This window comes from Boleophthalmus pectinirostris, unplaced genomic scaffold (genome assembly GCF_026225935.1).
Source record: "Boleophthalmus pectinirostris isolate CB_2022bp ecotype Guang Dong unplaced genomic scaffold, ASM2622593v1 HiC_scaffold_16, whole genome shotgun sequence".
Classification (NCBI taxonomy): domain Eukaryota; kingdom Metazoa; phylum Chordata; class Actinopteri; order Gobiiformes; family Gobiidae; genus Boleophthalmus; species Boleophthalmus pectinirostris.
This window is the reverse complement of record NW_026571095.1, coordinates 28,274,546-28,345,590: the sequence shown is the minus strand read 5'-3', so window position 1 is coordinate 28,345,590 and position 71,045 is coordinate 28,274,546. Positions and strand designations below refer to the sequence as shown.

Genomic DNA, 71,045 nt, shown 5'->3' with positions numbered 1-71,045 from the left:
TCTTTTGGGCGGCTGAGTGTGCAGCTCCTCTACAGCAGAGGGCGCCAAGTTAATACAGCCTCCCTTACACAATAGTACATGGACCTATGTGGTCGTTCTATAGACCGTACATGTGGGTGGAAATAGCCAATTCGATAGCTCGCCGCTGTGTGCCAAATAGGAAGTGCTTCAGGAGGCTTTTCCAGCTCCTTCTGACTCTGGCTCCAATTGACTTACATCTTACATCTTGTCCTGCCCTTCTCTCTGCAGTGAGCCTCGTCATTTTGGTCTTAAAATATTCGTATTAACCCGCCTTGCATGATTCTACATTTTTTCTTCGCCATTTTGTCTGTCAAACAAAATCCTATTCATAACAGAACCTGGCTCCTGATTCGCTCCTGTAACTGAACATCGCGAGCCTCATTTGAGTGGCGCTGAACGCTATGGGTCCACTTAGTCCACTTCTTTTTATACAGTCTGTAGGTGGTCCGATATTATTCCTCCCTTACTTTGGTTGTACCGTATTTTACGGACGATTAGGCGCTCTGGATTATAAGACGCACTGTCATTAAATGGTTTATTTTCAAACTTTTTTCACAAATAAACCACACTGGACTTTAAGCGAAACACAACAGTTAGATGGGTCAGTGGGACTTTGTTTGGCCCGTTCACGGTGACTCTGGGCTTTATTCAATTGTGGCGTGTAGGGAGGGTGCTGTCTGGGACCGCTGGATTGGTCGCGATGAATCAATTGTTCAGTTGTGACTCAGATTGGCACATTGGACTCGCTTTTTCGGTTCGTTCCTCTGTTCCGTTCCTCGTCGGTGTGGAGTGATGAGTGTGTCTGTGGGTGCTTTTGCCGTCTGCTCCATGTGTGTTTGCGTGCGCTGCGGCTTTGTAGTTTACTGAAGTCGTGCTGGGACACCCGAGTGGGGCGCTCTGGATTGCGGGGGGCGCGGTCGTTTTGTGATGGGGTTAGAGGCTTAAGAGTGCGGTTAATCGCCCGGAAAATACGGTAATTGTTGATTAGCTGAACATAACGGAACACTACAATGACATTTAGATGAAGAAAACTAGACCATTTTCTCATTTTTCCTAGATTTTGTCAGACATTCTACCGCAAACAGATCCAGCCGGAAGTTGTCATCGCATGTTTCTAAATGTTTTCTCAAACGACGATGTAATAGAGCCAATAGTACACGGACCTATGTAGTGGTCCAATGTTATTCCTCACTTATTTTATCAATCAATCAACCAATCAAACTTTATTTATAAAGCGCTTTTCATACAAAAACGTAACACAAAGTGCTTTACAGTGATTAAAAACAATCCCGCATTTCCATCCACCCACCCACTTATCCAACCCCACACCTGCCCAACTCCACACAACCAAACAACCCAGACACGCACACCCACTCGCACTCGCACTCGCACACCCACACCCACACCCCCTAAGATAGTAAAATACATAAAATCCCCTATAGTAAAATGTGAGGCTGAATACAGGCGAACCAGTTGAGAAAGCACCATCAGAGGAGCCGTCTACATCAGGAGCAGAGAGTCGTCCATCACCACCAAGGAACCACCACAGGGTCCAGGGGAGAGATGAAGCCCAAGCACCAACTCTCCACCAGGAGCCCACAGGACAGAACCCGGCAGCCACAGCCGACCTCCGCTCCCGATGCAGAGGGCTCCTACAGAGGAAACACTGGAAATCCTAAAAAATATGCCTAAAATAAATAAATATACTAAAATGTGTACAATAGAAACAGGTAAAAGTATAAGAATTTAATCAAAAGCTAAGCTAAAAAGGTGGGTCTTGAGCCTGCTCTTAAAAACATGAACGTTCTCTGCAGCCCTGAGCTCCTCCGGCAGGCAGTTCCATAGACGGGGGCCATAATACTGAAAAGACGCCTCCTCTCTGTGAGTGTGTGTCCTGACTTTGGGAATGAGCAGGAGCCTGCTGCCGGAGGAGCGCAGGGTCCGCGAGGGTTCGTAGTATGCATTCTGAGCATCCCAATTATTCACCGCGACAGTAAAGCCAATAAAAACTAGGACACTAATGGGCCCTTAATGATAATGGGACAATATAAAGCTTTCTAATTAGATGCTATTGACTTATTTTGACCTCAAGGGCTCCATGTACAGTATCTGCACCGAGGCGAGAGAGATTTAGCTCAAGTACATGCAGTAAAAATCAGGCACAGGCAATTCAACGCCATTAGAGGTGATTTGAATACAAACCTTGCTTTTTATAGTACTCCTCCCAGGCCTTTGTGTAGTCCTGTGGCGGCTGATTCTGTTGACCTGAGACAAAAAAGGGCATTAGATTCAAACGACAAAACTCGATTCACCTAAACATTGAACATTAACAGGTACAACATGACAGACATAAATTTGGATTATGTACAATTGCACTCAACAGCAGTTCAGCAATGGAGCTCACTGTTTTGGGTGGAATCAATTCAGACATGTATTCTTTTCCTAAACTAACTTTGATCGTGTTAAACCCCGAGAATCTTGTTTGTTTAGTTATGAAAGAGGAGCATCTAAACAGCAGGTGGCGCCAGGGGCTGTTGAGACTGCGTGTTAATACAAAGACATTAAAACTACAGGATATACCCATTTTCTTGTAATATTCCTCCCAGGCCTTGGTGTAATCTGTCTGTCCGCCCTGAGCTGCGCCCTGAGGGTCACCTGTTAAAAAACACTTGTCATTAGTCACTGCTCCACTTTGTCCTCCTCCTCCTCTTCCTCCTCTTCTCCAAGTCTTCAGCTGCAGCCGTGATGGAAAAATACCCCAAAAAACTACCAAGAAACCCAGTCTAAACAGCATGAAGCCAACTCACATACAGGTCTGTGCTAGTCTAATGCCTCCCTGATATCACTGCTACATTAGGTTCTGTCTGTACGGGGCAGAGGGCAGGGTTACCTTGGCCATTGGTTTGGGAGGTGCCTGGAGCTCCGGAGGTGGGCGGGGCCTGAGGCTGCTGTCCGTACTGAGCGTAATACGCCGCCCAGGCCGCAGCGTTGGCGTCGGCCGCTGCTTTATCTGAGACGGGACACAAAGAGGGTTTAAGTGGAGATAAAAAGTGGTTAAAGAGACCATATGACATTTTCTGATCTATGTTATGTGGTTTCCTCCAGTATATTTAGGCTAAATTCTCTCCAACAGAAAACACTCTATTCCAACTTGTGATGTCGTGTGGTGACACAAGACGTGCTGTGTTTTTAAACTCCATACACAGGGTTCCCACTGACAAAATTTCAAAACTTTTCCGTGACCTAAAGTGAATTTTCCATGACGTGTAAAACTGATCAGACTTTTAGGTCTAAATATGAAATGTAAACCCTTTCCACTCACCTTATGGTTTGGTATTAATAGTTTTTTAACATTCAAAATACTGTCAGTGCATTTATAGTAGTCTCTTTTAAACAAAAGGTACATATGTTTGGAAATAATAACAGTCTAACGATAAAAGAACGCTGTAGCTGCATGAAAGAGATACTAAAATTCCATGACTTTTCCACGATTTCCATGACCATGACCACCTTCACTAGAGTCAACTGGAGGATTTCAGCGCTGGAAATGCTACTCTACGAAAAAATTTTGCGATTAAAAACTACTACTTCATGACATGACGGGGCAGAACAGAGCACTTTGAGCTTTGGAGATGTAGACCGACTGATTAAGAATTACAGAAAAATGTTTAAATGAAACAAAACTCCAGGCATAATATTGTTATCTCCTCAAAAACAACACTGCTTAAAGCTCACAAGAGTCAATATTGTGTAATTAAAGACCTTTAATATGGCAATTGTTTGGGAGATATCGCCTTATAATTAGATGAAGTACTTGATATTCTAACTTTGCATAAAAACGACCTTTAAAAAACATCTCTGGTAATCTAATATAAGATGGTTGTGTTTTAAAGTTATATTTGTGCCATACCAAAATTCCATGACTTTTCCAGGATTTCCATGACCGTGGGAACCCTGAATTTATACATTGTGTGGAGCTCAGTTACTATTTTTCCACTTAGATTTGATAAAATCTATATAGACAAATGTTTGAAAGCTTGTATGGGACTAATCATTTATGTGGTAACCCAAGATTTACAAAGATTTTCAGAAAGATTTAAATAAAAGTTAATAAAATGAACTGAAAACAACCCTGTTCTGGACATCAAGTTGCACAAATGTCTAACATGAACATAACCTATCGACATATTGAGGCAGGTCTCAGATTGAATGGGGGTTTGTGTGTTATCCATCAGTCTTCAGCGTGGTGCATGAATTTTCATCATTGACCTTTTTTTCCTCAATAATTTCCCTTTTGGCACATACGGCAGGGTGTCATGGTTTTAAGTAAAATTATAAACTTCACAAAACTAGACAAGATCTTTAATAAAATCTAAAAAGGGCCCATATTATATCTACAGCAATCTAATACAAGATGGTTTTGTTTTAAAGTTATATTTGTGCCATTTAGGGGTTAATTGTGTGGTCTAGTCACATTTTATACTAGACTTGAACCAAAATAACGACATTTGCAGGCACTTTTTAGCACATTTTTGATGCATTGTTACAGTTAAGTCTGAATATAGTTGGAGAGGATGCAAACAAAAAAAGTCAATATTGATACTTTGTAGTGAAATTACACAGGGGGGGTTTGAGGACTCAAGAAAAAAACTGATTTAAACAACACATGTTCATGGTTCTGTTTGCTCTGTCTGAGGCTTTGTTGAACTTAAATCTGAGCCACACCCCAGGGAATGCAAAATATCAATAGCACGCCCAAAATTGCTAGTAAAATGAGTTATAAATGCACTTATAAGGTGCTATGAAACCAGGATGATGAACTCACTTGGATCAGGCTGCCCTTGCTGCCAGTGTGGGTAACCATTGCCCCATCCCTGAGGCTGGTATGGAGCGCCAGGAGGACCACTGATGGGAGAAGAAGAGATTAGATTTGACATTTCATAATTGGATTCTGTTCAAAGTTCATATTTTACACGTGTCCCGAAGAATTGACAAAAAGACTGAAATATGAACTATTAAACAAATACAAGAATCACATTTGAGAACATGTTTGTACAAATCTAAACTACAGGATTAGCAGCTCCCAGCCCACTTCAACTTGAAACTAAAAATAACTGTCTAAAGCTAAAGAAGAGTCACAACTAGGGATGTAACGATATCCAAATCTCACAGTATGATATTATCACAATATGCATCTCATGGTACGATATTTATTACGATATTTTGAAGAGGCTGAGATAATTGTAGATAGGACACTTTTTTGCTTTTAAAATACCTTGACAAGATTTTGGTGTGAATTATTTCTGTCATAATCCCAAGAATTCAAATAAAAAACATCTCTTTATGTTGTCTGCACTGAAATGAATCATGGGATATGTAGTTCCTGATGTTTATAAGCTGTTACTACTATAAAACCATGCATTTAAGCAAAGGAACTTGTGATTCGATATATTGTGACAGTCCACGATATTATTGTGAGACTTTTGACGATACCACGATATTTTGGATTTTGTTACATCCCTAGTCACAAAACTACAGTCCCTCGTGCAGTGCAGTACTCACTGAGGCCCGGGCGGTCCCTGGTTGTATGGTCCAGGGTTGTAGGGTCCCATGGGCGCTCCGGGAGGGCCGGGGGGTCCTGGGGGGCCGTGTGGACCAGGTGGGCCTCCCATGGGATTCACTGGACCCTGGACACGAGAACAAGAAGAGGATAAGTGACTGATAATCTCGATTTATACACAGTAGTTGTAATAGGAGAGCAGTTTTTTGGTCTCAGTAGATTGTGGTTGAGGTTATCGATCAGTCTTCAGTGTGGTGCATGAGTTCTCATCATAGACCAAGTTAAGATGTGGATTTTATAATTTGTATTTGCGGCAATTTTATATTTAATGGCCAAATAACCGCAGCCTTTGTTGTCTTGACTGTACTTTTGTTCAAATACAATACAGACATTGAATGGCTGAATAAAAACAAAATACTCAAGTTGGCGTAATTTCTTGAAGTAACAGTGCTCTCGAGTAAATGTTTTTGTTATTGTGAATAATTTGTGTTTCTTGCACCTCTTTATGTAAGATTTAGTTTCTCATTTTGTGTCCATCCTTTGAAAATACCAGATTTTGTACTTTAATGTTTTGTGCTTCAAATTATAAACCAGATGTTATGTCCTGACAGTTGCGCTTCAAGTTACTCTCACATGAAGAAACATTTTTGGACTAATCTACATTATTAAAACACACTAAACGTAGTGAAATAAGTGTTAAGTTGTTACCCCGATCTTCTCCTCGACCAGCTGCCGGGCGTAGTCGATCTGTTGGGGCGATCCTCGGATGGTGAACAGTTTGACGTTGGGGTCGGAGTTTGGGGGCGGGTTTCTCTGCAGCTCCAGTCTGGCTCCTGACTGTTGGCTGATGCCTTTGATCGTCTCTCCACCTGCACAAAAAGAATTACCAATAAGGTTGATTCATGGTTTGGTCTCGGTCAAATGTGTAATTCTTGAGCTTCAATCTCGGTTTAAATTTTACATTGATGGGGGTTGTTAAGGGCTAAAGGCAAATTAACAACTTGTAGGCTCCAGCTTTGATATTTTGCAGATATAAAGGCAACTAAATAGTAAAAAATTTATAATTAATCATTTACAGGGTTCCGACTTTTTTTCACTGTTAAAATTTCAAAATGACTTGACTTTTTCATGACCTAAAGTGAATTTTCCATGACTTTACAGCACCTATATGTGTAGAATTGATCAGACTTTTAGGGCTAAATATGAAATGTTAACCCTTTCCATTCACCATTCATGGTTTGGGATTATAGTTTTTTTAACATTCAAAATACTGTCAGTGCATTTATTGTTGTCTCTTTTAAACAAAACGGGCATACGTTCAGAAATAATGCCACGACTTTCCCAGGATTTCCATAACCGTGGGAACCCTGAATTTATATATTGTATGGAGCTCACTGATGACTTTTCCACTTAGATTTGATAAAATCTTCATACAAAAAATGTTTGAAAGCTTGTATGGGACTAATCATTTATGTGGTAATCCAAGATTTTCAAAAAGATTTAAATAAAAGTTATTAAAATGGACTGCAAACAACTCTGTTCTGGGCACCAAATTGCAAAAATCTCCAACATGAACATAATCTATAGACATATTGAGGCAGGTCTCAGATTGAATTGTGGATAATGGGTTATACATCAGCCTTCAGCGTGGTGCATGATTTTTCATCATTGACCATTTGCCTCAATCATTTCCCTTATGGCGCACATGGCAGGGTGTCTGGGTTTAAGTAAAATGATAAACTTCCAAAAAAACTAGGCACTCTCCTTAATAAAATCTAAAAAGAGCTCATATTACATTGTTTTCTGACTATGTTATGTTGTTTCCTCATCACAAACGCACTGGAGTTGTGTTTTATAGACAGACTAACATGTCTTAAAGCTCATGAAAGTCAATTCTATATAATTCTGGACCTATATTTTTATGAGACGAGTAGTCCAACCTGCCGTATGCACTTTAAAACGATCTGGCCCACTGTATCCACGCACCTTTGCCGATAATCAGTCCGGTCTTCATGGTTGGTACCGTGAAGCTGAACTCTTGCAGTCCTCCGGGGGGGCCCATGTTCCAGTTGCCCTGCCCCCTCCCTCGGCCCCTGCCCCCGTGTCCCGGTGGTCCTCCCGCCTGGACGCTCCGGAGCAGGTCGGAAATGATCTCTGCCGCGTGTTGGGCCGCGTCGGGTGGGCCCATGATCTGTGCTATTCTGTCGGGGGTGCTGCCATCGTCTGGTCACAAGAGAAATAATAACAATACTTATTAAACAGTCGGCACAGTAGTAAAGAACAGGGTTTGTGTTATTGTAGAAATAGGTCTCAGATCAGATGGGTACGGGTTATCCATCAGTCTTCAGCGTGGTGCATGAGTTATCATCATAGACCCTGTATTCAAAGTCAGTTGCTAAAGGTACAAGTGTTGGCACAATACTAAAATTCAAACTATACTATGGAGTAAACTCAATACAGATTCTGTTGCCTTATATCTGTAATCCCTCAGCGGTCCAGGTAGGTTCCATAGTGGTCCATGGACTAGTCTGTGGTCCTGTACTTGTTCTGATACAGCTCAGTTTAGGTTTTTCAGTTTAAGGTTCATTTCTTTTTTTTTTTTTCTTTTTTTATTATTATTTTCTTTTTTTATTATTTTATTACTATTTACCATTACATTATTATTTACATTTTATTTATTATTTTTATTATTTTCTTTTACTTTATTATTTCTTTATATATATTTTTTGTTTTAAGGTTCATTTATTTTATTATTATATTCTTTTATTTTTTATTATTATTACTATTATTTTTATTTATTATTTTTTTATTATTAATTTTATTTATTTAATTTTTCCCAGTTTAAGGTTAATTTTTTTCAATTTAAGGTTCATTTCTGTCTTCTATTCTCTTGATACATGCTCAGATTTGGCAAAACTGTCTGCAGTACTAACATACCCTTGGACTAACAAGCTAATTTGCAACGCAGCCACTTTAACCATTAACACTTGGTCAATTAAATGGCAGCCAGTTCATTTAATGGTTGTGGAGGGTTTTGCAGGGGACAGTAGTAGTAGTGTTACATGTTGACTGGTTAATACTCTATTTTGGTTATTAAAATTAGTTTAAAAATATTAAGTATCTTAAATCTAAACCAAATTTTAATTTCATGGTGCAACTACATAGATGCCATTGCCTGTACATATACATTTAGTTTAGATCATTTACTATTGACAAATTATCTTAATATGACGCATGTATTTTTGTAGTTTGCCTGTACATTGTTGATACTGACCTGGTTTAAACTGGATCCTAACTCCTGTGTCGTTCTGGATTTTCTTGATCATTTCTCCATTTCTACCGATAACAATTCCAACTGCAAACCGCGGGACAGGGACCTACAGGATGATCAACATTTAGGAAAACTGCAATCTTTCATAATGTACGATATGAAAACACATTGTCCAAAACTCTTACATCTAAACTGTCTCCCCCTCCGCCGCCGCCTCCGCCCCGAGAGCCGTACTCTCCCCTCTGCTCCCTGAAGCCCTGGTCTCTGATCAGCTCCATCACCATTTCTTTGGCTTGCTGCAAATGACAAAAAAAAAAAAGTTAATTAAAAACTATTAAACTATAAACACGTTGACAATGGTAGGTTTCTATAGATGGCAATAAAATAAGTGAAAAATTAAGTCAATTTGGTAACATACATAAAACATGCATATTTAGGGTTGTAGAATTAATCGCAGTTCAATTGAAACAGAAATTTAAGTTTGCAATTAGCTAATAAAATTTTTGAAGCAACTATTTTCTTAATGGAGGAAAAAATGGGTAGCCTTGTTTAGACCTCAAAACTGTATAAAAAAATCAAAAGTGTACAGGATTTATACCGGATTAGTGTGCCTCAACGTCTAAAATGTGATCTGAAGCAAATCCTGGTTTAAAAACTGAACAGACATAGTATTGAGGCAGGTCTCAGATTAGATTGTGGTTCATGTTATCCATCAGTCTTCAGCGTGGTGCATGAATTATCATCATAGACCTCTCTTAATTCACAATTCCGTATTATTCTGCTTAGTGCGTGTCCAGCTGTACCACCATGTGACCACACAATTCACAATGTCCAATACATAAAGTGTATCAACTACAAGGTTTTCGAGCTTTTAAAATATAATTCCAATTCAAAATCAAGGCACAACAGTTTCATGAGGGCTTTGAAGCATTGTGCATTTACCTGGACTTTAAAAGGATCTCCAGAGATCCTAAGCGGTTTGTCTGCGCCTGTGTTCTGGGGACCATCTTGGATCATAACCATTTTGACTCCAGCTCGCTCCTAAGAAAAAAAAAAAAGTTATTAGTGCACGGTATAATTCCATATCTGGACAGGTACAGCTTTAATCCTTGATACTGTAGTGACTGTGTACAGCACTTAGGTCAACTTTGTCGTTTTTAAAAGTGCTTTGTAATTTGTCATATTTTTTGTCAACTACATATCTAAATGTTAACAAAAATTACTTTCAGACATTCAGGGTTCCCACTCTTTCACTGACAAAGTTTCAAAACTTTTCCATGACCTAAAATGATTTTTCCATGACTTTAGGGCACCTTACATGTGTAGAATTGATCAGACTTTTAGGGCTAAATATGAAATGTTAACCCTTTCCTCTCACCTTATGCTTATTACTTATGGTATTATAGTTTTTAACATTCAAAATCCTGTCAGTGCATTTACTGTTGTCTCTTTTAAACAAAAGGCGCATACATTCAGAAATAATCATAATAGCCGAATGATAACAGAACGCTATAGTTACATGAAAGATATATTAAAATTTCACATTTCAATTTCCATGTCTTTTCCAGGATTTCCAAGAACGCAGGACATTGCACGGGCTTTTTACTTTCCCATGTTATTGTTAAACGCCAAACTGTGAAACATTTGAGGCAGAAATGGCAGTTGGCAAACGTTCCTCCACCAGAAAAGTTACACAAGAGTTAAGCAGTGTCAAAGATGCACCAAGAAGTTGAATCAGTATGAGAATATACTTGGGGTGGGCGATACAGCAGTACAGTACAAAAAGATCAAACATGTAACTAATTATTATATTTCCAAGTAAAACACATTGTTATAAATTTTACAAACGTGAAAAGCTTATGTTTGATTGTCACTTTAGCTTAAGATAAATCTGTGGGCCTCGCTATAGGTTTAAAAACTCAGTATCGATATGGGCAAAAATCTTATTGAACACAGCAGCATGCCCAACACTGGATATCAGCTCAAACAAAACAAAAAAACACATTTCATATCAGCCCATCCCAACAATAAACACTAGCAGATCAATAAAAGACAGAATAAAGAACAAAATCCCTGCTCCCCACTGACCTGTAAGCTCTTGATGGTCTCCCCTCCTTTTCCGATCACGAGTCCAGCTTTAGACGCAGGGACCATAATCTCCTGCACGGACATGCCTGGACCGCCATCGTTATGGTGAAAGGACGGAGTGGGGCGACCCTTTTCTACGATCTCCTGTAGCAACCGCTTAGCTGCTCTGAAAGAGGAAAAAGGGAAGTGGGTTAATACGCAGCCATTTGGTGATTTCTGTAGAACTGAGATACAAAACAACACCGTTTTCTGTTCAATGTTATGTCTGTAATGTGTTGTGTCAATGTCCCTGGGCAGGTAACACAAAACAGATGGAAACTGGCATATTTACACAAACAAATCCTCATTAATTTGCACTGCCCCTATCAAACAAAAATAAACATGAGTGTAAATAGAGATAATAGTGGAAGGTTTGGGTTTAGGTGAAGCTTGGGTACAGTTTAGCAAGGCACTTCTCTCACCAGGCCAGTTTTTGGATCTGCATTTTGGAAATATATTCAGTTAGATTATGTGATTGTAGTAATGTACGAGTACCGTATTTTTCGGACTAAGTCGCACCTTTTTTCATGGTTTGGGTGGTCCTGCGACATGTATTAAAATGTTCACACTGACAGGGCGCTCTAGGTTTGTGTGTCAGTATCTGCTACTCCTGTTACTTCACCCTTTACTGCGCATGTCTCTTGCAGAAAGAGCCTCTGTCCTGTCTGTATCATGTCAGTCGATCGCACCATTACTTCTGTACCACTACATATTTCAAATTTAAAACAAACTTATAAAAACAACTGAGAAGACTGAACACAAATACCCCCAAAAAGTGGAACTGATGCAGAGTCTGACGACAACTACTTAGAAGAGGAAGCTGCACTCCGTTTACCTCTGGAGGTCGTGGAGTTGCTCAGAAGTGACAGGATGAAGAATTCAATGGATTTAGGTGATTTGGAGTGAGATGGAGAGCTTGTTAAACTTGTTCTGTTGTTTACGCTATAGTTATCTGAAGAACTGTTCATATGAGATGTTAACAGTCTGTTGGTGTTACTGTAGCTTGTTATTTCAAGATGAAATGTCAGTTCCTGGTCTCAGATTTTATAAAATAAATTTACCCCAAAAACTGTGACTTATACTCTGGAGCATATAGCCTGAAAAATGCATTAATCCTCTTTGCCGGTTTCCCTCCAGGGCAGCTATGACCACAGAGACATGGCAGCCATTTTGCACATTCAATCAGAAAGTGGGTCATCTCATTTCAAGCATGTTTCATAAAGTAGTCACAGAAGCGGGCAGGAGCCAGTTCTTCCTATCGATACACTGCACTTTCACTGGTAATTTTCACGTCACTTTCAAAGGTAAATTCACAAATATGGAACATGATTATTTCTTCCAGTAATTAAACCAATGTTACTTGTAGCTGTCCCTACCTGTAATAAAAAGTATTGGCATATGGAATGTTATATCATCTGAAAAAACAATAAATAATGTAACAAAATAAGGACAGAGTTTATTTCTTACTGGATAGAGTCTGGGGATCCTGTTAACGTCACTGACCTCTCTGGCATCCCCCCACTGTCTATAAAACACATAAAAACACAATTTAATGAACGCAAATACATAAAACTAAATATTATTACACAATAGCTATGCAACAAATGATGACCTACCAGGAGCTATCTGTATTTTACAACCGGACTCTTGCTGTATCCGTGAAATCTGTTCTCCTCCTCTTCCGATAACTGTAAATGTGAAAGTGTGTTAGTTCTGAATACAAGGATTTCAAAATAAAATGCTTTCTTTAGGTGCAAACTTACTGAAGCCAACCATCCCATCTGGAACTTTGATTTCTTCATTTGTCGCCCTGAAAGGAAAGGAACGAAAAATGGTTTAGTTAAAATTGGACACGGCCATTTCTTACACTATTGGTTGAAGAGATGTCAGATTTGTCTTTTTCTAACTTTTTATACAATCCACGTACCAAATAACTGAACTAGGGCTTCAGTCGACTATGATTTTTTTTTCCATTTTTGTTTTGTTCCAACATTCGAATAAAATTAAACATTTTAATCTTAGTCAACTAAAGACATGTCCTGCAGATAGATCATAACATGCCAAAAGCTCTCAAAACTATTCAATCTCTATATATTTGACCCAAATTGCACTCACAACAGTACATCTGCAGAAAAAATTACTAGGAAACAACCTCATAATATAATCATTAGGGGCGGGACGAGACGAGAAATGAGATTAGGTCTACAAGAACGAGATAAGATGTAATTTTAACACAACTGATATAAATAAAAATAAGTAAATGTTGTGATTCAGTTCATAATTTTGGCGTCAACATTTATGGTTTACTTTGTTTAATATTATACTATTTTTGATGTCAATATAGTACAGTTTTTTGGTACAACAGCATCAAGAAATTTAACTTGCCAGCACGTAACCCTTTTTTTGTTCAGTCCAAATGTAAAACCATGGGGGAACGATCACATGAGATAATTTTTCTCACGTGTGCATGATCTCGGAGTACGAGATCTTACCCCATTCCTAATAAAGACAGATTAATCTTGTAAATTGTGAGTTTAATCTGCCTTTTAACATACAAATACCCAAAACTACTAAATCTCCATATAACTCATTCTCTAATTTATAATCTCCTTACAATCTAAATAAAATCATCAGCCAATTTGTTCAAATTTTGGTCACCATCAAGCGATTAATGGACTAAATACCTCGAGCCTTGTAGTCAACAATGGTCGATAAAAGAAATACTGCAAACTAAACGTAATACCCACCTTCCAGGGCCACCCATTGCTGCCATGGCTGCAAAAGCTGAAAAAAATGATATCAAAAGTCACAATGCTTCACTTCCATAAGTAAAATCAATATAGCCAATTCAGAACAGTTTACTTACCGTCATTAGTTGCCACTTTCTTCGTCTCTGGTTGGTCTGAGAAGAAAAAAAAAAACCACACACCACAAATACAAGTAAGCACTTAATAAGTAACTCAGACGTCTAAGCTGCAATTCCAGAATGACAACCAAAGCCGTAAATAGCCGATAATAAATAAAAATGTAGTTTAGGTGTGGCTAGTCTGAATGTAATGTAATATTAAAAGTTGGCTATAGCACCGTTTTGTGAAAGAAACGGCACTGATAACTTAACTGATGCGTTCTTATTAGTTTACATGAAATCTTGACAGGCCAAAACTATTCTCTGAGCTTTTGCCGGCCTTTCGAAGTAATCAAATGAACCTACAACTTTTTAAAAATACTGCCATGATAGTAAACATGGCAATCCTGAAAGGCAATACACACCGTTAGTAAGCTTGCAGACCTATTTATGCAATTTATTAATGATTTCTAATGGTTTAAAATGATTGAAAAAACGCATGCATCAGTGTACATGCATTAAATAGAAAATCAAGTATGCAATATGATGATTTGCAATTAACAGTTGATGAAAAGATGGGTTAAGTCTATGCAGGCAGGTTAAACTAGCAGGATTGAAGCGATTTGAGCCACTGACCGGCACTGAGGATAGGCATTGGAAAATACCCACCAGCGTCCTCCAGGGGCCTTTTCTGCCCTCCGTAACCAAAGTCACTCGTGGGGCCTCCCGCTACACCATCTCCGCCAATCTTTGCTGCAATCTGGAACAAAAATACACAGGAACGTGAACCAATGTGGAATTTATTTATAGTTTGAACAAGACAGTGAGCCCAAAGTTATTTCGGTCCTGTGAACCCGCAGGTATAATTTAAAATGTCCCTCTAAAATTGCGTTTTGTCAGCATACAAAAGTTTCACACTTGATTTTTTTGGTACTATGGAATTGACTCAACACTCGATAAAAGATTATATCATCACAATTAAAATAAAAGAGGCAATTTTTTTTGTATAGAATGTAATTTTCAAACACAAAATAATAGTACTTTCTTTACGTTGCCATGAGATCTTACACTAGTTCTGATAAAGCTCAAAATTACTCTAAAACTGTTCAGGAAATGTGATTTTTTTCCCTTCTTCCGTATCAATACTTGCTCAGATGAATACATAGTTTCGATATTAATTTTAGCATGTGATTCATATTTGTTATATTATTAATAAAGATCAAAAGAAACAGAAAACGCACACCAAAATTCTGTAGAGGTGCAAATGCAAGGAGCAGCAGGACAAAAGTGAAAAAATGCATAGCACACTCAGATGGCCGATGTTCAAAAACTTTATTTTCAAAATGTTTTGGCAAAAAAAAAAAGCTTCAGACATTTTTCTTGCTTTGGACCACATTTTTCACTTGTATTATTAATAAAAATGTCAAAATGTTGGCGATTACTTTAGATTAAGAAAAAAAAAAAAAAAAACAGAGGCCTTTTAAGAAGAAAGATTTAGTAATTTCTGACGATGTTGACATGCCTGCTTGCTTGTGCATACTTGCCCAAAACCAGCAATTCATGCAATAAACAAATACCGACTCAAACCTTTAAGTTACACATGATTTTTTTCAGATTTGTCATTTCATTCACTAAAACAATCTCTATACACTGCTGGTTTTGCACGTTGCACTCTTCTGTCCACACCATTTTGCTTTTATGATTTTGCATTTACGGGGCAGCAGTAGCTCAGTCAGTAGACGATTTGTCCACTGATCCAAAAGTAAGTCGTTTGAATCCCGCTCTCGACATAAACATCATTGGGAAAGCGGTCAGATCCACCGACCCATAGGTTGGCTGGTGTGATTCCAGCTGCCACAGATGAATGCTGTCATTGTATCCTCGAGGAAGACAGTTGTCGTTATGTCCTCGAGGAAGACAGTTGTCGTTATGTCCTCGAGGAAGACAGTTGTCGTTGTGTCCTCGAGGAAGACAGTTGTCGTTGTGTCCTTGAGCAAGACACTTAACCCACCTCGCCCTCAGTGTCTGTATGAATGTGTGTGTGAACGTCTGAGCATTTCCTTGTTGAGCTGGAAAAGCACCGTATAAAAACGTGACCATTTACCAGGATTAGTCAAAATTATTTTATTTCTGAGTCTCACTACTAATTTAATGCACAACACGCCTTTAAATTCTGTCATAGTAAAAATTTTATCATTATTATTTTATGTTTTGTTGCCCCTTATTGCCAATTTAAAACATATTCCAAATTGGTGAAACGTGGTCATGAATGAATAAGGAAATTATAAAGTTGTCTTAAGTACACTGATGTAGAATCGTCTGATATGGGTTGCATTAGTTAATTTGACAAAGAAAACACGAATAGTTTAAGATAAATCACTTTTTATTCATACTTTTAGGGTTAAGCTTGTTGGGTTCGCGGCCTACTTTTCTGTCCGGAAGTCTGGAGCCAACAAAGAAACGCTTTAGTCCCACTGTGAAATAAATTATCCAGTCAATTTCTAAACGATCAATCAACTATTTCTTATTTTAAATCCTTTAATGAGCATTTCTTCATCGCGATCAGCCAGGTTTTGAGTTTTATAAAAGCATTAGTCATCATTTTTAGCCTTAGCTCGCCCAGATGTGATGCCGCAGCGTGGAAAACACCAAACCCGCGCGTAAAATGGCAACTCCGCGCGCAACTTTTCGCTTCATCGCAGGTTTAATTTCATCCGATCGCTTTTATTTATCGCGTTTACCTGTCGTGCTCGCTGAAGTGCGTCTTGGAAAGCGTCGTTCATTCCTCCAGCGGCGTTAGAGGACGGTGGAGCCACGCTGCTGTAGTCGGCCATAACTGCACTGCTCCAGCGCGGAGGAGGGACAAGATGGCGGATTTCACTCGGCATTCACGCCAACTCTCGCGAGACTTAGGGACACGACCAAAACAATGGACGCAAATGACCCCACTTTGGTAAATTAACATCATTAAAGTGACCAGATGTCCCTATTTACCCTATTTACAATCCCGATTTTGCACCAATTTGATACCTGCCAACAGTAAAGAGAGGAATAATGCAATAAAATACAGAAAAGCATGCTTAAAAATGACCAAAACGCAAAGAAAATGTGATGATACTGACTCACGGGTTAGTTGTGAATGTTCCTTTATTATTGCCCTTATTTCACAATTTTATTATTAATAACCACGCCAAACCAAGAGTGTCCCAGTTTTTGATTTTGAAATGGTCACCCTAAACATTAAATATAAATTTTTAAAAAAGTTTTAAAGAAATGCCATGTTCTGGGGAGAGAAGATATGAAGAAATATACCTGGAATTGTGTTTTGTTTCGTCCACACTGAAGCTAACATACACCTTTTGCCTTTAGTTCAGTGGAAAATGGCAATTCCAGGTGCATGGAGTTTAACAACACATTGGAGCACTTCCTGGATTAAAACAACATCACAAGGTGGAGTGTTTTCCGTTTGAGAGAAGAACTAGGCCTAAATATGCATGATTTGTGTTAAACATCCATCCACCCATCAGTTTTCTTCTGCTTATCCGGGGCCGGGTCATGGGGGCAGCAGTCTAAATCAGGGACTCCCAGACTTTCTTCACCCCAGACACTTCCTCCAGCTCCTCCAGGGAGACCCCGAGATGTTTCCAGGCAAGCCGAGAGACGTAATCCCTCCCTCCAGCATGTCCTGGGTCGATCCACACATGTTAAAAATGTGTGACTGAAACAAAACACAACTCCAGGTAAGCTACAGTCAAAGGTCTCAGGTCGGGTTGAGTCAGTTGGTTTAAATGCCATGATGTCATGATAAAACCTGAGCGTTTGTATTTGTCTTACTTAGATTATTCATGTCAGAGTAATCCTTTTATTGTATTGTCCTGCATATCTGAGGCTTAGGTGCTTTGAAAATTTCACCTATATACGCCCACTTGTGTTTATTTTAAAAGGCAGGGATAAGAATATTTCTGTATTTTTTAATAAATATATTTTAATATTTTAATCTCTATCCAGCCTTATGTAGCCAATAGAACCAGTAGACTACATGGATCATTTTGAGTGGTCCACTGTTAGAGTAACTCATTACATCACAAGATGAAGATGTTATGTTTTCATGACTGATTGAGTTTGTATGTATTTGAACAACAGACTTGCTGTATAGTCCTATGGACCACTATATGACCTACCAGGACAACTGGGATTACAGGTGTTTTTATTATTATTGTGGAATCAGAATCTGTATTGAGTATCAACTTTACTCCTTAGTATGAAAATTGAGTTTGAAATGACAACAACACTTTAGTATTTCTCTATATGTTTTTATAGTTAAGGATCAATGTTGTAAATCGTGTCCAGTATGGTTAGGAGGTAATAATAAAGTCTAGGCCTTGTAGCCATTATAAAAATAGAGAAATTATACAGTGTTTGTTTGTTCCTGTATTTAGCTGTATAATTACAGTATTACATAATAACTATTAATATTACTCTTTTCATTTCACAGTCTAATTATTGCACCAATAAACAAGGTTTATGTAATAATGTAAATGACTCAACCAAACTGCCATATCGTCACTGGCCACTGTGTAAGTGTAAACAATGAATGTGTAATAAACCTATTTTATACCAAGCCTAGTCCATCATTAATCCGTCTCTCCTCACAAAATAAGTTTATACATTACATATATTAACATTTTTATATCATTTATGATCCCTGGGAAAACATAGTCTCAAATTTTCTAATTAATAAATAGTTAATAGAAGCACAGGGTATAGCTCGTACAAAGCTGGCTCCCATCCCGTTATAAAAACCTCGAAGTCCATTTCTCTCATAAATTCCTTTAAGTCCATGTAGTACTCCAGTAGACCGATACGATGCTGGCCAGAAAGCTGCAAAACAAGAAATAACAGGTTTTAAGGAGGTTTATTGCCATGTTTTCAAATACTACATATACGTTTATATTTAGGGGAGATTCTTTGCACGGAGAATAAGTGAGGAGCGGGGGGCGCGGAGATTCCGCGCGATGACCGGAGTTTTGCAGGAGTCACGTGGAGGAACGTACTCAAGGCGACGCTTTAACTCTAAAGTGTACGGGAAACACTGGATAGATAAACAGATACCTTGATACCTTGGGACTGTTGTCAGGTGATTCCCGCCAGGTGGGCGTGGTCACGTGAGCACAGATGTATGATGCGTTCTTTAAAAGTGGCGCTCACCTGCACAGGTAAGGGAGCTGTCACCTGATGACGTGGCACCGGGGAGTCGAGCCAACAGCTTCACGTAAATCACTCTTGATGTTACATGTCAGAGGAAGCCCCTCTCACGGCCGCGCGCCGTTTTTAGCAACAAAGAAAGAAAAGGCGGAGCGGAAGCGCAGGACCCGCGCAATTCAGGAAAAACGCGCCAAAAGTGCAGCGCGACCCAAATCACCATCAGCACGACAAACAGCACGACAAACAGCACGGAGGAGTCCAGGTGAGTGTTACGAGTCCAGGAGAGTCTTGTTTGTGGTTACAGAATCATTATTGCATTAATAAATTGTTGTTCGGTTATAAATGTTTGATGAATGAAGCCGCTGCTTCTGGTGAATATTTTACTCCGCGCTCTGATTCACGTTTCTGTAATGTGCAAAGTGAACTGAAATAAATAAAACGATGATGTGATGAGTTTCACATGATCATGATGCTTTCATTGAAAGGAAATCTATTTCACTCTGGATGTGTTTTAAATGATGGCTCACTGAAAAAGGTGTATTATAAAAGGAAACGTGAAGGTGTCCTGAAACTGTCTGGTAAAAGGAAACTTACAGAAAGGACTTTTTTGAAAACAAATGCAAAAGGTTTTGACAGTAAAATGAAAGAAACTATGCCACAAATGAAAGTCATGAAACAAAAGCAAAACGTGTCTCAAATAAAATCTCTCGGTATTTTGATGTGTGAAAATGTCATTTATTACAAAGGGTGAAACCGTGGGGAAAATGTGTTTTTCAAACGTAACAAATTGCAATGAAAAGGTTTAAACATGTACACCAAGCTTGGGTCAATGAACTAGAACACAATGACTCAGAATTATATGAAATGAATGGTACGTTTGTGGGAATTAAATGATCACTTTCCAAACATGAATGATACAGGACCTGCCACAAAATACTCAAACATGTGAATTTAAACAAGTGCAATACAAAAAGTGAAAAGTGTTATCAAAGGTTTCAAATGGGATGAAAACCTACTTGGAAAATAAAATCTCTCCTCTATCCTGGAAAAATAAAACCGTACGCAAATGCATCCAACTGTACAATGGTCATGATGTAACCCTCAAATCTTAAAACATCTATTCTTTCTTTTTATTCTTTACCTTGTGTCCTCTCAAAACAAGATCTGAATGCTGAGGATTTTAATGGCTCAGATTTGGGCCTAAACTGGTTCAAATGTGTCAGATTCTACACACACTTTAATGGAGACTGAGTGGTCTCTTAGGGGTTGATCTGGTCTAAATGTGGACTAGATTTTAATGTTTAATTTCCACAGGTGGCACTTGGTTTTGGGTCCTTGTATTGCGTTTCGTGCGGGTTTGGGGGGATTGGTAATAGTAAAACTGAAACAAGTGCATAATTAAGGAAAATTGTGATGCACTCAGAGCACCTTGCTGGAAGAGTTTACCTGAACTCTGTGTTTTGGGATGAACGTCCATCAGCTTTTCCCCAAAGACCCAAAGGTGAATATAAAACTGTTTTGCTGAAATACACTAGTGTTTTGTAATTTTGTTTCTAATTTTTCCTTTGTGTTTGCAGGTTTGGGTGGTGTCCTCTAACCCTTCTATAGGTGTCAGTTTATTATCATTATTATCATCATTGTTAATAAGTTCATAGTTAATTTAAGATAAATCTACTTTGTGTCTTGCAAATGTGAGACATGAAAATCATCTGCGGCAACTGTAGTAGATGTTAGTTTATTTTATTTGAAAACAGCTAAAGCTAAAACATGTCTGCCATATGTTACTGACTAACCCTGGAGTTTTCAGGTTTTAGGTTGGTGTCTAACCCTTTTACAGCAGCTCTGTGATATCTACTATTGCTATAGAAGCTAAAGAGTGCTTCTGACCAGTGAAAAACGAAGTTAAAAAGGCCCCAAGAACTAAGAAGAAGAATGGAAAATCTTATATCAGAGGCTATGCTCTGATATAAAATATAGAATGAATGAAAGAATTAATCCAGAGCACCTTACTGGAAGAGTTTACCTAAACTCTGTTTTGGGTTGGGTTGGGGTTCAGTCAGCTTTCCACCAAAGACCTAAAGGTGAATTTAAAACTGTTTTGTTGAAATACACTAGTATTTTGTAATTTTGTTTCTAACTTTTCCTTTGTGTTTGCAGGTTTGGGTGGTGTCCTCTAACTCTTCTACAGGTATCAATTTATTATTATTATCATTGTTAAATAGTTCATAGTTGATCTAAGCTACTTGTAAATCTACGTCATGTCTTGCAAATGTGAGACATGAAAATCATCTGCGACAACTGTAGCAGATGTTAGTTTAATTTATTTGAAAACAGCTAAAGTTAAAACATGTCTGTCATATGTTACTGACTAACCCTGGAGTTTTCAGGTTGGAGAAACCCACATCGTTTTAAAACCTGATCATTTGGAATAATCTTAAGGTACAGTATATTTTAGTTGGGGATTTTTGAGGGAAATTCTCCCTCTGCATTTGACCCATTCATCATCAACAAAGTGCTGCTGGGGCAGCCTGTCAGGAGCAGTGAGCTGCTGCCATACACCTGTGCAGGTTCTGCACACAAAGGAACCTTCTTGCTGTGAGTGCTAAGCCACTCATCTTGACTTGAGTTTTGGTCCAAGAATTGAGGCCCTTGTGTTCTGTCATTTTTTGTGGTCTGAATGTAATAGTTCTGACCCTTTGATGTTGGATTTGTGTCCAACATAATCTTACAGGGATCTTTCCGTGCTGCAGCTTTCACTGGTTTTATTGGTCTGTTCATGCAGACTTTAAATCAGGTAAGTGACATTTCTGTGTGAATCCTCTCAAAACAAGACCTGAACATGCTGAGGATTTGATGTTACAGGCTTTAGTTGTTGGGCCTAAACTGGTCCAAAAGTGGGCCATATTTAAATGTTGGCTCACTTTTATGGAGACTGCTGGTCTCTCTTGGTCTTATCTGGTCTAAATGTGGAGTGGGCCAGATTAACTGTTTACACCATAATTTCCACAGGTTGCACTTGGGCTTGGGCCCTTGTGTGTTTCTGGTGTGTGCCTCGACTGGTCTAAATATGGGCCAGATTTAAACAGGCTGGTAAAACATGCTATGGTTGGGTGAAACTGATATTTCTTATGGTAAACTAACCCTTCAACAGTTTCATTTGGAGTTAAAAAGGTCTGAAAACTGACTTGAGCTTTGGGTTGTGTGTATGTTTTATATTTGGTTTGGTCTGAACTGGTCTAAACGTGGGCCAGATTTGGACTGCTTTCTACAGTGTGATTGTTCTGGTCCTAACCCTGACACTAAACTGAAAGTCTAGTAGTCGTGTCCTAATCCAACCCTTCCACAGGTTTGCTCAGGGTCTGTTCGTTTGAAATACGTCGACATTTCTGTTTTAACATTGTATTAACTTTACAGGGTTAAAGGTTAAATCTCATATTAATATTTCCATTGTGCGTGTTGTAAAATTGTTTTGGGCTTGTCTTGTGAAATGACAGTTCTAACCCTAACTCTTCTGCCTCTTCTCATTGCAGATCTAAACTGTTTTACTAAACTTTTAAACTAGTCTTTACAGGTCCAGAGGCTGCTGCTGTTTACTGTGAGTATGTCTGCACGCACTTACTAACACACTAACTCTGTACGAACACGGGCGGTGGGTCTAATCCAGCCACAGCGGGCACTGTGTGTGTCGCTCTGTGCCAGTCCCCAGCCTGGATAAATGGAGAGGGTTGCTTCGGCGTAAAACCTGCCTCTTTTGGCCTGATCTTAAAGTGTGTATGGCAGTTTTTTCAAATTATTTTTACTTGTTTTGGTGATATTTACTTGTGGTGAATATTTATCATAATTTTACATCAGTTTTATTTTAGTTTCTGGACAAAAGTTGAAAAGAAAAGCACAAAAATAAAGGACGGAGTGGTTCTAAAAAAGGAATACGTCTGTTATCGAAACTTTCAAATGCAGAAATAATACATGCATCACGAATTTCGGACTTCCAGTCATCGCGCAATGCATACTGGGAAGGATCCTCCGAAAAAGTGAGCATCAACCCGCTATGTTTGATTTCACAGTGGGATGCGTTTATTGTCAATGGCGATCTTTTCAAGTCTTTTGAACCATATCACTTTTGTTTCTCATTCTGATATTGTCAGATTTTAGTTATGGGGTTCGTACATCGTAATTGTGTGGTTGTTCGATGTCCTAACGGCGGAAAACGGGCTTCAGAAGTTTGCAAACTCCATAAATGCAAAAGGGACTCAGATCTGTGCGACTGCAAACCTCCGTTCAAACTGTTTCCCTTCTCAACTGAACTTGAAAAAATAGTGAAAGACAAAGGCAATTTATGGAGTTCGCGAACTTCCGAAGCCCGTTTTCCGCTTTTAAAATATCCAACATCCACACAATTACGATGTCCGAATCCCAAAACTAAAATATGACAATATCAAAATCAGAAACAAAAACGATATGGTTCAAAGACTTGAAAAGATCGACTTTGTCAATAGACACATCCCACTGGGAAATCAAACATGGCGGTTTGATGCTCACTTTTTCGGAGAATCCTTCCCAGTATGCATTGCGCGATGACCGTAAGTCCGAAATTCGTGATGCATGTATAATTTTAGACAAGCCCCTTTTTCACATTGCTGTTGCTCGGTAAAAGTTATGAAATGACGGCTGTCCTATACTTTTGAACGTTTGACCTTTGACTGAGTTTTACAGAGGAAAACCTAAGAACCAACAACCCTGCGTCGCCCAGAGCAGTGACGCCGTCTGCTGGAGAAGAAATATAAGACCCAGACCTCCGGATTTACAACATTCAAACACAGAACAAACAGAATTTTTTTTTTTGATGACTGTGACCGGATTTGTGATTTATTGAAATTTCAAATAAATCTAAATTGCCTTTGATTTCACTTTTGAGTCTCAGTCCCTGATTTTTATTCTTTACTAAGTCCCACTTGTTTTATGGGATAGGCTATTTAATTGTTTTGTTTTGTTTTTTTCTGAAAAGTCATAAACCTGTCCTGACAAAAATAAGAAAACGAAAAAACAACTGTTCCATTCTTCATTTAAACATAACGATTCGTTTTTTTTTTCAGTTTTCGATTTTATCAGTTTTTTCATTTTGGTTTTGGAGACAAATAATGAAGAAAACAGTTGTTTTTTTCGTTTTCTTATTTTTGGTTTTATATTGAAAAACGAATGAACGAATGATACACGGATTCTGGTTTAGTCCTAGTTTAGACTTTGTTTAGTCCTGGTTTAGACCTGCTTTAGACCTGGTTCAGTTCTGGTTGACTTGTATAGTCCCAAACGAATTTTGGCTTAGTCCTGGTTTAGTCTGGGTTCAGTCCAGTTTTAGTCCGTCTGTAGGCGAGTTTCATTGTTGACAAAAAGCACGCGTTGCATGCTGGGAATTATTTTGGCCGGCAGCAAGAAACACTAATTCAACATGACAGACGGAGCGAGAAAGCACGTAAAGGGTATTGATCCCGGTTATTTATCCACTCTAACGGCAGAGGACCCAAGACGATTTGACCAGAAATTGGTCATAAGCATCGATGGAGCCAAATCACCCTTTTCAACCCCGACAAAAGGTGGACCAAACCAAACTTCTGGTCAGAATCACCAACTACCTGGACAAATATTCACTTCGGCGATATCCACAATGACTTGGTGGAAACTCCTGGGCCATTCACAGCAGAAAAGATGAAAGTCTCCAAGAGTCTCGATGTGTTGTTGAACTTGTTGGAGTCCACGGTTTGTTAGGATCTTCTACGTTTGCTCTGCGGATGTTTGAAAGCCGTTTAATTCACCGTTGGCGGTTCTTTTCACTCTGAATACGAAAAGAGACATTTTCCTTCTTCCGTGCTTCTATTTGTGCATCCGATAATGCAGCAGGAATTTACCATTATCGGGGATAAATACGCGAGGTTACGCACTGTGTTTGACCGCTATCCTGTTTCTTGCCTCCGACCTAAATATTTCCCAGCATGCAACGCGGGCTTTTAATAACAATGATGTCAGCTGAACCTCGCCTATAGCCCTGGTTTATTGTAGCTGTTGTGGTTAGTTTCTGATCTGCAGAGCTCAGTATCTACATTCTTTAGCTCATTTAAGTACTTTCTTGTTTTCTAAGTCTGCAAATGATGCAGTTGGACCCCATATACAGTCAATAAACATAACACACATGACTGGAGCACAGAGAAATCCACGCCCTACCTTCTGCTTGTTGGTGAGTGCGTATCACAGCTAAAGGGTAACTGGTCATTTGTCCTGAAGCGAAGGCCACAAAACTGAAGAAAAACAGCTGAGACTCGCTGTTGTAGTCCGGGTTACTCTTGGCCCAGTTCATTATTGACTACAGACAGATGGGAAAAAAATATGTTACAAGTTAGAAATTATAGCTTTAAACAACTCAATGTATTAGTTACGCTTTATAACATGTACACACTTACACTTGTATGGAGTATTAATTGCTAACATAACATATTTAGAGCACCATGTTATCCCCACTTCCTTGCTCTCTGCGCTAAGTTACTTCCCCTGCAGAGGGCTATCACAACACAATCATCATGCATCCCCACTAATGAACTTAGGTTTGTGAAGTTGGTGTATTATTTCACTGCAAAAAAACAGTATCTAGATGAGTTAAAATTACTTAAATTAAGAAAATTTTTCTTTATTTGAGTATTCAGCTTGATAAGTAATATGAAATAAGTGTGTTTGTCTTAATTTTGTGTCTTATTTTAGCTGCAAAGTTGTTGTTTTTGTTAAGTGAAGCAAGATGTAAGTTAAAATTAAATTAAATGCATTAAAATTAAGAACCTTTTTCTTTATTTGGGTATTCAACTTCACAAGTAATATGAAATAAGTGTGTTTGTCTTAATTTTGTGTCTTATTTTAGCTCCAAAGTTGTTTTTCTTATCTTAAGTGACGCAAGATTTAAGTTAAAATTAAATTAAATACATTAAAATTAATAACCTTTTTCTTTATTTGAGTATTCAACTTGACAAGTAATATAAAATACGTGTGTTGGTCTTAATTTTGTGTCTTATTTTAGCTGCAAAGTTGTTGTTTTTCATGAAGCAAGTTGTATTTTCATATTTTAAGTACAAAAAGTCTTGTTCCATTGGTAGATAATTTTACTTTCGTAATTCAAGTAATCTTAATTAAATTTTAGTTTTTGCAGTATCATGCTTTTGTATATTTCTGAAAAATTGGGTTTGAGATCACAGGAGAGATCGCTATATTACTCAAACATGCACGGATGACATCTAAAAGCTTCTCAGACCTGTTTTTGATTAGGAAAACAACATCATAACATTTCAACTTTGCATAACACCTGCTCTTTTGTTAGATGTTAGATGCGTTTATATAGCGTAGACCTGGTGAACAGCGCACTCCACACCAGCGTAGGGGATCATACACAGGAGGCTGGGCTTAAATCCTCTGTAAAACGACGACAAAGACTCATGCGTGTAGATGGAGCGAGCGTAGGACACCACTCCTGAATATGTACCGGCCTGGAGCAGGTTCAGACGCACCTTCAGCACCTGAGAGCCACACACACAGAGAATACTATGGAAATATTTGCGTTTACATGTTAATAATGATAGGGTTTTCCAAGAATAAAACATAGAAAACACAATGTCATGTCAATCATTATTTCATTTTGAATAGCCGACCTGGTACCTCGAGAGGGTAGAAAGCAGCGTGAGCCACAGCTCCAGAGACACAGCCCAAAGCAAACCTGTGCTGCACCGTCACACTGCCCTGAGAGTGGTCCTGAGTGTACGCCTTCATCTAAACACAGCAATAAACAAACAAATAAATAAACAACAATGAGGAGGGGATAGGACAGGTGACACTGGCAACACCATTTAAAACCAAAGAAAGGAGAGAAGCAGATAGTGCAAATAACTGAATTGTAATCAAATTGTGATTGAATAATAATAAAAGTCAGTTATTAGACAGTCAATTATCTAACAACTCATAATAAAACAGTCAATCATAAGATTTGTGCTTTTCACATCCCGTCCTGTTTGTCTGCCAAATCTCTGTATTTTTTATGCAGAGGGAGATCAGTCTGGCCCCCATGCCCCCCGTCGCATCTTATGCCCAACCAAACGTGATCAGATGATATGATTTACAAACAAAATACATTTCTCTCACCTCAGATTAACAGAGTTTTGGGTTTTACTCATTGAAGCAGCAGAAATCTGCCATGTTTTTCAGATTTCCTTTTTTCCAGCCATATTTATTTTGATACGAGACAGACCATGCAGGTCCCTGACTGGCTAAGCCACCTGTCAATCACCAGACTCTGCCCTTCGTAAAGTAATGAAGAAGTGTGTATTCTGAATTGTAGGCAAATATCCCGTGACAGTACAACCATTAGGGCTTAAAGAGATGTCCTGCAGATTGATTAGTTGACTAAAAAGGGCAAATGGTAAAAGCTCTCAAAACTATAACATAGTGTATCTCTGGGCATCTGACCCAAACTGCAGTCACAAGACTTGACTGCAGGGGGAGCTCAAGCAAAAACTACTATTTATACAGAAAAACGTACTCTGAAACAGTGCATTTGTATTAAAACAGATTAAATTTGTGAATTATGAGTTTAATCTATTTTTTTTACATAGAAATAATCCGTTGTCTAACGTCACGACTAAAGGACATACTGTTTTCTTTGTATAAAATATCACTGTCAAGCATTCATGTATGGTTCTATTGTTTCAAATGGGGTTATCAAATAAAAAAATGTGATTAATCGATACAAGAAAACGAACAGCCCTACAGCCTGGTCCTATATCACACTAACCGTACTCTTCCATCAGTAACAGGAGTCGGAGCATGAATACTGCATGAGTGAGTGTTGTCGTGTCTCACCTGTGTATAGATAAGACACTGCAGAGTGGACTGAGGAGTTCCTTTTAAAACATTAACCGCGTTTCCCTGCCACATGGAGCGCACACCGCCAGATCTGAGCTCCTGGAAGCCCTGAGAGAACGCCTTAGACCCATGAACCTAAAGATAACAAGACAAGGTACAATGAATGAACAGAAATGGCATTAATAAAACTTACCATTCTTCCCATTTTAGATTACTGTGATATCATTTATCAAAATACTACAGCTTCTATCCTCCAACCACTCAACGTTATCTATAACAGTCTGTGCAAATTCATTCTCCGCTGTCCCTTCAGAACTCACCACTGTACAATCTATCACCAACTGTCCTGGTTCACTCCGACGTCAACTTCACTGGTTATTATTTATCTCTAAATGCCTAAATCTTAATTATCCTGAATACTTCAAACAGTATTTAATTCCATTCAGATCCTCTTCCAGTTTACGTCACGCAGATCAGATATTTTTTGTTGTTCCAAGAGTCAAAAAATTAAATAGGAAAACACAAATTTAAACATAAAGCTCCTTTTGATTGGCACAATTTTCCCTCATCGATCCGCGCATTAACTTCTGTCCCTTCATTTAAAAATGCTCTGGTTCAATATTTACAGAACCGTGTAATTGTTTTTGATAATTTTGTTGAATTTTGTTGTTCATCTTGTTGTATTTTGTGATTATCTTTGAACTCTGTCTTAGTTTTTTGCTCAATTTTGATTTATTATGTGTCAGACAGTCAAGTGTGAGTGAGTGTGTGCGTGTGGTTGTGTTGATTTTGTATGCTTATTTGAATTTATGTAGCTTACTGTCTGCCCTACTCTATCTGTCTTTTGTTGTTGTAATTGTAAGGACCCCCTCAAAAACGAGATGGCGAGACATTTCAAGGGGCTTATTCTCCAAACAAATAGATTCAAATTCAGATTCAGTAACATCAACACAGGGTTAGAGGAGCGGAGGATATATATCAAAGCTAAATTATATTAAAATGACATTAAAATCCAGTATCCAGTGAGTTGTTTTTGACCTGTAGTTGAGTCTTGAGTCGATCTATGGGAGCCGTCACCGTCCTGGACACCGCGTCTGCTAAACCGGCCGACAGAACAAACCTGCTCCACACTCCAGGCTCCTCCGAAAACTCCAGGGACATCGCTCGGCTCTCCCCCACGTCAAACACCTACGCCACAGAGGTATCACACTGTAAACATCACACCTTAAGTCCATTTGTTTGTGAGAGACTTGGAGATTTTCAGTTTATTTTTGGCAAGACAACATTAGTTCTGAGTGTCTGAATGTGGTTCTCTGTTGAAACATGATTGGTGTAATAACCAGGGGTGGACTAAAGTCATTTCAGACACTCATGTGGTTGTAACTGAATATATTTTTGAGGTAATTCAACATTCTAGGGTACTTGTACTTGTAACTGAGTGTAACTGAAGCCTGTGATTGCAATGATAAGTTACTGAATACTGTATAGCTCTCTATAGCTCCACACACATCATCTAAGCTTTGGCCAACTCTTTGATTAACCATGCATGTTCCTGATTGGCTAATCCACCTGTCAATCACAGCAAGGGGATCACCAGACTCTCATCATCTTCATAAAGTACTGAAGAAGTGTGTATTTTGAATTGCGGCTCAGAGAATATGGAGCTTGCTATTTAAAACTGCTATTAGTTTTACACTTTTTTCAATTGATCAAGTGTGTTCTAAAAGTGTGTTTTAAAATGTTCAGCGCAGTCTTCGCTATCTTGGCTTACATCATCAGAGGTATAATACTCCCTACAACAGCCAGACTGCACTGGACTAGACTAGAGCCCTGCACCCCTGGGATCCAACATGCCTTTTATGCATAATTTGTGCTGGATATCTTATTTGGCCTTAATAAAAAACATTTTAAATTCGCATATGTGGTCTAATTTTAATCATTTTAGACAATTTCTTGCAGCTTCTCTGTGTTAAAGCTTAAGAAAGTGAACGTCCACATCTTGCAGGACTTGCGATCGGGAGCGTGACAAAATATCCCAGATGCGTGCAGGAGCGGGACTGAAAATTACAATTCTTTGTGGGAGCGGGACTGCACGGGACTGAAAATTCAGTCCCACGCAGACCTCTAGACGAGACAACACTATCACAGCGTGTTGAAGGTTCATGTGTCCAGGTGCTGGATCAGTACTGATGTAAATAAACGTGTTAGAAGTTCAGTGTTAGAACTTCTTTTACTTCTTCTATTCAACTCTCAGGCTACTACAATTTATTCTATATCACATGTGTACTTTTACTTAAGTACAAACAGCAGTACTTGTACTTGTAAATGATTATTCGGCATATATTATAGCAATACTAAAAATTCAAATTTATGTAAACTCAATACTACAATGATAATACTATCAGTACAGTACTTGCAGTCCTATGTCTGTGTAATCCTTCAGTCGTTGGAGTACATTTCATACCATGAGTACATGGGTTAGTGACTTTTGTTCGTATTAATACCTGCTCATATCTAGTATCTAGTTTTGATAATAGTTTTAGTATTGATTAGTATCAGATTTTTTTTTACCACATTGTGTTTCCATGACGACACCAGCTCTCCAATGTTGTCCACAGGGTTAATGATCACATGATGTAAGAACTCACTCCAGTCCACGGTCAGAGAGTTGTCTTTGTCCATCCTGATGTGTGGAACAGACATGCGATATCAACAAAACGAAATGACCAATATTAAAGAGCCCAGATTAAGCTATTTTCTGATCTATGTTTTAATCCTGTTTCCTCATCACAAACATACCTGCATATTTGAGCAGAATTCTTCCCTCATAACACCCTGTTCCACCTTATGATGTCATATAACACAGGAAACACTTTTGACGCAACAAAACATAAGATATTTGGTTTAAATTGCTATTTGCTACGGTAACAGTCTTTTCATTATTCTGAAACTCATGGATAAAATCCTGATCTCACCTCTCTACCTGCCAGTACCTAAAAGCCCAAGTTTAACCATTGCCTCTTATTTGAAGAGGAGAATAGTACATTTACTCATTTACATGTAAATGAGTAACATTTTGAAGCAATTGTACCTATCAGAGTACTTTTTTTAGCAGCATAGTCTACTTTTATTCCTACTTAAGCAATTTGCAAGTGACAAAAGCTTTATGTTGACAATATGAAATGATATGAACATTTGTGTTTCTTGCAGCGCTCCAGATATGATTTAGTTTGTCTCATTTTTGGGTCAATCCTCAATCCAGATTTTGTGCGTTATTGATTTTGATGTCCTTCAAATTACAGTCACTTCAAATTATACATCAGATATTACGTCCTGACAGTTACCTGAGTAGTGCTTTCCAAAAATATAGTATTTTCATGATTCTAACTAAGCCATAATGCAGACCGCATATGGCTGAAACATGCTGGCTTTTGGTCATTTAAATAAAATCCTTTTAACTATACTTTTCTTTGTGCAACTTTTACTTTTATGGAGTGCCTGGATTTAGATTTTTCCATTTTTTTCTCTTACTTGAGCAATTCTGAACCACTATTTTGTACTTATTATGTAATATTATTCAGTAACCTTTATTTCAGTACAATTTTAATCTAGACTACCTACCTCTGCTTATTTCTGTGTGTTAAGTCCCTCCTCTTACAGGTAATTCAGGTAAGTGTTGTAATTGAGAACATTTAGCCTGTAAGCAATCTAAAAAGACTGTATATCTCCAGAACATCAGACAGAGTATCTCACATTTGTATGATCTGCTTTGCGTTTGCCCTTGTTATGACGACTCCCAGCTCCTTAAACAGGCTCATGATGTCCTCCTGGTCGATCGCCCCTAATCACAGAACACACAAGTATTAGAAATTAGTGATAGTAGAAATAGCAGGAGATGTAGTAGAAGTAGTAATAGTATTAATCGTAGTGTGCAATAATAGTAGGAACATTGGAGGCAGTAGTAGTAGAATAAAAACTAGATTTCATTTCTCATTTGAGCTGTATCAGGACAAATATAAGAGCACATAGACGAGTTTACGCCCATGGCCCACAATGGAACCTACTTGGATCACTGAGAGATTACACTGATATAAAACCACATGAGAATATAAAAAAAAGTACTACAATTTAATGTTGACAAATGACATTCTGCTTTGTTTTAAGTTGTTTTTTTTTTAGAATAGTAGAAAAAAAAAAAAATTCTAAATTAGTTTCCTCTGTGGGGTGACTGGAGGTACTATGTCTCTGGGCTGGCCTGGGAACACCTTTGGGGTCTGGTAGTCTCTCCTTAGACTGCTGCCCCCGTGACCCGGTCACGGTTAAATTAAGTAAGTACGTTTTTAATTTATATAACGCTTTTCACAGACATATGTCACAAAGACGCTTTACAGAGCATTATTCATTCACCCCATCCTATACTATTGTAGCCACAGCTGCCCCATCTTGCCCTCCGACCACCATCACTTATGCACGCGCCACTTTCATACTAGGCAACGTGGGTGAAGAGTCTTGCCTAAGGACACAATGACAGTTTCTGTGACTGGCGCCCCCCTAGCACTGGCACCTGATTTTCCCAGTGGTCTCCCATCCAAGTACTAACCATACCGGGCCTTGTTTAGCTTCTGAGATCTGGCAGGATCAGGCTTTTACAAGCTGGTATGGCCACAAAAAGTGGAAGAAGATGGATGGATGTTGGTATCAGAATCAGTACTGAGCATCAAGTCTATTTCTTGATATCAAAATTGAGTCTGAAATGTTATTATGATGACAAAACTATATACTAATGAGTATCTAGTGTGATAGTTTTAGTAGACCTATTGATCAGTATCTGAGTACTGACCTCTTTGCCAACTCTTCTTAGGTTACACACATGAACATCACATGGTTCTGTTCTACATGAGGGCAAAGGTAACTGATTACTGTAAACACCAGCTGTATTGGCAGAGTCACCTTCAAAAGTAGGTTTACAATCACCATTCATAAAAATATGGACTATGCACTAAAATAATACAATAATTAAAACATAATAGTTGATTGTATTGTTAGCATTACTCTTACTTGAGTCAATTTTTGGCTACTTTACCACCTCTGCTCAGATAATACAACAATCAAAATACATGATTGTGTTGCAGACTTACCGCACTTGTCCCTGTCCAGATCTTGAAAGTGAATTTTCCATTTCTTCTCTCTGTCCATCATGTAACTGAGGAATTCTTTGTAATCCAACAGTCCATCTTGGTTTTGGTCATAAGAGTCAATAATATTCTGCAAAAATACACACACACATATATATTGCATGGGCATGTTTGTGATGAAGAAACAGAATCCTACCTGCACTTTGCCATCTGCTGACAGTATCCCATGCTTTCTCATTTCATTGTGCAGCTCTCCTTTGGAAATATAGCCATCGTTGTTTTGGTCCAGTTTGTCAAACAGCCCACGAAACTGATCCATTATGAACTAAATACAAAAAAACTAAACAAATGTCTAAAATGAAGCTTATGTCACAAAAGCAGGTAAAGTTATAATCCTATTGGTAATCATTGGAGTAGCGGTGCAGCCCTTTCACTCAACGCTGACTCATTGGACTGTGCAGGTCGATAATGCAGTGAAGGAGAACTACAGTGTGCAGATACAGATCGCTAGAGGGCGCTGTTGCTGCACAATGCCAGAGGTGAAGGGCGGATAAGAGGCAAATGATCGGTCAGAGGGTTCATGCAAAATTGGGACAGTTGCCATGATAATAATGAAATACAGAGATATAAAGGCCTATATCTTTTGAATTCAAGAGGAAAGCTCCAAAATTTTGCATACAGCCTAATAGATCTTACACACGTATATATATATATTTTATTTTTCATTCATATAACCTACAGTGTTGGGAAGAACTTTGAAAATGTATTGAGTTACAGCTAAGCCCTTCTTGTCCCTAAAAACAGTTTGCATTTAGGTCAGTCTGTCTGGCCATTTGGCTTTCTTAGCTTTGAAATTTAACACTTTTACATTTGCATCTGAGAACAAATGAAGATGATCAAACACTTCACATGTGACAAAACCTTCAGACATGTAAATGATAAACCTAAAGGTACCTGTAGCCTTTCTGTGAGAGAAAGGATTAAACAAAGAATAGTGTGGATTTTAACACTTCTTACTTGGACAACAGAATACTAACATTTCCACCGCAATGACTAAATGAGAACGTAGCTGCACAGGATTACATGTACTCAAAATCACTATTCAGAATAAGTGTTACTTCCCAGCACTGTTCATGTAAGACATAAAATTATGATATTACATACATCCAGTGTAGACCTACGGGGAAAAAAAAAAAACATATTCAAAATTTTTAGTAACTGTATTCTGCAGTTACTTTTTCATTTGGTGGTTTTCAGAATACATAAAATTAAAGGAATACATGGTGGTATTTGATCCAGAAGGATAGAAAATACTGTGGTGAGGCATGTGTGACCTCCTTCTCCAGTCAGTGATAAGTAATGCAGAACAACTGACATCACCTTGACACATTTCTCTGTAGAAAATTTACATTTGGAAAACAGACACAACATAAACTGAATTTTGGTTTCTCTAAACAAAACTTGATGTCAGGAAAAAGCAGTTTTTCATTGAAAACTGATCAATCATCTCATCAGTGCGTCCTCAGAGCAGAGGTGTAACGGCATGAGCTCAGACACCTCCAGGTGTAAATGTCTAAGCAGTCCCTCACACGTGGGGATGTGAGTGTCCACAAACAGCTGACTGGCACTGTGCCACCTGGACACCTGCAGCAGAAGCCTAAAATCATCACTGTAGGCCACAGTGAGCCTGAGGAAGGTCCCACATCCATAAATCCGCCACAGAGGAGCTGTGTACAGTGGAGAACAACAGGCTCTGAACACAGAACGTTTACCATCATGAGAACACATACTACATTTCCTCAGTAACATATTTGCCCGGGCACAAAGTGACCAAGGCATTTGGTCTCTTTAGTGGCTCAAGAGGCTGATCACATCATTTGAAGACAGGAAAGTTCATATTTTTATCCTCTATATGTCACTGAACCCAGTAGATATAAGTTTAATGCAGTACTGTGGAACATTCCAGGTAAAGCAAGACAATTTTCAAAGATACAAGGTCCATGTAGTTCTGCCTTCATATTATCTTTTTGACTTGGTACAGTTGGGTTATCAATGTTAAAATGTTTGTTTAACCCCAAAAATGAATGTTCTTGTAGCTATAAGCCCACAGTCAGTTATGATCTGCAGTGGTTGGTCCATTGAAGGAAACTGTGATTTGTTGCATAATGTTGAACAGGCTCCTCTCACCTGATGTGTGACGTCACGACACGATTTGATTTAACCTAATTTTTCTATGACTAAATATCCTTGGCAGTTTCCTGTTCATTATGGAGGCTTGTGTATAATCTTTGCCTCCTCTTTGACGTTACGTGCCCTTTTACGCACAGACAGCCGTGAAAGCGTGACCTCTCACCTGCGCGCGTGAACAGAGCCGCCTTTAGTGAATGACGCGCATCAGCATCTGCTTTTCTAGAAAGAGCCACGGGAGTCCAGCGCGCTCTGTCACAACCCAGAGCGGCCCGTCCACCACAGGAACTCACACTTCACAATAAAAGCATCTACAGTTACACAGAGATACTACCTTTTAAATCTCATAAATAATCAGTGTAGCTATTAACCTACTTAGGCAAACTTTTTGATCCACAGGCAATTATTTGGGCACAGCAGCTCACACGTCACAATATAATATAATAACAAAGAATAAAAAAATATAAATGTTAATAATAAATTCTAAATAAGTAGCAAAAATATATGTACAAATCTAAATAAAATGGAAAAAATAAGTAATAAAATATAAAATCTCAGCTTTATACAAGAGGTCATTGGAAGTATAGGTGAGTTACTGTGCAGTTGTAGGGAGTATTATCTGTTCCATAGGGGTGAGTTGTTGTACAGTTGTAGGGAGTATTATCTGTTATATAAGGGTGAGTTGTTGTACAGTTGTAGGGAGTATTATATTACATATGGGTGAGTTGTTGTACAGTTGTAGGGAGTATTATCTGTTCCATAAGGGTGAATTGTTGTACAGTTGTAGGGAGTATTATCTGTTATATAAGGGTGAGTTGTTGTACAGTTGTAGGGAGTATTATCTGTTACATAAGGGTGAGATGTTGCACAGTTGTAGGGAGTATTATCTGTTATGTAAGAGTAAGTTGTATTCGAGTACTCGAGACTGGTCTTGATCTCAAGACTGTTTTTTACGGTCTTGGTCTTGTCTCAGACTTGATCTCGTTCGGACTTGGTCTTGTCTCGGTCTCGAGGTCTGACACTCGATGACTGATAAAATTGAGATAGATTTATAAAAACACTGATATAAATGTGCCAACATGAAAATATATAATACCAATAAATGGCTAAAATTACAAAGATGGTCTCGATTTGGTCTCGATGGGCCGTGGTCTCGGTCTTGTCTCAGTCTCGGCCTTTTAAAATCTTGATCTTGTCTCAATCTCAATCCCCAGAGGTCTTGGTCTGGTCCTGGTCTCGATTTGGTCACAATGGGCTGTAGTCTTGTCTCAGTCTCGGTCTTTAAAAGTCTCAATCTTGTCTTGGTCTCAACCCCCAGAGGTCTTGGTCTCGGCCTTTAAAGGTCTCGGCCTCAACCCTCAGAGGTCTTGGTGTTGTCCTGGTCTTGGGATCCTGTGACCTCGGACAGGTCTCGGACGACAACACTAGTAGACAGACTGATAAACCAGGATTATTCAAACATGTGTGAATGAAACAAAACAAAACAAGTCAAAACATTAAAAAACACACAAACACATCCAATGCACTTTTACTTTGGTGATCCAGCGCGCTCCCCGGAAACAGCGCGCATTACCGTGCGTAACTTGTCGCTGGCGGAGGTTCGGATGCAGAGGAGGGAGCTGTGGCTATTTAAAGAGGGTCATCCGGTTCTGCATACATATCAGGGGGTCCACGGCGTTGACTAAGCCGCTCTAAATGCTCTCTAACCCGCGTTGTGCAACCACGAGCGCCCGCGTACTGCCTGCGTACGTCCACAGCCACACGGGCTAGGAGACGCTCGCCCATTCATCCATCCATCCATCCTTCCATCGCCCGTGGACACGACCAGACACGTTCAAGTCCACCAGAAATTCCTCCTTCGTGATTTGAAGCGTGACAAAAAAATAATAATAATAATAATGGGGAAAGACTACTACAAAACGCTGGGCATCTCTAAAGGAGCGACTGAGGACGATATCAAAAAGGCGTACAGAAAGCAAGCTCTGAAATGGCATCCGGATAAAAATAAGTCCCCGGCAGCAGAGGAAAAATTCAAAGAAATCGCAGAGGCTTATGATGTACTGAGTGATCCGAAGAAAAGGGAAATATACGACCAATACGGTGAAGAAGGTATGTAAGCTCTATACTGTAACCTATAGTTTTAACCTTTTTCGCGTTTTGGCACAGCTTTTACGCATTTGGAAACTGTCAGATTGTATTGCCTGTGGGTATTTGTATTAAAAAGCCACAGGATCGCCCACACAAGAGCCAAAATTGACAGATGGACCACACATGTCTTGTTATGAAATATACGTTGCCTACATGTCATCAATCATACAGGAAATACATAGGTTGTGATTGTAACTCTATCCAAAGGTGCAGATGAGGTGACGAAGGGCCTAGTGAGGAATTAAAGGGCCAATATTACACTATTATCTCATCTGTGTTATAATACCTCATATTCCTCATCACAAACAGACCCGGAGTTTGTGTTTTGTTTCATTCACACACGTTAAACGCACAAAACCCGCATATTTAGTTCGTCTCTCAAACCAAAAACACCGTCCAACCTTGTGATGTCATGTGGTGATACGGGAAGTGCCCCGCTGTGTTTTTAAACTCCGCACATCTTCACTAGAAACATTTGGAACATATCAGCCCTGGAATTACCAATCTATACTGAATTAAGGTCCTGTTTACACGAGAACATCAAAATTGTTTATCAGAAGTGTCTTTCGTTCAAACCAGACATGTCCAAACTATGGCCCGGGGGCCAAATGCGGCCCTCAGACAAATTTTTCTTGGCCCACTTCCAGGTGAATTGGCCCAAATTACTTTGCATCAATTAAAAAATAATTTTTCACTGCAAGTTTTTTTCAAAAATCGACCTTGATAAAGCTCATATTTAATATTTAGTGTGTGGTTTTAAGGATCTTAGCATGAATAAAGACTGATGGCTCATTCTAACATGTTAAAGATGCACACATTTCAATTATTCCCTGTACTGAGCATCAGTCCACGGCCCTCGATCGGCCCTCTGCTTCGTATGTGTTTAGAAATGTGGCCCTTGATGAAAAAAGTTTGGACACCCCTGGTTTAAACGGTGACGGCGTTTTTGAGGCTTAAAAATGCTCAAATCTGAAAGCGCTCTCCAGAATGGTAAAGTATAATATGCTTCACTGTAGCGTTTTTGTTTACACTGCCCAAGACGCAAAACTCTGGTCAGATCTGCTCACGTGGCGTATGCATTTACGTCATATGTGTCACCATCTACCCATCTGGCATGCATACACAATCGAATTTCACACACTTTTGCGTCACCGTATACATGCAGATTTCCTCCTGAAAATGCTTGTCTAAACGTGGAATAAAAAGTGAAGACGCAACGCCACTTTTTGCGTCTTCTTTTCAGGTCATCATCATATAAACGTAGCCTAGTGCCAAAACGTTGCTCGGTTTGTCCTAATAAATCTCACTATTTTCATGTAAGACAGTGTGCGGGATTTTTTATGTTATTAGGCTGTTTCCTCTCCTCCAATGCACCCATCTGACGTAATTGATGTGCGAAGTTCTCATTCTTTTATATTCTCTTATATAAACGTAGCCTAAAAGTAAAATGTGTAGTTAACTTGAAAATTACCACTATTAGGGCAGTGGAAAAATATCAAAATATCGATATATCGTACCATTTAATGTGATGATACAGTATCGATATCGTGGGCTGCCGTATCGATATATCAACAAGAGTATTTTTTGGTTTATTTTAACTTGTTTATGCGACACATTTGGCATAGTCACTGTTTTGATGATTAAAATGTTTGTGTTTCATATGAACTTTGCACAAGAAGTGGTTTAACAAAGACTTTTAGTATCACAGCCATGATTTAGTCTTTATTTTTTATTGAACTGTATCGAATTGATTTGAAATATATCGTATAGAATCGTATTGAATCGAAAACTCAGTGTATTGAGATATGTAACGTATTGCGGCCTGTGTATTGAGATATGTATCGTATCAACAACTTCTTAATGATACCCAGCCTTAACCACAATATGACATCACAAGGTGGAACAGAGCCATGTATGAATAAGAATAGAAGAGAAAACACAACTTGAATTTTGTGTAATGTAGGATTTAACATATTCTGAAATGTCAGGTAGATTATAACGTTACCCAAAAGTGTTGAGGATGGCATTTACTTCATATGAGATGAAGTAACCATCTAATTTAGTACATTTTAGAGTTGAAGCCATGGTGATAAAAGTAGCTATTGTTGGGTAGAGGCAGGTAGCCAAAAATTATACTCACGTAAGAGCAGAGGTGGGGACTTTTCAGGTCGTGACTTGGACCTGAGTCAGACTTGAGTCACTATTTTTAGGACTTGAGACCTGATTTGATAAAATGGACTAAGACTTGACTTGGACTTGAAGGTCAGTGACTTGGGACTTCACTTGGACTTGAGACCTGTGACTTGAGAAGACTTGATGCTTCGTCTAAAACTTTTAAGTCTTCACTTTTAAATCTGAATTCTTTCTATTCTGACCATAATGATTCACACTTAGAGCTTGTCAAGACATTTAAAAAGGAAAAAATAACACTTCTACAACTTTTATATAAATACTCATATATAAATACACCATGATTTTTAAGTACAATTTAGTTTAAAAGTCAAATACATTGAAAAAATCTAAGCTATATTTGCTACTTTGGTTTAAAGACTTGAAGCTCAAAGCAGACGACTTGGATTTGACTTGGACTAATGGGGCAGTGACTCGAGACTTGACTTGGACTTGCCTGTATTTGACTTGGGACTTGACTTGGACTTGAGACCTGTGACTTGAGAGGACTTGATTCTTTCTATTCTGATCACAATGATTCGCACTAAGATCTTATCAAGACATTTGAAAAAAGGTCTGAAAAAAACTCTTATATAAATACTCATATAAAATATACCATGACTTTTTAAGTACAATTTAGTTTAAAATTCATATAAATTTCAAAAATCTAAGCTATGTTTGGTGCTTTGGTTTAAAGACTTGAAATGACTTGAAGCTCAAAGCAGATGACTTGGATTTGACTTGGACTAATGGGCCAGTGACTCAAGACTCGACTTGGACTTGCCTGTATTTGACTTGGGACTTGACTTGGACTTGAGGTCAAAGACTTGAGACTTGCAAAACAACGACTTGGTCCCACCTCTGCGTAAGAGTAATGTCACTTCAAAATAATATTACTCAAGTAGAAGTACAAAGTAGTGGTCCAAGAAGTAGCTTTCATGTATTTTGGAAAACTCCTACTCGAGTAAGAGTGAATTAAAAAGTGTAAAGAACTGTTTGTATTGCAATGAATGTAATTTGAAGACAAAACATTAAATAATGCACAAAATCTGGTGTTTTCAAAGTATAGACACAAAAATGAGACAAACTAAATCAGATCTGAAGGAGCGGGGCAAGAAACAGAAATACTGTATTCAAATAATTTCATATTGTCACATAAAGCTTTTGTTACTTTAAACTTACTCACAGTGGGAAGAAGAACCAGGACGTGGGTTTAGAGGCGCAGATTTGGACCCTCTTTATATTAATTTATATTACAGGGGGGCCCATGTGAGGATTTTTGCCCCGGGCCCCCAAATTTCTGTCGACGGGCCTGAGAGGAACCAAAAGAATGACTTTTAATGTTACTTCAATGAAATATTACTTAAGTAGGAGTAAGAACATTCTGAAAAGTACAGTTTCTTTAAAGACGTACTCAAGTAAATGTAGTACTAATACATGTTTTTTAATGCGATTTGGGGAAATTAAAAAAAAAATACATTAAATTAAATTGTTGTAGACAAGAGTTGTGGCAGTCATCACTTTGAACTTTGGTAAACCTTACATTTATTTTATACAGTATAGTGCGGGGGTGGGCAAACTACGGCCCGGGAGCCATATGTGGCCCCTCTATCTTTTTAATCCGGGCCACCAAACTTGAATAATAATAATAATAATCATAACCATTTTCAGTGTTTTAAAAGTAATTTCAATAAACAGTAAATACCATAGGACGTGAAAGACAGGTATTTTGTTGTAATGCTTTTATTTTATTTAATTATGGCATATTTCAATAAAATTAGATATGTTTTCCACTTATCCCATGTTATTTTTTTCTCTTATGAGGTGAATTACCAAAAAACTCCTTCCATCTGCTCCTCATCCGGCCCTTCCATCAAATTTTAGAACCCTTTTTGGCCCACGCGTCAAAAAGTTTGCCCACCCCTGGTTTAGTGGCATAGTAAAAAAAAATAAAAAATAAATCTTGCCCAGCTACTTGAAGCTTGTAGGTTCACTTACCAGACTGTAAAACTGGAGCCTTGAGTCTGGGTGGTTTGGTTTTCCAGGCTTCCTCATCCACCTAAAATATTCCCAGTAAGATAATCCTCCCGCTAGAAAGACACTCCGGACAAAGATCCATGTTCATATCTGGAAAAGTTACAAGCACGGACTAGAAACATAATCGTGTTGTGGTGGTTTGTGGTTCTTAATGACTAATAACATGATAGTAGTGAAGTAATAAAGTAGTATTAGCAATAAACTTAACACCATTTTTCAAGCTGGGGATGGTTCATGTATTGATAGTGTTAATATCGAGCGTTTTCCAGATGTCGGTAACATTTTGACGCAGAAAATGTTACCAATTTTGCACCAATGTTTCTTGTAAGCTGCTCCAGTCTGTGTGCCCATGTGTTATTTTCAGTTTGTCAGATGTGTGTTTCTGAACAGACTGAGAATACATGGAAATAGACGAGCAGTTCGGCTATAAATATGAAGTTATATTTACTCAATCATGCAACAAATTGATTTATATCCCGTTTAAAGTCAGCGGTAAGTAAGCTTCAGCCAAAAATAAGCTGAAATAATTCAATTTGGTTGCGTCCTCCTGCTTGTTTCCATGGAAATATTGCTTCTTTGGCACTAATTTTCCACAAATTGGCATAAATCTTTCCACCTTCTTTCTATCTCCACCACAGACGGAGATGTTTACGGACGAAATAGCAAAATAAAAACACCAGGATCATGTAGAGTGGGTTAATATGAACGTTTTAAGACCAAAATGACGAGGCTCACAGCAGTAGTTAAAGACAGAGGGGTGAGTCGATGGAGCCAAAGTCGCCCCCATGTTCACTTCCTATTTGGAGCGTGGCGGCCAGCAGGTTAGACATGTCCATTTATATATAAGCCTATGATCTCCGTGGAGAATGTTCCGAAGTATGTCACCCCCAGAAAGTAACATACTGCAGCTTTTTAATTTGTGAACTGTAACTTAACTCAGATTTAGAAAACCATATCTCAGATGAATCAGTGCTTCATTCGTTCATTCGTTTTTCAAAATAAAATAAAAAATAAGAAAACGACAAAACAACTATTTTCTTCATTATTTGTCTCCAAAACCAAAATTTAAAAATAGATAACGATTTGTTTTTTCAGTTTTTCATTTTGTGTTTAAATGAATAATGAAAAAACGGATAACAGCCGTTTCCCGTTTCCGTGACTTAACTGCGATGCCGTGAACAGTCCTGGTTTGGTTCAGTCCTGGTTCAGTCCTAATTTGGTCTTGGTTTTGTCCTGGTTTTGTCCTGGTTCAGTCCTGGTTCAGTCCTGGTTTTGTCCTGGTTTAGTTCTGGTTCTGTCCTGGTTCAATCCTGGTTCTGTGCTGGTTCAGTCCTGGTTCAGTCCTGGTTTTGTCCTGGTTTAGTCCTGGTTCTGTTCTGGTTTTGTCCTGATTCAGTTCTGGTTTTGTCCTGGTTCAGTCTTGGTTCAGTCATGGTTTAATCCTGATTTTGTCCTGGTTCAGTCCTGGTTTTGTTTTGGTCCAGCCCTGGTTTTAATCTGGTTTTGTCCTGGTTCAGTCCGTATGCGGCGCAAAAGTTCGACATCTCAATCAATGTTTCTTTTGCTCAATAAATAATCCCTGTGAAGTGCTGACGTATTTTTGACAGTAGAGTCACGTCTGTGAATTCGTATTCGTATTGAAGAAAGCGTAATCGTAAATTTTTAAAATATCGATCAATCCTATTGTTTAATGTGATGATACAGTATCGATATTATGGGCTGCTGTATCGATATATCTCCAAGAGTATTTTTTGGTTTATTATTTTGTTACAGAGCTACAGTTTTGTTGCTTGTTTCGTGGAAAGAAACTCGTTTATATGACACATTTCAAATTTTCACTGTTTTGATGATTAAAATGTTTGTGTTTCATATGAACTTTGCACAAGAAGTGATTTAACAAAGACTTTTAGTATCACAGCCATGATTTAGCCTCTATTTTTTATTGAACCGTATCGAATCGATTTGAAATATATTGTATCGAGTCAAACTTCTTAATGAAACCCAGCCTTACTCCGCGAGGTTCCTGACTACGGCAGCCTTAATGCTCCGACAATTCATCAAGCGGTGCGGCTTTGTTGTTTACCAAAGTCGTACGAAAACATTTTGACAGATTTCTGAGCGCCGCGTACCACATAAAATCTGTTCGAGGTCAAAACTTTGGGGGCAGGAGTGCTACTTGGATATATAAAAATTGTGTAGAAGTGTCCTTTTGGTGCTCTTCAGTGTAGGGAACCAGTCTCAGATACAAGAAAGAAGAAAAAAACTGAGGCACTCAAAAAGTACAAAATAATGAAAAACCTTTAACACCACATGGCAGATAAAGTTAAAATTACCCCAGCGCGTATCAGCTCTTGGGCAAAGGTGTGATTTTAATTTTTATCTGCTACGTGGTATTAAAGGCTTTTAATTATTTTGTACTTTTTGAGTGCTTTAGTTTTTCCTACTGTTCAAGGTCAGTACACACAACCAGAATTAATACATAAGGCGCATGTAGATTTTTGAGAAAATTAAAGTGTGCTTTTGTAGCTGTACTACCCTGGTTTTCTTCGCAAAAAAGGATTTCACGCTCCGTACTGATGATCATGTGTCAGTATTTATTCTCAGAAACACAGTGAAAACTAAAATAAAGACAGACACAGAAAATGTCTCCTCTTGTCTTGTCGTGTCTTTTATTTTGACGTCTTTTTCTTTACACATTTTTTGTGTTTTTCTCTATCGTCTTTTTCTCTCTTTTCGCAGCTACTATATTTTTCCCTCTTTGTTTACTTCTGGGGGCAAGGCAAAAGGTCACATAAGTTAAAAGGTAAATATTTTCAGAAATAAAATATAAAATGAATTACTGTGGTATTCTGACACATCTTAATATTCGAACAAATAAAACAATAATTTTCTCACTTTTTTAAAATTTTATTTGCTATTTATTCTGTGCTTTTTTGCCCACATAAGTCACAATATAGTACATGCCCTATTTCTTTTTTTCCCCACACACACATAAAATCAATATAAATGTAGAAAGTAGATAAAAAAATAAGAAGAAAAATAAGAAAGAAAATTGAACTAAATAACTAAATAATAATACAATAAATAACACAATAGCAATAATGATGATGATGATACTTAATAATGAAAAAGTTTATATTTGTATGTATATAATTTTCTCACTTATTACCACGAAAACAAATATACTGACATTATCGTCCGCTACAGCTTTATAGTCCGAAAAATACGGTGGTTCATTTTCAGCAGTTTGCAGCAGTCCAAGCGCTTCAGAATAACCCAGAGTGACTAGACTGACTTGGATAGCTCTATATATCCAGACCCTTTGCTCAGATGCTCGTGGTGTGGCCCTGTCCCACCTCACCTGCTTCATTAGTCTCTGAAATGGACAGTTAGTGAAAGCTTATCTCCAAATGTCAGCGGTGACTCAGCCCGTGTTGCGTTTCTGATGTGGCCCTCGGAGTGAATCATGGTGTTAAAACGAATCGTGAATCAGGTTTTATTTTCACTCCGGGTTTAAAAAGGTGACACTGAACCGACCACCGAGGAGCTGTATGCATGTGCGCGGTCAAAAGGACGGTGAATAAAAAGGGTCTGAATATCAAATAGTAATGTTTGATTTAAAGACCCGTACTGTAATGTTGTTTCCTCGTCGAAAACAGACCCGGAGCGGTGTTCTGATTCATTCACACGTCTTTAACAGCCCGTATATTTAGGCTGAGGTCTTCTCTCAAACTGAAAATAGTCTGTTCCACCTTGTGATGTCATGTGGTACTACAGGAAGTGCTCCACCATTTGGATAATAATAATATTAAGGCGTGGATTTTCTAATTTCTACTGAACAAAGACAGAGAAAGAGTGATGGAAAGAGCGAGAGAGAGCGAGACACAGAGAGAAAGAGAGTGGGAGTTAGAGAGAAAGAGAGACGGGGGACAGAGAAAGAGGGAGAGGGAGAGAGAAAGAGAGACAGAGAGGGGGAGAGAGAGAAAGAAAGAGACAAAGAGAGAGGAGGAGTGCGAGAGAAAGAGAGACAAGAGGAGAGAGAGAAACAAGAGAGAGAGGGAGTGAGAGAGGAAAAAGAGAGAGACAGACAGAGAGAGAGAGGGAGTGGGAGAGAAAGAGCGACAGAGAGGGGGAGAGAGACGGAGAGATAGAGAAAGAGACAAAGAGACAAGGGGAGAGAGAGAGACAAAGAGAGAGAGGGAGTGAGAGATGAAAAAGAGAGACATAGACAGAGAGAGAGAGAGAGAAAGAGACAAAGAGAGAGGGAGTGAGAGAGGCAGTCAGAGAAAGCGAGGGAATGAGAGAGAAAGAAAAACAGAGAGGGGGAGAGAGAGAGGATGTGAGAGAGGAAAGAGAGACAGAGAGAGAGGGAGAGTGAGGGAGAAAAAGATGGAGAGAGAGAGACAGAGACAAAGAGAGGGAGTGAGAGCGAAAGAGAGGCAGAGGGGGAGACAGAGGGAGAGGGAGAGAGTAAAAGAGACAAAGAGAGAGGGGGAGTGAGAGAGAAAAAAGAGACAGAAAGGGGGGAGACAGAGAAAGAGGGAGAGTGAGAGAGAAAGAGACAGAGAAAAAGAAACAGAGGGAGTGAGAGAGAAAGAGAGAGAGAGAGAGGGAGAGAGAGAAAGAAAGAGACAAAGAGAGAGAGAGGGGAGTGAGAGAAACACAAAGAAAGAGACAAAGAGAGAGAGAGGGGAGTGAGAGAGAAACACAAAGAGAGAGACAGAGAGAGAGATGATGAGAGAGAAAAAAGAGAAACAGAAAGGGGGGAGACAGAGAAAGAGAGAGAGTGAGAGAGAACTACAAAGAGAGAGAGGGGAGTGAGAGAGAAAGAGAGAGATGGGGAGAGAGAGAGACAGAGACAAAGAGAGGGCGGGGGTGAGAGAGAACAAGAGATAAACACAGAGAGAGAGAGAGACAGAGACAGAGGGGAGTAAGAGAGAATGAAGGAGAGTGAAAGAGAAAGAGACAAAGAGAGAGACAGAGAGGGGATGAGAGAGAAAAAAGAGAGACAGATAGAGAGAGAGCCTGAAGGAGTAAGAGAGCGTGAGTCTTTGTCATTACACAATTGACGATATGTTTATTTCTCCCTCTAGGTCTGAAGGGCGGAAATGGACCAACCGGCGACGGCCCCGGCAACACCTTCACCTACACCTTCCACGGGGACCCTCACGCCACCTTCGCCACCTTCTTCGGCGGCTCCAACCCCTTCGAGATGTTCTTCGGCCGCAAGACCAACGGCCGGGACGAGGAGGACATGGACGTGGACGACGCTTTCGGCTCCTTCCCCGGCTTCAACATGAACGGATTCCCTCGCGACGGGCCCCAGCGGCGAAAGCAGGACCCGCCCATCATCCACGAACTGCGCGTCACCCTGGAGGAGGTGTTCCACGGGTGCACCAAGAGGATGAAGATCTCCAGGAAGCGGCTGAACCCGGACGGGCGGACCATGCGGACGGAAGATAAGATACTCACCATAGAGATAAAGAGGGGGTGGAAAGAAGGGACTAAAATCACGTTTCCGAGAGAGGGGGACGAGTCGCTGAATACGATACCGGCGGATATTGTGTTCGTGATCAAAGACAAGCCGCACCCGCATTTCCGGCGCGAGGGGTCCAATATCGTGTACCCGGTGAAAGTGAGCTTGAGACAGGTGAGTAAAGGCTGAGGGGTAAAGGTCGGGGTTTGGCGACATCTGGTGGTGAAAGTTGGGAGTGGAGAGAGTAAATGGAGACAGTGTTAAATGGTATGAGAGTGAAAAGAAAGGGAAAGAGAGAAAAAGAGGCAGAGAGCAAGAAGGATAAAGTGATTTTTTTTTGTGGTAGACATAGAGTGAGAAAGTGGGAGACAGAAAGAGAAAAGCAGAGAGAGAGATTGAAGGAGGAGAAGGAAGGACAGAAAGAGAGAGAGAGAAGAAGAAGAAGAGAGTGGTATAGATAGAGGGAGACCGAAAGAGAGAAGAAGAGAGCGAGAGAGACTGACAGAATGGGAGAGAAAGAGATAGATTTAGAGAGGGGACAGAGATGGAAGGGGAGAGAGAGAGAAGAGAAGAAGAAGGGAGTGGTAAAGATAAAGAGAGAAACAGGGAGACAGAAAGAGAGAAGCAGAGAGAGAGATTGAAGGAGTCGGAGAGAAAGATGTAGAGAGGGACAGAGCTGGAAGGAGAGAGAGAGAGAGAAGAAGAAGAAGAGAGTGGTATAGAGAGAGAGAGAGAAAGTGGGAGATAAAGAGATAGATGTAGAGCGGGGACAGAAAGAGAGGTACAGAGATGTAAGGAGGAGAGAGAGAGAGAAAGAAGAAGAAGAGGAAGAAGGCAGTGGTATAGAGAGACAGAGAGACTGAGAGAGGGAAGGAGTGGGAGAGATAGAGCGAGATGTAGAGAGGGGAGAGAAATGGAAGGAGAGAGAGAAGATGAAGAAGAGAGTGGTATAGATGGATAGAGAGAGAGAGAGAGAGAGGTGAGGAGTGGGAGAGAAAGAGATAGATGTAGAGAGAAGACAGAAAGAGAGGGACAGAAATGGAAGGAGAGAGAGAGAGGCATAGATAGAGAGAGAGAGAGAGAGAGAGAGAGGAAGGGAGATGGAGAGGAGGAGAAAGAGATATTGTAGATGTAGAGAGGGACAGAGATGGAAGGAGAGAGAGAGAGAGAGAAGAGGAAGAGAGTGGTATAGAGAGAGAGAGAAGGAGTGGGAGTGAAAGAGAGAGATGTAGAGAGGGGACAGAAAGAGAGGGACAGAGATGGAAGGGGGGAGAGAGAGAAGAAGAAGAAGAGAGTGGTATAGATAGAGGGAGACAGAAAGAGAGAAGCAGAGAGAGAGAGATTGAAGGAGTGGAGGAGAAAGAGATAGATGTAGAAAGGGACAGAGATGGAAGGAGAGAGAGCGAGACAAAAAAAGGAAGAAGAGAGTGGTATAGATAGAGAGAGGGAGAAGGAGTGGGAGAGAAAGAGATAGATGTAGAGAGGGGACAGAGATGGAAGGACAGAGAGAGAGAGAGAAGAAGAAGAAGAGAGTGATATAGATAGAGGGAGACAGAAAGAGAGAAGCAGAGAGAGAGAGATTGACAGAGTGGGACAGAAAGAGAAGAACAGATGGAAGAGGAGAGAGAGAGAAGAGGAGAGTGGTAAAGATAGAGAGAGAAAGAGGAAGACAGAAAGAGACTGAAGGAGTCGGAGAGAAAGAATTAGATGTAGAGAGGGAACAGAAAGAGAGGGACAAAGATGGAAGGGGAGAGAGAGAAGAAGAAGAAGAAGAAGAGAGTGGTAGAGAGAGAGAGAGAGAGAGGGGAAGAAGTGGGAGAGAAAGAGATAGATTCTAGAGAGGAGACTGAAAGAGAGGGACAGAGAGGGAAAGGGAGAGAGAGAGGCAGGGAACAGAGAGGAGATAGAAAAAGAGTGTTGAACGAGCAAGAGAGAGCAAGATGCAGAGAGAGAGAGCGCGACAGAGATACAGAGAGATAGGGAGTGAGAGAGAAAGACACAGAAAGCAAGAGAGAGAGAGAGAGATGGAGAAAGAGTGAGAGAGAAAAAGAGACAGAGGGGAGGAAGAGAGAGAGAGAAAGGGAGATTGAAAGGGAAAGAGACGAAGAGAGAGAGAAAGACAGAGACAAAGAAAGAGAGGGAGTGAGAGAGAAAAAAGAGAAAAGAAAGAAAGAAAGAAAGCGAGAGAGGCAGATTCCTCTTCTCGATCTTCAATTTTTCAGCTGTCAATCAAATGTGTCAATCAAAAAACACAGAAGAAAGGAGTAAACACGAGGGAGGCTCCGGAGGAGATTAAAGAATAAAATTTTATTGCTCTCAGTGAGGAGTTTATTTCCTCTCTCCTCCCTGTGTCTCCTGCTTCCTCACCCATTTGCTGCAGAAGAATCGAGGAGAGGAATCAAGGACAAGGGAGAGTGGAGAGAGAGACAGAAAGACAGAAAGTTAGAGGGACAGACAGAGGGGCATAGAGAGAGAGAGAGAGAAGGTGGGAGGGAGAGAGAGAGAAAAGACAGACAGAGAGAGATTGTGAGTGAGAGAGAATAAGAGATAGATAGAGGGGGCAGAGAGAGAAAATGAGAGGGAAAAAAGAGACAGGAAGAGATAGAGAAACTGGTGAGACACAGCGAAAGAAAGACAGAGAGAGAGAGAAAGGGAGAGAGAGACAGAAAAAGCAAGACAGAGCAAGACATAGAGACAGACAGAGAGAGGGAGGGAGAGAAAAGAGACAGAGAGAGAGAGAGAGGGAGACAGAAAGTGAGAAAGATAGAGAGAGTGGAGAGAGACAGACAGAGGGGCATAGAGGGAGAGAGAGAGAGACAGGAAAAGAAAGACAGAGAGAGCGTGATAGAGAAAGCAAGAGAGAGTGAGACATAGAGACAGAGAGAGGGAGGGAGGGAGAGAGAGAAAGAGAGTCAGAGAGAGACTGTAAATGAGAGAGACTGAGAGATAGATAAAAGAGAGAGAGCCACAGCTCGAGGAAGACAGAAAGAGAGAAAGTTAGAGGGACAGAGAGAGGGAGAGAGAGCGAGACACAGCGAAAGAAAGACAGAGAGTAAGAGAGAGAGAAAGGGAGAGAGAGACAGAAAAAGCAAGACAGAGCAAGACATAGAGACAGACAGAGAGAGAGGGAGAGAAAAGAGACAGAGAGAGAGAGAGAGAGGGAGACAGAAAGTGAGATAGATAGAGAGAGTGGAGAGAGACAGAAAGAGAGAAAGTTAGAGGGACAGACAGAGGGACTTAGAGGGAGAGAGAGAGAGACAGGAAAAGAAAGACAGAGAGAGCTTGTTAGAAAAAGCAAGAGAGAGTGAGACATAGAGACAGACAGAGAGAGAGAAAGAGAGTCAGAGAGAGACTGTAAATGAGAGAGACTGAGAGATAGATAAAAGAGAGAGAGCCACAGCTCGAGGAAGACAGAAAGAGAGAAAGTTAGAGGGACAGAGAGAGGGAGAGAGAGCGAGACACAGCGAAAGAAAGACAGAGAGTAAGAGAGAGAGAAAGGGAGAGAGAGACAGAAAAAGCAAGACAGAGCAAGACATAGAGACAGACAGAGAGAGGGAGGGAGAGAAAAGAGACAGAGAGAGAGGAGAGGGAGACAGAAAGTGAGAAGATAGAGAGAGTGGAGAGAGACAGAAAGAGAGAAAGTTAGAGGGACAGACAGAGGGACTTAGAGGGAGAGAGAAAGAGAGAGAGGAAAAGAAAGACAGAGAGCTTGTTAGAAAAAAGCAAGAGAGAGTGAGACATAGAAACAGACAGAGAGAGAGAAAGAGAGTCAGAGAGAGACTGTAAATGAGAGAGACTGAGAGATAGATAAAAGAGAGAGAGCCACAGCTCGAGGAAGACAGAAAGAGAGAAAGTTAGAGGGACAGAGAGAGGGAGAGAGAGCGAGACACAGCGAAAGAAAGACAGAGACAGAAAAAGCAAGACAGAGCGACACATAGAGACAGACAGAGAGAGGGAGGGAGAGAAAAGAGAGACAGGGAGAGACTGTTAGTGAGAGAGAAAGCGAGATAGATAGAGGGGGTAGAGAGAGAAAATGAGGGAGAAAAAAGAGACAGAGAGAGAGAGGGAGACAAAAAGCGAGAGGGAGACAGGGAGGGATTGGGAGAAAAGAGGAAGATAGATAGAGTGTAGAAAGAGACAGAAAGAGAGAAAGTTAGAGGGACAGAGAGAGGGAGAGAGAGACACACAGGGAAAGAAAGAAAGACAGAGAGAGAGATAAACACAGAGATAAGTCTGAATCTGGTCTGAACCAAAATAGAAATAAAAAAAGTACTAAAGTAGATTAAATTAGCCACTACTTTACCCACTAAGGACCACTCAGCCGCAGTAGTAAATCCACATCTCAATGAATTCTCTGTGACGAGTTTTACAGAAGCGAACGGGTGATTATTTAGTTTCGTCCCACTCCTGCACAGATCTGACTTTAATGTGCTTTTTTTAGTCTGCGATCAATATCTGTAGGTAGAGTTTCTAAAACACCACGAGAGACAACGGGCAGGGAGGAAATGAGAGTAGTATTTAACTCTGAACAGGGGAAGAGAGGGAAGAGAGAGAGAGAGAGGGAGACAGAGGAGGAGAGAGCAAGAGGGAGACAGAGAGAGAGAGAAAAAGGGAGAGACAGAGACAGAGAGACAGAAAGCAAGAGGGGAGTGAAAGAGAGAGAGAGATGGAGACAGAGAGTGAAAGACCCAGAGAGAGAAGGAGAGAGAAAGGGAGACAGAGAGACATAGAGACACAGGGAAATAAAGACAGGGAGAGAGTGATAGAAAAAGCAAGAGAAAACTAGACATTGAGACAGACAGAGCCAGAGGAAGAGAGAGGGAGACAGAAAACACGAGGGGGAGAGAGAGAGGGAGAGATTGGTAGAAAAAGAGGGGGATAGATAGAGAGAGTGGAGAGAGAAAGGCAGAAAGGGGGAAAGTTGGAAGGGCATAGAGAGGAAGAGAGGGACATAGAGGGAGAGCGCAACATAGCCACAGGGAAAGAAAGACAGCGAGAGAGAGAGAAAGGAAGAGAGTGATAGAAAAAGCAAGAGAGAGCGAGACATAGAAACAGACAGAGAGGGAGAAAAAGGAGAGCCAGAGAGAGATTGTGCATGAGAGAGTATAAGAGATAGATAGAGGGGGCAGAGAGAGAAAATGAGAGAGAGAAAGCGAGGAGGGGGGGGGGGGGGATTGGGAAAAAAGAGGGAGATAATAGACAGAGTGGAGAGAGAAAAAGAGAGAAAGTTAAAGGGACAGAGAGAGACACACAGGGAAAGAAAGACAGAGAGAAAGAGAGAGACAGACAGAGAGAGAGAGAGGGAGACAGAAAGTGAGAGGGAGAGAGAGAGTGAGGGGAGTGAGAGAGAATGAGGGAGAGAGTGGAGAGAGAGACAGAAAGAGAAAGTTAGAAGGACGGAGAGAGAGACAGAGGGAGAGAAAGACACAGAGAGAGAACGGGAGAGAGTGTGATAGACAAAGCAAGAGAGAGCTAGACATAGAGACAGACAGAGAGAGGGAGGGAGAGAGAGAAAAAACGAGACGGAGAGAGACTGAGTGAGAGAGAATAAGAGATAGATACACGGGGGTCAGAGAGAGAAAATGAGAGAGAGAAAGGAGACAGGAAGAGAGAGAGAAACAATCAGTGAGGGGGGATGAGAGAGAGAAAAGAGAGACAGAGTCAGAGCTCGAGTGAGACAGAGAGAGAGTTAGAGGGACAGAGAGAGGAAGAGAGAGAGACACACAGTGAAAGAAAGAGAAAGAGAGAGAGAAAGGGAGAGAGTGATAGAAACGCAAGAGAGACCGAGATATACAGACAGATAGAGAGAGGTCGGGAGAGAAAATAGAGACAGAGAGAGACTGTGAGTGAGAGAGAATAAGCACTGTTGGGCAAGTTACTTTAAAACTGTAATGTGTTATTTATTACTTATTACTGTCATTTCAAAGTAATTCGTTGCATTACAATATTACTGCATTTAAAATGTAAGGCATTACATTACTATTGCATTACTTTAAGTTACTCTCACCAAAATAACTGCGAAAAAGCTGAACTTTTGAGCCGTATATGGACTGAACCAGGACTAAACAAGGTCTAAACCAGGACTAAACCAGAGCTGAACCAAGACTAAACCAGGACTATAACAGGATTAACCTCAGACTGATTCCAGGACTGGAGAGGAGGACTAAACCAGAACTGAACTAGGACTAAAACAGGACTCACTGTCAGGACGGGCTCGAAGGTGACCGCAGGAGAAAGGACCGGCTCTGCTCCGCACCTCATGGAGGTAAGAGCGGCTGTTGCCCGATCGCTCTTTATGGACCCTGCTGCTCAGGCTCACGGTCCTGATTTCAGCAAATATTTGCGGGTACAAGACCCGGTGCAAGATTCTGCTACAGTCGCGTAACTTCTACCTTCCTTCAACGTGTCCAGAAGTCCAACTTTTTGTGCTATGGTTTGCATCGTCCTCTGTCTTTTGAGTGCAAGTGCAGGAGCCTTTGTCAGTGCAGAACGTTTCATCGACGTTGTGGATTTTGTCGGAGAGAAAACTTGCAGACATACAGCACTTCAGAATCACACTGCTAGAGATTGAACATTTATTTAAATTTGGCAGCTGAACACATTCTGTACTGTAGAGGAGACAGGAGTCCCTTAGCCGATCAGGACGCAGCGGGAGGAACGCAATACGTGTTCATACACTAAAAACAAAAGGCATGCAAAATTGCACCAAAAAAAAAAAAAAAATTCAGCGAAACAGCGAGACCGCGAAAAGTGAACCGCGTTAGAGCGAGGGACGACTGTAAACCAGGTCTAAACCAGAAGTGACCCAGGTCTAAACCAGGTCTAAACAGCGTAGAGTTCTGGGTCGGTCCTTTCGCCCGCGGTTAACTGAAGGTCTATCCGGCCGCGTCTCCGGCGTTTCACCGCTGCTGATTTCACGGTGATTTTAGCGAATTTGTATGAAGAAAAACCCACCACTTCAATCCAGGTTAAAAAAGCATTGTAACGCGCGTTACTCACATTTGTACCGAGTAAAATATTAAAATTTTTTCCCCTGTAATTTCTTACATTACTGCGTTACAGCAAAAATCAACGCATTACTGTAATACATTACTTTTATAATGCGTTACTCCCAACACTGAGAATAAGAGATAGATAGAGGAGTCAGAGAGAGAAAAAAGAGACAGGAACGGAGAGAGAAATAGTCAGAGAGAGAGAGTCAGAGCTGGAGTGAGACAGAGAGACAGTTAGAGGGACAGAGATAGGAAGAGAGAGACAGTGAAAGAAAGACAGAGAGCAAGATAGAGGGAGGTCAGAGAGAGAAAAAAGAGACAAGAAGAGAGAGAGAAACAGTCAGAGAGAGAGAAAAGAGAGAGTCAGAGCTGGAGTGAGACAGAGAGAGAGAGAGAGGAGAGAGAGGAGACGTGGCGCGTTACTGAATCCGCCCACACAGGAGCTGTAACAGTCACTTATGCTCTTCCTCCCACTCGCCTCCATCACTCAGATTCAGCACAGCACAGGGTCAAACATGAACTTCAACTCTGTGCACAAACTTACATTTAAAACTCATTTAAAGCTGCACTGAGGAACTTTTCTAGAAGAGGGTGCGCCATCTCGTTTATCTCCACCGGATCTTCCAGTCAGATCTGTGGAGAGGTGACCCCACTCAGTGCAGTTTTTGAAGGTATTTTGTAGCAGTGACAGAGATGCTATAGATAAATTTAATGCCGCGTGATGAAACATTCCAGAGCAAGTGGTAACATCTCCATGGAAACAAGCAGGTGAGCAGAAAAGTCACATGTTAAACTTCTAAAAATCTACTATAAATTACATATTTGAGAAATCAGATTTAAAAAAAATTGAGCTGATTTATAACAGTCCTGGTTTTGTCCTCCTGGTTCAGTCCTTGGATCAGTCCTGGTTTAGTCCTGTTTTAGTCCTGCTGTTTAGTCCTGTTTTAGTCCTGTTTTAGTCCTAGTTCAGTCCTGGTTTAGTCTGGTTCAGTCCTGGTTTAGTCCTGGTTTTAGTCCTGTTGTAGTCCTTTTCAGTCCTGTTTTAGTCCCTGGTTCAGTCCTGGTTTAGTCCTGTTTAGTCCTATTTCAGTTCTGTTTTAGTCCTAGTTCAGTTCTGGTTTAGTCCTGGTTCAGTCCTGGTTTTAGTCTGTTTAGTCCTGTTGTAGTCCTGTTTCAGTCCTGTTTTTGTCCTCCTGGTTCAGTCCTGGATCAGTCCTGGTTTAGTCCTGTTTTAGTCCTGTTGTTAGTCCTATTTCAAGTCCTGTTTTAGTCCTAGTTCAGTCCTGGTTTAGTCCTTTTAGTCCTGTTGTAGTCCTATTTCAGTCCTGTTTTAGTCCTGGTTTTTGTCCTCCTGGTTCAGTCCTGGGATCAGTCCTGGTTTAGTCCTGTTTTAGTCCTGTTGTAGTCCTATTTCAGTCCTGTTTTAGTCCTAGTTCAGTCCTGGTTTAGTCCTGATTTAGTCCTGTTGTAGTCCTATTTCAGTTCTGTTTTAGTCCTAGTTCAGTTCTGGTTCAGTCCTGGTTTAGTCCTCCTGTTGTAGTCCTGTTTCAGTCCTGTTTTGTCCTCCTGGTTCAGTCCTGGGATCAGTCCTGGTTTAGTCCTGTTTTAGTCCTGTTGTAGTCCTATTTCAGTCCTGGTTTAGTCCTGTTTTAGTCCTGTTGTAGTCCTATTTCAGTCCTGTTTTAGTCCCAGTTCAGTCCTGGTTTTGTCCTCCTGGTTCAGTCCTGGATCAGTCCTGGTTTAGTCCTGTTGTAGTCCTATTTCAGTCCTGTTTTAGTCCTGGTTTCAGTCCTGGTTTAGTCCTGGTTTAGTCCTATTTCAGTTCTGTTTTAGTCCTAGTTCAGTTCTGGTTCAGTCCTGGTTCAGTCCTGGTTTAGTCCTGGTTTAGTCCTGTTGTAGTCCTGTTTCAGTCCTGTTTTTGTCCTCCTGGTTCAGTCCTGGGATCAGTCCTGGTTTAGTCCTGTTTTAGTCCTGTTGTAGTCCTATTTCAGTCCTGGTTTAGTCCTGTTTTAGTCCTGTTGTAGTCCTATTTCAGTCCTGTTTTAGTCCCAGTTCAGTCCTGGTTTTGTCCTCCTGGTTCAGTCCTGGGATCAGTCCTGGTTTAGTCCTGTTGTAGTCCTATTTCAGTCCTGTTTTAGTCCTGGTTCAGTCCTGGTTTAGTCCTGGTTTAGTCCTATTTCAGTTCTGTTTTAGTCCTAGTTCAGTTCTGGTTCAGTCCTGGTTCAGTCCTGGTTTAGTCCTGGTTTAGTCCTGTTGTAGTCCTGTTTCAGTCCTGTTTTTGTCCTCCTGGTTCAGTCCTGGGATCAGTCCTGGTTTAGTCCTGTTTTAGTCCTGTTGTAGTCCTATTTCAATCCTGTTTTAGTCCTAGTTCAGTCCTGGTTTAGTCCTATTTTAGTCCTGTTGTAGTCCTATTTCATTCCTGTTTTAGTCCTGGTTTTGTCCTCCTGGTTCAGTCCTGGGATCAGTCCTGGTTTAGTCCTGTTTTAGTCCTGTTGTAGTCCTATTTCAGTCCTGTTTTAGTCCTGGTTCAGTCCTGGTTTAGTCCTGGTTTAGTCCTGTTGTAGTCCTATTTCAGTTCTGTTTTAGTCCTAGTTCAGTTCTGGTTCAGTCCTGGTTTAGTCCTGTTGTAGTCCTGTTTCAGTCCTGTTTTTGTCCTCCTGGTTCAGTCCTGGGATCAGTCCTGGTTTAGTCCTGTTTTAGTCCTGTTGTAGTCCTATTTCAGTCCTGGTTTAGTCCTGTTTTAGTCCTGTTGTAGTCCTATTTCAGTCCTGTTTTAGTCCCAGTTCAGTCCTGGTTTTGTCCTCCTGGTTCAGTCCTGGGATCAGTCCTGGTTTAGTCCTGTTGTAGTCCTATTTCAGTCCTGTTTTAGTCCTGGTTCAGTCCTGGTTTAGTCCTGGTTTAGTCCTATTTCAGTTCTGTTTTAGTCCTAGTTCAGTTCTGGTTCAGTCCTGGTTCAGTTTAGTCCTGGTTTAGTCCTGTTGTAGTCCTGTTTCAGTCCTGTTTTGTCCTCCTGGTTCAGTCCTGGGATCAGTCCTGGTTTAGTCCTGTTTTAGTCCTGTTGTAGTCCTATTTCAATCCTGTTTTAGTCCTAGTTCAGTCCTGGTTTAGTCCTATTTTAGTCCTGTTGTAGTCCTATTTCATTCCTGTTTTTAGTTCATGGTTTTGTCCTCCTGGTTCAGTCCTGGGATCAGTCCTGGTTTAGTCCTGTTTTAGTCCTGTTGTAGTCCTATTTCAGTCCTGTTTTAGTCCTGGTTCAGTCCTGGTTTAGTCCTGGTTTAGTCCTGTTGTAGTCCTATTTCAGTTCTGTTTTAGTCCTAGTTCAGTTCTGGTTCAGTCCTGGTTTAGTCCTGTTGTAGTCCTGTTTCAGTCCTGTTTTTGTCCTCCTGGTTCAGTCCTGGGATCAGTCCTGGTTTAGTCCTGTTTTAGTCCTGTTGTAGTCCTATTTTCCTAGTCCTTTCAGTCCTGTTTAGTCCTGTTTAGTCCTAGTCTGTTAGTCCTGGTTCAGTCCTGTTTAGTCCTGGTTTAGTCCTGTTGTAGTCCTGTTTCAGTCCTGTTTTAGTCCTAGTTCAGTCCTGTTTTAGTCCTGGTTCAGTCCTGGTTTAGTCCTGGTTTAGTCCTGTTGTAGTCCTATTTCATTCCTGTTTTAGGACTAGTTCAGTCCTGTTTTAGTCCTGGTTCAGTCCTGGTTTAGTCCTGGTTTAGTCCTGTTGTAGTCCTGTTTCAGTCCTGTTTTAGTCCTAGTTCAGTCCTGTTTTAGTCCTGTTTCAGTCCTTTCCTTTAGTCCTGTTTAGTCCTATTTCAGTCCTGTTTTAGTCCTAGTTCAATCCTGTTTTAGTCGCGGTTCAGTCCTGGTTTAGTCCTGGTTTTGTCCTGTTTTAGTCCTGTTGTAGTCCTATTTCAGTCCTGTTTTAGTCCTAGTTCAGTCCTGTTTTAGTCGTGGTTCAGTCCTGGTTTAGTCCTGGTTTAGTCCTGTTTTAGTCCTGTTGTAGTCCTATTTCATTCCTGTTTTAGGACTAGTTCAGAGGGACGCTGCGTTCTGAGGGGTCAATGGGTTGGGGGCCCCTCCAGGTTTGGGGGCCCTCAACGGCGGCCTACTGTGGCCTAATCATAGCACCGCCTCTGTTCCCAGAAGGAATTACTGTATTTTTGAGCATTAGAAACACTTGCAATGAGTAAATGCTAAATGGAAATGTTTAAAGTCATGCTAAGGAACATTCCAGGCAAAGCAACAACATCTCCATGGAGACAAGCAGATGGCGGACCCTCCCCCAGAAAAACTGCACAGTGCATCTTTAACAAAACATAAAGAAATACTACTTACTTCAATAAGGAAAATATAGCCGCAAGTGGCAATGATCGGCCCTTGCACGCGCCTACACCATGCCCCACAAATGCCACGCCCTGCACTAACTCTAATAACCCTAAACTTAAACCTAATGTTTATGGTATCAGAATCTGTATTGAATATTGAGTCTGTTCCTTAGTATCGCAGTTAGAGTTAGTATCGTTACTAGGGCTGGGTATCATTAAGAAGTTGCCGATTTGATACATACCTCTATACACAGGCTACAATACGATATCTCGATACAGTGAGCTTTTGAATTGATATGATATATTTCAAATCAATGTAATACGGTAAATAAATAAAAATTTAAAAGCTAAATCATGGCTGTGGTACTAAGAGTCTTTGTTAAATCACTTCTTGTTCAAAGTTCATATGAAACACAAACATTTTAACTCTCAAAACAGTGAAAATGACAAAGGTGTCGCATAAACAAGTTTTCTTACACTCAACAAACACCAAAACTGTAGCTCTGTAACAAAATAATTGACTAAAATACACACACACAAAAAAAACCTCTTGGCGATATATCAATACAGCAGCCCACGATATCGATACCGTATCATCACATGGAACAATACGATATATCGATATTTCAATCAATTTTTTGCACACTCCTAATCGTTACAACACTAGTTAAAAGTCTCAGTGCAGCCACCTGTTCCCTTTGTTTGCTCATGCAGTTCCACGAGTCCTCAAATAGACCACTGCTTGCATAATTATTCACATAAGTAGTCTTAAATAATCTGGTTGTGCAATTTTAAAATCAATATGTCGTTTTGCACCATTACCCAGTGACTCAGAGCGCTGAAATGACAAAAAGGCCTGTCTCAGAGAGCGGAGAAATCCAAAAGTTAAAAAGTAAAAGAACATGTCAAAGCTTTTGTTGGATCAATCTCTGTCTAGCAATAAGCTCAGTCCGTACAGATGTTTTTCTTTTCACTTCGAAGTTTGTGATTCGATTCCTCTTACAGATTTTGCTTTTTCTGCTATTGTACCCTTGGGCAGGACACTCAATCTGTCTGTGTGTGACTGATGTTTCTAATTTCCTTTTATGGCTTTGCATATGGTTGTTGTGTCCATGGGCAAGAGTTTTTATTTGTGTGCAGTGTTGGGGAGTAACAGATTACATGTACCAGAGTTACGTAATCAGAGTACAAATTATGAGTAACTGTATTCAGTTACAGTTACTGTTTCAGTGAGTGGTAATTGGATTACAGTTACTTGTTTGAAATAAATGGATTACACGGCGGTATTTTCCTGCTTTCACACTTTGGGCTATTCCCCTTCTTTTTTTTTTTCTCGGTAATTCCACTCATTGCCAGACACTAAACCGGGTCTAAACCAGGTCTAAACCAGGTCTAAACCCAGGTCCAAACCAGTTCTAAACCTGGTCTAAATTAGGTCTAAACCAGGTCTAAACCAGGTCCAAACCAGATCTAAACCAGGACTAAATTAGGTCTAAACCAGGTCTAAATCCAGGTCCAAACCAGTTCTAAACCTGGTCTAAATTAGGTCTAAACCAGGTCTAAACCCAGGTCCAAACCAGTTCTAAACCTGGTCTAAATCAGGACTAAACCCAGGACTAAAACCAGGTCTCAATCAGGTCTAAACCAGGTCTAAATCAGGTCTAAACCAGGACTAAACCAGGACTAAAACCAGGTCTAAACTAGGTCTAAACCAAGTCTAAACCAGGTCTAAACTAGGTCTAAACCAGGACTAAACCAAGACTAAACCAGGTCTAAACCAGGTCTAAACCAGGACTAAAACCAGGACTAAAACTAGGACTAAAACCAGGTCTAAACTAGGTCTAAACCAGGACTAAACCAGGTCTAAAACAGGATTTAACAGGACTAAATCATGTTGCGCTGACCGTGTCTCCTCCTCTTCTATCAATAATATTTTAAGTAAAGACTGTTTTTTTTTTAAATTATCTTTTAGCAGACAAAATATCTTATGTTACGATATCCTCATCTTTGCTTCTCTACAGCAAATCAAGTAATCCAAAGTATTCAGATTATGTTACTCACTTTAAGTAATTTAATGGATTACGTTACAAACTACATTTTGGGGTCTGTAATCTGTAATCTGTAGGGGAATACATTTTAAAAGTGACCTTCCCAACACTGTTTGTGTGAAATGCAAATTAAGATAAAGATAAAAAATGATGAGTTCTAAATACGCCTACTACTCCAAAGCTCTATATATGACCTTTTAGCAGAGGTTTGGGGTTCAACTTAGACCATTTCATGCTTTAAAGTATTCTGATCTATATTATAATGTCTTTTCCTGATCAAAAACATACCCAGAATTTTGTTTTGTTTCATTCTCACGTGTTTAACACAGAAACACTGCATATTTATTAGGCTGAGTTCTTCTCTCTAGCAGAATAGGCTCTCTTCACGCTTACGTCACAAACCAGGAAGACGTTTGGAAAGTGGTAGTTACCAACACTGGGCTCATCTACTGGCTGTGAAGTAAATGTGATCAGTGGTAAAATAAAAACTGCATACGTATGTGCTGTTTGGAATCGTCTTGAATTTGGTGCCTCATGTCTTCTAATCACTGTTGGGCAAGTTACTTCAAAACTGTAATGTGTTATTTATGACTTATCACTGTCAAGTCAAAGTAATTTGTTACGTTATAATATTACTGCATTTAAAATGTAAAACTTTACATGACTATTGCATTATTTTAAGTTACTCTCAACAAAATAACTGTCGCTGATTGTCAAATCAACAATCAGCGAGCGAAGATGCTGAACTTTTGCGCCGTAAATGGACTGAACCAGGACTAAACCAGGATTGAACCGAGGACTGAACCAGGAGGGCAGAACCAGGACTAAACCAGGACTGAACTAAAACTAAACTAAGACTAAATCAGAGCTGAACCAGGATTGAACCTGGACTGAACCAGGTCTAAACCAGAGTTGAACAAGGACTAAACTGGGTCTAAACCAGGACTAAAGCAGGACCCAACCAGGTCTAAACCAGGACTAAGCCAAGTCTAAACCAGGACTAAAACAGGTATAAAACAGGACTAAACCAGGACCAAACCAGGACTAATCTTGGATTAGGATTTGGAATCTAGGACCGCCCCTGAGAGATTAGCCCCATGGAGCACTTTTGTCTGAGGTTACGATCTATGCAGGCGCACCTCTGGGCCTGTCCTGACATTTGGAACTGTAACGATGACTTTTCACCGTTTCACCGTTTCACTCATGATGACTTAGCACTGTTATTTCTTCTTGTAGTCTACACTGAAATGGAGCAAAGGATCATGGTCTATGTAGTTCCCTCTGTTTTGTTTTTTGTTTTTTAGCTATTGCTGCACCATAACTCTTAATTTAAGCAAAGAGACTTGTAATGATAATGTATGCAAAACTTTCAGATTGAAAATAAATATAAGATACAGTTTTGCGATGCATAAAACATAAAATGAATAAAATATATTTGAAAATAAGAACATGAAATAAGGCATAGAAAAACATAAATGTATCCAAAATAAACTATTTATCCAGCTGTTCTACAATCTCCATATTTAAATAATTAAAGAAATATACTTACCTAAATTTTCTGTCCAATTTTTAAAAAAGATTCAAATTTCATAATAATTCACCACATATCTGTAGCACCTCTGACCTCCATGGAACCAAACAATTTTTTTTCAGAAATCATTAGTTAAGATGCATGTTTTTTGTCCACCCTCAACTGCTGACTTTTAAACTTCTTTAAAACTATTCTAAATCAAATAAAATTTATTTTGAATGGTATTCTTTACACATTTTTCTTGATTTTATGCATTTTACAGAGAAAAGTCGTATGTTACTTAAGCACAAGTTGGTTGATGTTGGACATCAAAAGAAAATATCAATATGCATTAAAAATCTAAAGAATCTAAAGAAATGCCAACAGTTTGTTCCTATACACTTCATATTACTTAGATTAATATCCCAATCATGTTTTAGAAAATACATTTAAGGTTATTGTTGGTCACACCACATGACATTTTTTAAGGTTGTGGCCAATTCATGTCCATAAAAACACACTGACACTGTAAATATTTGAAAAAGTTCAATAGAAACAAATATTTTTTTATATTTTAATATTTGCCTGTTATACTTCATTGACCCTTATATGAAAAATATCACAAAATAAACTTTAATGTTAAGCCTTTCAACTCGATTATATGACTTTGGAGATCGTTTGACACACAAATCGAAATTGTGATTGTCAGTTTTGTGTAACAGGACCTTTAAAAGTGTGTTATTGCTTCATGTGCAAGCCTTAACTAACCATTTCTCCCTTTCTCTATTTCTTCCTCCAGTCTCTATGCGGCTGCTCCGTTACCGTGTCCACCATCGACGGAAAAACCTGCAACATGAAAATCACCGACGTCATCAAACCGGGCATGAGGCGGACCGTGGCGGGACAGGGCCTCCCTCTGCCCAAGAACCCGGAGCAGAGGGGCGATCTGGTGGTGGAGTTCGACGTCAACTTTCCCGAAACTTTACCCAGCAACGCCAAGGATGTGCTAAAACGCCACTTACCCACATAGAAGCCGAGGACGCGCAACAAAATGAGCCAAAAATCGCAATTATTGGTAGCGGTTTGACTACAGGGACGTGCATTTCAATGACAGTTGGCAGATGGAACCCCTACGAATGTGCAATTTCTATTTTTAAAAAGTGTTTCTTTGAGATAAACACGCCGCATGCTGCCAAGTGCGAAGCAGTGAACTCAAGTGGGCTGTTAGATATTTGGGCTATGCTATCCAAAAAGAGGACATTTTAAGACTGTACACATGTTTGTCTGCTTTTGAAAATATATATTATGGAATGAGTGTATAGATGCCAAAAACGTGATGAAATGCAAGTATGAAAAGTGCAAAACAAGCCAGCTTTTTTACAGACAGATTCTTTTAAATGTCTCGAGCCTTCTCTGGAGTGTTGTGGTACAGGTCATGGTACGAAGGGCAGATTTTGTAACATTTTAGGATCATTTTTAGCTGTTTCTGTCAAAGAGAATATATTCTACTTGTATTTTTTCTTCTTAATTTTAAAATATTAGCCTCAAGAAAACTCCCCTGGTAAAAATGGAAAGAGACGTTTAAATTTACTGTATATCCAACAAAAAAGTGAATTGTAACTTCTTTTAAAATGTTTTGATGTTATTTGGATATTATATTATTTCGAGAGTTTAAATTTAAGGTGCAACATGTAACTTTTCTAGTAGAGGATCCGGCACTCAACCTTAAACAGCAAGATGGATTCTGATGATGCTTGTGAGTTCACAGACTGACGAGAATTCATCTTGACATACTCATCTTGACAGATTCACCAGGGGGCAGTGGGTTGACCAGTCACACAGCAGCACTGGGGTTTGTGCAGAGCCAAAGTCTATTTTAGCAGAAATACAGAATATTTTGTTTATGAAAATGTGCAGAGGTAAGACCCTTGTGCATTTGTAGACAGAGAGGATGTCTGTGCTTTTCTCTCAACTGAATGTAACAAAAGCTTGTTTTTTTCAACTTGTTTCGCTGTTGTGACGCTTCGACAAATCAGATTCTAATAGTCGTCATGTTCCAGACTGATATTGTGCAGAACTCAGAGCGACACAGATCAATCTGGTGTGAGCTAGATTATCTAACACCTGCTTGTTTCCGTTACTTGTCCTGGAATGTTCCACAGTATGGCATTTGGTGTATTTATTCAATTACAGGTGCTTTTATTGTTCAAAAATACATTGAAAATCAGGCATTCTTACTGTGTGTTTGCGGTGGACTCTCTACCAGAAAAGTTACGTTGCGAATCTTTAATGGCTTCACTGAATGCTGTTTTGTTCTAGCCAGGCTGTTGGCTTGCAAGAACCCAGGAAGTGCGAATTCAGGCACCAGTAAATCAGCGAAGAGCCATATATTCTGTGTTGGCAGCGATTCAAGAGATCGAGGATTTAAAGCCGGAACAAAGAGAATGTTTGGTGAATTTTATCGAGGGGAAAGACGTTATTGTCCTTCTTCCTACGGGATTTGGGAAAGGTTAATATACCAGTTAGCCTTGATATCAGCGAATTACATACATCACGACCAAATAGCAGTGATTGGTTAAATAAAAAAGTACCTGCCTACTGTCAAGTGAACGAATCCTAATGCTGCGAGGTCAGACGGTTTCTACGAAGTGAAACCGTCTGATGAATCAGACTAATCACCTGTGTTGGGAAGGTGACTTTTAAAATGTATTCCCCTACAGATTACAGATTACATACCCCAAAATGTAGTTTGTAACGTAATCCATTAAATTACTTGAGGTGAGTAATGTAATCTGAATACTTTGGATTACTTGATTTGCTGTAGAGAAGCAAAGACGTAAAATCAGATGTTTTGTCTGCTAAAACAAAATAAAAAGATGTTAAATCCTGTTTTAGACATGGTTTAGACCTGGTTTAGTCCCGGTTTAGTCCTGGTTTAGTCCCGGTTTAGTCCTGGTTTAGTCCTGGTTTAGTCCTGGTTTAGACCTGGTTTAGACCTGGTTTAGATCTATCTTAGATCTAGTTTAGACCTGGTATAGTTTCCGGCAATGAGTGGCCCAAAATGTGAAAACAGGAAAACAGGAAAATACCGCCGTGTAATCCATTTATTTTAACAAAGTAACTGTAATCCAATTACCCCTCACTGAAACAGTAACTGTATCCGAATACAGTTATTCATAATTTGTACTCTGATTACGTAACTGCGGTACATGTAATCTGTTACTCCCCAACACCGCTAATCACCTGCTTCTTTTCATGGAAATTCATAAATTCAATATCATGCTGTGGAACATTTCCCCCAAAGCAATGTTGTGGACTCTTCACCAGAAAAGTTACATTGCGAATCTTTAATGACTTTTCACTGAATGTTGTTTTATTCACACCCCCAGAAAAGAAGATATACAGTATATTCTAAAACTGGGAATGCACTGGTGCTTTTAGGGAAATCCAGATTATTATTTATTAGACTATGCGGTCATTTTTTTGTTTTGTTTTTTTGTTGTATTGTTACCTGAACCATAGTGTACTGTACTTACCCAGACCTTTGCCACATCACTCCACGACAATTGCCAATTTGTGTTGAGAACATTCAGACATACGGAGAATCATTCGTGTATTTTTAAAAAAGAATTTGACTTGAATGTCTGCATAAATATTTCTATGTGAACAGAGGAGAGAGTTCTTCGCTTCACACACGTTTGCTTCTACGGTCAGTCTGCATTTTAGCGTTAACACATAGGCTCTTTGCGGTGCCATATAAAGAACAGTTTGGGTATATTTTGATAATTGTGAATACTTTGTCGTTGTTATACTATTTCCTATGTGCAAAGATACAAAGCTGAATAAATCTACAAACGGTTACGTAATTGTCGAGCCTTGAATGCGTAATTACAGTTATGTCAGCTGTTGCAATTAATCTGCCAACACGCTGTACTTTGGTTTTTCCTCTAGGGGACGCCAGATCACTCTGCATCACTATGGGGAATATCAGCGGGCCTCAGATTGGTACAGAAAGAGGACTGTTGCCATAGCGATTTAAAACAAAATACAGGAAGTTGAAACCGTGAATACTGAGAGGGGCACAGTCAGGTATTTTAAAGATAGTTTACTACTGGGAGACGACTGGGGTTCATAATTGCGTTGTTATTTTAAGAGAATATTTATAGTAGTAACATGTTGCCCCCACGTTACCCTGCTCCTGTCTGTGAATATTACTGTTGTGCCCTTGAGCAAGACACTTTACATTATATATGCGTGTTTCAATGGAGAGATGATGGTGAAATATTGAGTAACGAGGCGGAGTTGTTATGGACGCAATTAAATATAGGCTAAAATTGTACTCAAGTAAAAGAGTAAGAGTATTGTAGAAGTACAAAGAAGTGGCTCAAGAAAGAGTAAGAAAGTATTTGGGAAAACTACGGAAGTAAAAGTAACTTAAACAGAAAATTTCAGGACTTAACTCTGATTTATAATTTGAAGTTAATGTAATTAGAAGGACAAAACATTAAATAAATCTGGTACTTTTAAAGGACAGACACAAAAATGAGACAAACTAAATCAGACATGTCAAACTCAGGCCCGGGGGCTAAATTTGGACCACGATATAATTATATTTGGCCCGTGAGATTGTATCAAATATGTATTAGAGCTGCCCACCGGCTACAGATCGACTAAAGAGACATTATTTATTTAAAATTGTGTTATTGTACTTGTTCTGGATTCAGTGTTTTAGCAAAACTATTATTAAACATTTATTTTAATAAGAAAAGGTTTAACATTACATATCTCGAAAGAAAAGAAAACATGCAGATGATGTTGAAAATTCAATACACATTTAGTTTGGCCCACAACTTAGTCCTAGTTTTTAATTTTGGTCCTCTGTGAATTTGAGTTTGACACCCCTGATCTAAATCATACATGAAGGAGCAGGGCAAGAAACACAAATGTTCAAATCATTTTATAGAGTAACCAAAACTTTTACTTAAGTAAGAGTACTGTTACTTCAGTAACAATATTACTGAAGTAGGAGTAAAAGTGTGCTGTAAAAGTAAAAGTACTCATAGGGAGAGGTGGGGACTTGCAAGTCGTGACTTTGACTCGAGTCAGACTTGAGTCACTATTTTTAGGACTTGAGACTTGATTTGATAAAAGGCTTAAGGCTTGTGACTTGAGAAGACTTGATGCTCCTCCTAAAAAATATATATGTTTTTAGAAAATACTTTTCTCTTTACAGTTGAGAGTGGAGTTTGTTACTTTGGATGTAACTGAAGTACTGTGAGATGGTATCCTCAAATTTACTACAGTAGTATACAGTACAGTACAGAGGGAACTACAGAGAGCATGATCCTTCATGACAAAATAAGAGTTATTTATCTGAATTCTTTCTGTTCTGACCGTAATGATTCACACTAAGATCTTGTCAAGACATTTAAAAAGGAAAAATTAGCATTTCTACAACTCCTATATAAATACTCATATATAAATATACCATGACTTGTTAAGTACAATTTAGTATAAAATTCATTTAAATTGCATAAATCTAAGCTATATTTGGTACTTTGGCTTAAAGACTTAAAATGACTTGAAGTTCAAAGCAGACGACTTGGACTTGACTTGGATTTATGGGCCAGTGACTCAAGACTCGACTTGGACTTGCCTGTTTTTGACTTGGGACTTGACTCGGACTTGAGGTCAAAGACTTGAGACTTACTTGAGACTCGCAAAACAACAACTTGGTCCCTCTTCTGATAATAGACCATCACATTTGCATGATGTACTTTCCAGAAGTACTTTATTAGCTCACAGATGTCTCACGTTTGTTGCGTAATTGTTATCTAATTGCATTATTATTAGGTTAGTAATGTTTGGAGAAGCTGTAATTAGCCAATGACAACAGATCACATTGTTAAAGATCATAATGAATTATTCAGGGTTCATTAGTCGTTACTTTTGGACACTTCAGCACAAGCTTCATGTCCTGTGTATGTTCATGTTTATATTCCAATGGCTTAAGAGAATTTGAAAGTTTAATCTTTTATAGTTTGTGTACCTTTATTTAATTTTTCCTGCTGGTCTGAAATAACAAAGCTTTTAGGACAACATTGGTTCCTCTATCTACCAACCCCTGTTAGATGATTTTTGATTGTAATCCTAACGTTACCTTAATTTTTTGTGTTTATTGTATATGAACTACTATATTTTTACTATTTTATTCAATTTAAAGCCACAGTATGTAAGTTTTTAGGTAAAAAAACAGACCGATATAAAAGTATTCTCAGTTTCCTCGTTTTGTTTGTGTTTACTGTACTGAAAAACTTTGAAAAACATGTGTCCTTACAGTGAGTGGGCTTGCTTATCCACAAACCTTACTCTTATTTGGTCCAGCTTGTTTCCGTGGACTGTATAAAGAAGTGGACTCCATTCAAATGAAGCTCACAAGGTTAGGCGTTACAGGGCAAAATAGTGCAATAAAAACACCAGGATCTTGCAGAGCGGTTAATAAACATTTTATGACTAAAATAAAGAGCCTGACCTTTCGGTGCAGAGTGAACCGGAGCCAGAGTCGATGGACCCGGAAGCGCTCACTTCCTATTTGAACTGCAGCAGGTGCCTGTGTCCATTTATATACAGCAAAACAGTTTCATGAGTTTATGGCTACAATCTTCCACAGTCGGCTATGACAGAAAATGTGTTTATCTCCATGGAGAACGCTCTAAAATATGGTTTTAGGTTTCTGTTTCCATCATACAGGTGTTGTACCACTGTCCTTGTACCATTTGTTTTTTTGAATTTCAATCAAGAACGAAAAACAATAAAATGGGAAAACAGTTTGTTATTTAATTTTTCTGTTCTAGTGTCAAACAAAAAAACAGATTTCGACCTCTATTTCCAATATTTAAAAAGTTTATTTCAAATAACACCAATCAAAAAACAGACTCAGTGCCTATTTTAATTCTGATATTTTACTCTCTCTGGTTTATATGAAGTTCTGCTGCTAGAAGGACTTACCTGATAAAATTGTTGCAGTTTTGTGGACAAACATGTTGTCTTCTTTTACAGCGACGCATTTACTTTTGCTTCTTAGAAAGTAATTGTTGAACTCCATAACGAGAAACAGGAATCTGATAAACTCTCTTTTGTTCAGCATAGAACTACAATAAAATTATTAATTAATATATTTTTATATATTTTTTTAATTATAGATCCATGGTTGACACTGAAGTCACAGGAGGCGCTGAGCAGTAGAACTTCATATCAACCAGAGAGAATAAAATATCAAAATTAAAATAGGCACCGAGACTGAAATCTGTTTTTTTTATTTGACACTAAAACTAAAAATTAAATGACAAACTGTTTTCCCATTTTATTGTTTTTCATTCTTGATTGAAATACAAAAAAACGAATCATACACAGACCTATCACCTTCAGAAAGTTACAGTCTGTACTTTTAAATATTTGCCTGCCAATAAATAACAAAACTATTGCAAACCTGAGGGCAATATTGGCTTTTCCATCTGTCCTCTTCTAACTTTTTGATCACGGTCCTAAACTTTTCCCCCATTTTCTCTCACCATTGTAGGTAAAAAACCCTGTGTACCTGACAAAACATTGAACAATAGCCCCTCACTGTCCTGTGTGAGGAGCAGGTGCACAGATGAAACTGCCCTCGTGCCCCTGGGCTCGGGTTTGTCCCCCATTGCGCATGCGTCCTGTCGCACGCTGAGGGAAAAACAGTGTGGCTATTGTTAGCCGCTCCAGCAGGTTGTGTCAGAGTTTATCCCAGCTCGGAGGCCTGCCCTGCGCCTACCTGTTGAATATTCACCTCGACAATTTGCAAACGAGTCAGTATCGAGGAGCAAAGTCTAGAAAACTACATCGCGGCGGAGGAGAAGGAGCGAGAGGCGTGCGTAATAGGCGAGGGAGACCGATTGGCGTGCGTACAAGGAAGTAATCAACAGGTATAACGCTTATTCAATGTTATAGCACGCGAAGGAATAGTTTCATCTGTCCGAGCCATCCGAAGTTTAGAAACATGCCCCTGGGACCATGGAGGAAGAAGAAATCTACGAAGGAGCACTTGGTGGAGAACGAGGAGGTGAGCGGTATCGGCGGAGGTAGTGGAGGAGGAGCGGGACTCGCAGGTGCAGGGAGCCCGGGGAAGGCGGCGGTGAACGGGGCAGGTCTCCCGCCGCCTCCCGCTAACCTCAGGCCCAAGCTGGTGTTCCACACGCAGCTCGCACACGGCAGCCCCACGGGGAGGATAGAGGGCTTCACCAATGTCAAAGAACTGTACGGGAAGATAGCAGAAGCCTTCAACATCAGCCCGCCAGAGGTAAGAATAATAACGCACGGAGCTTGGGACATTGGACTGGGTCTAATGAAGCAGAACATAAAGTGACAGAGGGACTTACACAAATACTCTCAAACTGGGACTAAAATGAAACTAATCCAGGATTTTATCAGGATCAAAGTCTAGTCTAGTAGTAGCAGTACTACACAGCCAAACAGCTTGCCCAAAATTTAAGATATAAACACTTAAATCTATCAGAAAATTACTTCGAAGTAGTGAAATGATCTGTCCACGCAGCAAGATCATTTTACTTGATACGTTATCTTAAAATAAACTACCTCTAGTCTATAATTAAGTACTCTCTGGTCTAGTAAGTAGATAATAAATCTGAAAACAAGATAAATAACCTGATATAAGTTTTAAAGTCTTGGCCAGATCAGAGAAATTTGCAGTTTAGTAACAGTTGTAGTAGTAGTAATAGTAGATAATAAATTTGAAAACAAGATGAATAACATGATATAACTTTTAAAATCTTGGCTAGATCAGAGAAATTTACAGTGTAGTAGTAGTAATAATAGTAGTAATAGTAGTAGTGTTTCGTTTAAAGAGAGGAGACAATGGTTCCTAAGTCTAAAATCAACCTGGACTATCTGTGGGTTTCAGAATGAAGATGAATTAGCACCTTTGCCATAGCAAGTAATGATGTAAAATAAAATATTTTATCTTTTAAATGTTGGAAAGTCCTCAAAATGTCATCTATAACAAGAAGCTGATTGATTGCTGTTTGTATTATTGTTTGCCATTGTATTATTATGAACATTTAA

General features: G+C 39.6%; 4 protein-coding genes across 10 annotated transcripts in view; 2 read left to right on the top strand and 2 right to left on the bottom strand.

The window, feature by feature from the left end:
* fubp1 (far upstream element (FUSE) binding protein 1) overlaps nt 1–16,685 on the bottom strand; it is a 20,402-nt gene extending 3,717 nt beyond the window's left edge. Inside the window, exons 1-19 of one of the 6 annotated variants that reach the window (XM_055151561.1) lie at nt 16,566–16,685; nt 14,461–14,584; nt 13,846–13,881; nt 13,727–13,763; nt 12,743–12,789; nt 12,596–12,667; nt 12,447–12,504; nt 10,941–11,106; nt 9,795–9,893; nt 9,038–9,148; nt 8,856–8,958; nt 7,568–7,804; nt 6,290–6,450; nt 5,584–5,708; nt 4,847–4,926; nt 2,912–3,031; nt 2,602–2,676; nt 2,224–2,286; nt 1,434–1,696 (exon numbers count right to left, since the gene is read on the bottom strand). In XM_055151561.1, the coding sequence (XP_055007536.1) occupies nt 1,674–1,696; nt 2,224–2,286; nt 2,602–2,676; nt 2,912–3,031; nt 4,847–4,926; nt 5,584–5,708; nt 6,290–6,450; nt 7,568–7,804; nt 8,856–8,958; nt 9,038–9,148; nt 9,795–9,893; nt 10,941–11,106; nt 12,447–12,504; nt 12,596–12,667; nt 12,743–12,789; nt 13,727–13,763; nt 13,846–13,881; nt 14,461–14,584; nt 16,566–16,658 (1,830 nt within the window). In that variant the 5' untranslated portion in view covers nt 16,659–16,685 and the 3' untranslated portion in view covers nt 1,434–1,673. Of the gene's footprint in view, nt 1–1,433; nt 1,697–2,223; nt 2,287–2,601; nt 2,677–2,911; nt 3,032–4,846; nt 4,927–5,583; nt 5,709–6,289; nt 6,451–7,567; nt 7,805–8,855; nt 8,959–9,037; nt 9,149–9,794; nt 9,894–10,940; nt 11,107–12,446; nt 12,505–12,595; nt 12,668–12,742; nt 12,790–13,726; nt 13,764–13,845; nt 13,882–14,460; nt 14,585–16,565 lie in introns of those variants that run through there. The other 5 variants (XM_055151558.1, XM_055151559.1, XM_055151562.1 and 2 more) reach the window with 5 other exon arrangements.
* A 1,835-nt stretch (nt 16,686–18,520) lies between these two features.
* slc25a24l (solute carrier family 25 member 24, like) lies at nt 18,521–33,372 on the bottom strand. The gene is made up of 10 exons (XM_055152062.1): nt 33,250–33,372; nt 33,057–33,183; nt 31,672–31,759; nt 30,490–30,601; nt 28,957–29,106; nt 27,916–28,053; nt 26,719–26,829; nt 26,412–26,579; nt 25,246–25,384; nt 18,521–18,705 (listed from the first exon to the last, which is right to left on the bottom strand). The coding sequence occupies exons 1-10, from the start codon at nt 33,370–33,372 to the stop codon at nt 18,521–18,523; spliced, it is 1,341 nt and encodes a 446-aa protein (XP_055008037.1).
* A 3,676-nt stretch (nt 33,373–37,048) lies between these two features.
* dnajb4 (DnaJ heat shock protein family (Hsp40) member B4) lies at nt 37,049–63,098 on the top strand. 2 transcript variants are annotated; one of them, XM_055151854.1, is made up of 4 exons: nt 37,049–37,353; nt 46,238–46,245; nt 46,688–47,244; nt 62,731–63,098. In XM_055151854.1, exons 1-4 carry the CDS (start codon nt 37,139–37,141, stop codon nt 62,959–62,961), a joined length of 1,011 nt encoding a protein of 336 aa, XP_055007829.1. In that variant the 5' UTR covers nt 37,049–37,138; the 3' UTR covers nt 62,962–63,098. The 2 variants fall into 2 exon arrangements, with proteins under 2 accessions (XP_055007829.1, XP_020796691.1); XM_020941032.2 differs by lacking the exon at nt 46,238–46,245 and having other exon boundaries at nt 37,049–37,349.
* A 6,557-nt stretch (nt 63,099–69,655) lies between these two features.
* Nucleotides 69,656–71,045, top strand: part of gipc2 (GIPC PDZ domain containing family, member 2) — a 39,924-nt gene continuing 38,534 nt past the window's right edge. The window contains exon 1 of the mRNA XM_020941016.2: nt 69,656–70,263. Coding sequence (XP_020796675.1) covers nt 69,964–70,263 — 300 coding nt within the window. The 5' untranslated portion in view covers nt 69,656–69,963. The remainder of the gene's footprint in view (nt 70,264–71,045) is intronic.

Bases quoted from the DNA above. Each gene is read 5' to 3' on its own strand.
- slc25a24l (XM_055152062.1), bottom strand. From the start codon at position 33,372: ATGGATCAGTTTCGTGGGCTGTTTGACAAACTGGACCAAAACAACGAT. The intron at 33,184-33,249 runs GTAGGATTCTGT...GTATTTTTGCAG, and splicing joins CAGCAGATGGCAAAGTGCAG to AATATTATTGACTCTTATGA. The intron at 25,385-26,411 runs GTCTACGCTATA...ATCTGTCTGTAG, and splicing joins TGGAGTGCGCTGTTCACCAG to TCAATAATGAACTGGGCCAA.
- dnajb4 (XM_055151854.1), top strand. From the start codon at position 37,139: ATGGGGAAAGACTACTACAAAACGCTGGGCATCTCTAAAGGAGCGACT. The intron at 47,245-62,730 runs GTGAGTAAAGGC...TTCTTCCTCCAG, and splicing joins TGAAAGTGAGCTTGAGACAG to TCTCTATGCGGCTGCTCCGT.